We start from the raw sequence: 72089 nt of genomic DNA, 5'->3' as shown, positions 1-72089 counted from the left end.
GTGAAGACCCACAGCAGCGATAGTCACCGACCACAAAGTGACCGCGCGTTTCGTTGAAAGTTTTCGGTATTTGTGCCAGTCGATCTTTAGGATCTAATTTCCCGCCGTTCAGAACCGCCACACGAACGCAAAGTTTTGTTCGGCCAGTCGAGTGGGATAAGTGTGGTTACCGGTTTTTATAGTACTACAGAAGTACGAGTACATCGCGAGTGCAACAAAAGGTCAGTGTTTGGCGAAGTCAAAGAACGCCGTTGAAGACACCATTCCCTAAGTACCGGCAGGTTTTGGTGATAGTGACCGTAAAAGCTAAAAAACCCACTCGACTTAGTGTTAGACACTCGTGTTTTAAAAATGCGCATTGTACCACTCCCCGGGCCCCGTAGTGAAACGCAGTCCTCCGCTACGAATAGGCCGAGTTGCTGCTTCATCTGGAGTCCCCCGTCGCCATCGTCCGTCTGTTCCTGCACCACCATCGAAGCCCATCCCGCATCCAGCCTGAAGAAAGTCGACCAACGATCATCACGGCCACAACGGTATCGCCAGGAGAAGGTTTTGGTGAATAAAAGAGCGCAAGTAAAAATTCAAAAATATTTTCTGTTTGTTTTCAAAAGAATAATTAATAATAAATTACAAGTGTAAGGTCTCTATATACAAGTTGTGTCGTCCATTTTGTTTATAGTGTAGTCCTTTTTGGTACTTGTTTCCGCCGAAAATTATTTACGATTCGCTCAGTGACCATAGTGTGGGAAGAAAAGTCCGCCCAGAGTGAATTTCTTCAGGAGACAACCGTGAAACGACCCTAATAGCTGGTGAGTACGAATCATTACACTAAACTGTCTATAAATCACAAATAACTTTTGATTTTGTGCCATTCTACGTGAAAGCTTGTGAACAATACCGTCGTTCACAAGTGGCTCACTTACCATCCAACGCTCTTGACAAGCTGATGCTTGTAATAACAAAACTTCAATTTCATTCTTTGTCGATAAATTGATGGCCCTGAAAAGGGCCTTTTGTTTGGGCAGTGTTCGAAATTTACTTGGAGCTGGTGTATATGGTAACAGTTTTGGTGCCATCGAAGACGGCGTGCTTGGCCAACTCTTCTGACAGCAGCAAACGGACGGCGGTTTGAATTTTTCGGGAAATGCTGCAAACGAACTGCTGCATGCTGATGCTGGAAACGAACTGAGCGTGAGCAACAGCATGCTGAGTTTTTATACCTGACTACAGCACAATGTAAGCTCGTCCTTTTTTGTGTTGTCCTTAATATGTGTTCGTCGTAGCTCCACCCCTTGGTTGGTCGACCACATATTTTTGATAAAGAACAAAATTGAAATTGTGTTTCCACTACGGAGATTATCGAACACTCAGGGTAAAAAGAGTAATGTAATACGGCACCTTGGTAAAATGTTTGAGAATTGAAACCTTTTTTGAATGCGTCTAGTAAAAATGTTTTCCACTTCACTCCAGTTTGTTTCTGACCATATTTGCAATTTGTGTAGTCCACCGGAGGAAAGCCTCCCTGCAAACAGTAAGCGACGAAGGCCGTGTAAAAGTGCCCCAGTCACGGTTGGCGTTAGGAAGCCTCATCGCTACTGAACAGAAACTGTCGGCCTGCGAGAAATTCACAGCTATCAGCAACCGTGCGGGCCTAAATTGTGACCCAAAATAAACCACAAACCAACAAGTTCTTTTCAGGACCAGCCAATTATATTCCAGTAAGATATAAATGAAATTTTCATTTTCCATTGCATTACAACCTCTTTCCTCCCTGCGGGGGCGCAGGCAGTTTCCATTATAGTGGAAAATTTAGGTTTGCGCGTTTTTCCCAAAAGTTTTATAGCTGTGCTGTTTTCAAGGAAGTTGTAGTTGAATTCAAAATAAAATAATTTACTTCTATTGTCAGAGGTGGACGAACGAAAACTAGTCTGGCTCGCTTGGAATCGAATTGTACGGACCAACCACTACTTTCAAAATCCATTATTTTCAGTAATTGTACATTCTACAGAATTAGTCACAACTAACGGAGCACCTATATCGAAACGTTAGAAAACGTTCGATTTTTGTAAATTGAATCATTACACTAAACTGTCTATAAATCACAAATAACTTTTGATTTTGTGCCATTCTACGTGAAAGCTTGTGAACAATACCGTCGTTCACAAGCGGCTCACTTACCATCCAACACTCTTGACAAGCCACTTTCTGATTCTTGTAATAACAAAACTTCAATTTCATTCTTTGTCGATAAATTGATGGCCCTGAAAAGGGCCTTTTGTTTGGGCAGTGTTCGAAATTTACTTGGAGCTGGTGTATATGGTAACAGTTTTGGTGCCATCGAAGACGGCGTGCTTGGCCAACTCTTCTGACAGCAGCAAACGGACGGCGGTTTAAATTTTGCGGGAGATGCTGCAAACGAACTGCTGCATGCTGATGCTGGAAACGAACTGAGCGTGAGCAACAGCATGCTGAGTTTTTATACCTGACTACAGCACAATGTAAGCTCGTCCTTTTTTGTGTTGTCCTCAATATGTGTTCGTCGTAGCTCCACCCCTGCGTTGGTCGACCACATATTTTTGATAAAGAACAAAATTGAAATTGTGTTTCCAATACGGAGGTTATCGAACACTCAGGGTAAAAAGAGTAATGTAATACGGCACCTTGGTAAAATGTTTGAGAATTGAAACCTTTTTTAAATGCGCCTAGTAAACACGAAACTGTAAACAAACACACAAATGATAACTTTTTATTTTTTGTCATTCTACGTGAAATCTACGATATTGTTCACAAGTAGCTCACTTGCCATCGAACGCTCTTAGCAAGCTACTTTCGGATGCTTGTAATAACAAAATTTCAATTCAAGGAAAGCCTCCCCGCAAGCAGTAAGCAACGAAGGCCGTGTAAAAGTGCCCCAGTCACGGTTGGCGTTAGGAAGCCTCATCACTACTGAACAGACGGCCCTATTCTGCGCGGCGAGTGAGGTGAGACGCCAAAACTCACTTCATTGTCACATGACTTTTGTCACCCTATTCTACGAGTCGAGTCGGGTGACGTGAGTGGTTCATTTCAGGGTGAGTGACAAAATGAACCTCAAGTGACTTGGTATTCATTTTGCGAAATGTCAAACCATTCAAAATGATGGCGGTTTGTTTTCGGAGTTTGGATTTTTCCGGTCTATCTTTCTTTTATTGCCGTAGACCAGGGAGATTTTCCAGCCAATTGGAACGAAACGGAGCAATTATCTGAACGTAACAAATTATCGGCAGGTATATGCACACTAGGTATGTACTAATACATATTCGTTTGTTGAAATCGTTTTGCCAATTCCATATTTCAGTCCTGGCGGTAATTGGTCAGCTTATGACAACGGAACACGGAACGGAATATCACTACGATTGATACTGCATATTACGACCGAACAGTTGTATCGATTTTATTCTCGAATCTCTGAGAAATGTATCAGCGATTTCTTTGAAAAATTAAACAGCGCATTAATCTGGCCGAAGAAAGTCACCGATGGCTAGCCTTGGATGGTATTTATCAAACACGGAAGGTGCTTTGCAGCATACTCGTGTGTGGGCAGTTGTTGTAAGGTGGCATCTGAACCAATCATTCCGAGTATTTGTTCATCGGTGAGAGCGGTAGTGCATTGGAACCTGCCGCATTGTTTTCTATAGCGGAACTAGCAAGTTCAAAAAAGAAATTGCATGGTAACGTGATAGTTTCACTAGCTAGGACCGGTGATAAGTTCAGTAGTCGATAAATAAGGCTTAACATATTAGAACGACTAATAATCTGCCTGTGTATCAAAAATGTACAAGAATACAGCAATAAAAGTCTTTAATCAGCAATTGATAACTAAGCATTGAAACATTTGCTAACACGAAATTCTACAGTGATGAACTTGTTCATACAGGCCCGTCATCAAGCAATCTCGGTAAAATGCTGGAGCCTGAATAGAAAGCTGATATAATAGTAGAAGGAACTAACGATTTGATAGATGGTAAACTTCAATTCATAGGTGATGCAATATCCGCAAGCGTATGTAAAGGTCAGCGTTTATGCCGGGCCTTATCTTATGTACCGTGAGTAATGTATGTGACAGGAGAAAAAAGTTTACTCTATTCCTCGTTCTTTACAGTCCAGTATCATCGAACATCTTGGTCAAACTGGCTTAGAAAATCAAAAAATCAAACGGAAAATTTGAACCAAGTAGGTACTTTCTAGCTGGAGGAAATGCATGTCTGGTGCTATTCACGTTCATCATACTAGTGTTTACTCAAGTTATTATCTGTGGTTCTGTTAACTTTGAAACCTGCTGGACCAGTCAGGAAGAGTGTCGTCTTCAAAATTCTACCTATACCCATAACGACGAATTTCATTATATTACGGTCTTCACAATATAATATTTGTTTTTTTAACATCTGCATGAAGGCATCCAGAACATGTCAGGATCAAATGTTTGCTAAAATTATCACTTTGCTGATGTGATCTTTGAACATAAAACTGGCAGGTCAAATCCTGAGTAGAGTTTTCAAAGAATTAGATGGGCTACTTGAAATCAAGGATCCTTTTGAAATTCTGCTAGTTATGGTCGGAATTCCGGTGATGAATCATGAATCCAATCCTCTGCTAGTGCTGCTGACAGCTGTTTTACTTTTTACGGAGGGACTCAAACTATATCTCAGACCAGCACAGTATCTAAAACGTCTTGAAGGCATCCAATTATGAAATGTTGAATAGATATTGAAATTATTATTGAATTTGTTTTCAATTCACTACTTGCAACCCAAGTTTCTTACAACTTTCAGTTACTCTGAGCGGATTTTTAACTTTACCCATCTGGAAGATCAGTCGACTACCGAAAAAGTGTAGCATTGTCGCATTGGGTATGTGGTTATAATGTATAAGCTCTGGCTTCGTAGAGTGTGTTCCAGCTACCTCTTTTCGCACTCGATGGTTGGTGTAAAATGGATGTTTATTTCATTAAGTAGTCTTTTTAAAAGCAGTAACATCATAGTAGTTGAAACTATTTCAGTAATACAAACTGATAGAAAATGCAATTTTATGTCACATGGGTATTATGCTTGGGTGGTAGCACTGATGTGAGTAGTAGCTGGTCTCGTAAGAATTTTTCATATCGGTATGATTGTTTTAGTATCCCCTTTATTGCTCCTGTACGTGAAGTATGTCAGAACTAAATTTCGAAATTTCAGGGAGTTAAAGTACGTGCCTAAGCTTGGTCCTTGTCGAAATTTAAATGGCAATGTGGATGTGGAAAGCTGTTCGGTTCCGTTTGCTGTTCTTGTGCCCGACACATCTGCATTGTTGCTTTCTGAACCATAATTTCTCGAGTTTGGGTAAGGTTTTAGAAAAATGTCTTCTATAGTTCATGGGAAAGTCAGGTAGGAAGGAATTAAATGTACCAACCATATTCTCACTACGCGAACTCCGTTTATAATACCTGGAAAGAATAAATTATAGTGGAATTAAACGAGGCATTTGTCTTAAAATGGTTACCCTGGAAAGAAATTTTTCCAAGTATTGTTCGTAACGGATTCCATCTCTCCATATTTCGACATGATAGTTGCATTACTCTAATCGGAATGTCTCGCACAACTAATCATACTTGTTCTTCAGATTACGGAGAATTGTTATAGGACTTAGGTTAAATATGGACATTCGATTCATTCTTCACCAGGTTGCGCCATTTCTGAGTTAAGGGTGACTTTCGATGAAATTTTCAACGTGTCGACGTGGTTTGCTCCTGGTGTAACGTCGACGTGACTATAAAGGAACATTCCCTGGCCACATAGCTCCAGCTATGAGATCGCCGTGGTTCATCAGAATAATTTGTTCAAGTTTTTTTCTTCTTTTAACGCTTACGTTTTTAGATATTTTTTGTATTGTTTATTAAGGCTTTAACCACGGTGGGAGGGCGAATTCCACAAGAGCCATTTTTTATGTCATAGCGACATACAATTAGAAATGGAGGTGGTTAAAGCAGAGATAACGCAGTTTTCATTAAAGAGATTAGAATGACAAGGGGACGTCATGTTTCGATCGGAGTTTCGATTCAGCTGTAGAAGCTTATAGCTGAGTTCGGATTCCGGACGGAGCATGTTGTTTCTTTGTTTTTCTAATCTCTTTACTGCCGTGTTAGTTCTCACAAGTCTCATGCTTCCACGCGAGTCTAAGTCTATTTATGACAGTTGGTCTTTAGACCGGAGACGACTGGGTGCTATCAGCCTTCTGTCGATAGTAGCAGAATGAGAAGGTGCGAACAGATCTAATCAAGAAAACACTACTGTAAAAACGAATAGCTGATTGGAAATCAGCCACAACAAGGCTTTAATCTGACTAGTATCGATGATCGCGGGTCAATACGTACTGAAAATTCGACGTGTCTGTTTTTATCAATTTAATTTCAAGTTCCTTAATTGCGAACCAGCCCGTGTAACAGATTAATGATCCTTTGTATTTCATTTCAATGGTCGTTTTTATCGCTCGTATACCTGCATTTTAGAAGTCATCCAATACGTAAAATAGGAAATACTTTCTATGATTTATAACATCTCGCGCTATCATAACTCTTTGTCTGTATAACGTGTTATCACTCGGTAGTTTTCAATCTATTAAATATATCGTAGAGAAGGAATAGCAAAATCTGTCTAAATAGTTAAAAAAATAGTGATTCCATTACGCAGATAAGATTAACCTTCCTAGACAATTCTCCCACGGTCGGCCGTGTGGAGTTCAAATTGCTTTTGATTAGAAAACAGGATATCCTCGGTAGCCGGCTATCCAGAGTTTAAAAAGAACCTAAAACCAAACAAGATCTTTTCTTTTTCGTGTGATCATGTACTCGAAGACTAACTAAACAACTACCTAATAAACTTTGCTTTACAGGTCACATGGTTTGCTTGGAGCGAATCCTAGATCTTCCAAACTACCCACTCTGCGACACCTATGGAAGAGTGGCCAGTAATGATGGCTATCATGCTGTTGAGGTTTTAATATGGGTCGGATTGGTATGAATTCCTACCTACCACTTCCTAAGTAACTCTTATTAGATAACCAGCAGTAAAACATGATGAATTCAGTGTGCAATCCGCCAAAATCATCGTCACAACGCAACGTATAGCGACATACAATTAAAAATGGACTGGTAGATATGAATAATTTTGCCATTGAGGTAGGGCAAGTAGGCGATGAAAATTTGGAAAACACGTGGATTAGGGTTATATGAACAAGCTTAGAGTTTTGCGACTTAATCTTGTTTCTGCTACCGCAGAAGTCAGAATGTTTCGGCATTTTATCATGTAACGCAACTTAGTACCTTATGCTAAGAAGACCGATAAAAAGTTATTTTACGAGAAGCTTCCACACTAAACATTATATGTCATTGAAAATTTTAACCATCCGCAGACCAGGTGGGGTCGGATACAACCAAATAATTGTTGGTTGCAGGCTAGCCCATGTATTATAATGTGTAAACTAGCGCATGCGTGGTGATCTCATCTGGTTTGCGGAGGGTTAAATGAGCTTTTTTTATGTCACGCATATTACCTACCGGAGTGTTTTCAAAATCTTGAGAGGAACACGGATCCACGTGTATCAGAACAATCTAATACCAATAAGTTGAAATGATATATAATTAAAGCTAAATCAGCTGAATATTGATTTTTGGTACTGGCTATATCAAAATGTGCAACTATGTGGGATAAGCTAAACCAGCAGTTCTCAACCTTGTTTGCTTCGCGGACCCCTTCGAAATCACCTTGAGTCATCGCGGACCCCTTCGAAATTATCGTGGGCGGTCGCGGACCCCTTCAAAATTCACCTGGGCAGTTGCGGACCCCACGGCTTAACATCGATTTATATGCTGTCAATATATTATTTTCAGTCAGATACGATAAAAAACTTGAAGTTTCGATATCCGTCCGGTAAAGATTTTCCTCTTTGTGGACCCCCAGCAACGACTTCACGGCCCCTAGGGGTCCGCGGACCCAGGTTGAGAATCGCTGAGCAAAACGAAAGATGGGCTGGTAATGTCTGTGACATAACCGAAATTTGATAACTACATAGCGGAATGTTAATTCAAATCTAATGATATTTAACGAAATCACGTTTGAATGGGAAATCTTCAAATAAACACGGTTCTACAGTGATTTAGTTTTTTCCAAATGACCTATTTTAATTTTTTTGAGTGATCTGGAAAAAATAAGACGCGGCCTTTCCAAAAAAATACTTAGCGGTTTAGGGACAACAATATGAAAAGCATCATTATTTTGCGATGTTTTCGTGAACATTATGAACATTGTTTAACACTCTTCCTAAGAAGTGTCCCTGCTTCAATAAAAAATTGGAGAGACCTAATTCCGCATCTATTGACCTATTTAGCATTAAAATTTATAAATGGCGGAGTTAATATTATTTTTTTTTCAAATTAAAAGCTTACTCGTATGACCAAAGAGTTAGTGAGGCATTGTAGCGCACTATATAATTTTAGAATTATATCCTATTATCCGTTAGTTTTTCCAATTTTAACATCAAAGTTCACACACTTAGTTTTGAACGTATACGTAATGGAGCAAGAAAATCGTTATTTTAAAAATTTTACATGAGACCGTTCCCTTAATCCTCTGGTATTCGCGCGAATGGGGGCGCTAGTTTCGGCGATACAACTATTACCGATTATATCCACAGTAGAACAATTGTTCTACCAAGTCTCATTGATGGCTAGAATGTCGACTTTGGTAAGTAAATTATCAGTTGATATATCTGAGGAATGAGCTTACAAACTTTGTATATTGAAACGATTAGATATTGCAAATATACTAAGTTAACGAAGTACGTGTTCCCATTCCTAACTTTCTGAGGGTTTCATTAAATTCATTGGATGCCTGTTCTCTGCGCTTGTTATATAATTGGTGGATAAGTAATTTCCTCATTATTTGCCAGTTGAAAAAATCCAATAGCTCAGGCTTATTAGAACGTACTTAAACCTGCTAGTGCTGGTTCCTCATTCTACAGATCTTATCCGGTCAAAGCCGTCCTGGAACTGGCTCGGAATCCTGAATGGATTCCAGCTCAAATGCAACAACCGGTACCAACTCAGACGGTTTCGGAATCGGTTGTTCATTCGAGCTAGAATCTATTCACAATGCTACATGGTATAACCGGGTCTCTGTACCTTTATTCATGCTATTTGAATTTGAAAAACGATTTACAAGAGTTAAATTCACAGTCATGAGAGGATTGCAAGATGTAGAGCTGGTCCAGGAATCCGAAATGATACTAAGCATTATTTCTAGTCGGGCTCGAAGGACGCAAGTATTAATATAGGGTTATGGTAGCTTAATCTTTTGGTTATTTATTCCAGAAAGCTTTTTTATCTCCGTATCATCAGAAACGAGCGCATTTTTGAAGTGTTGTTTTAAATGAAACATTGCTCAGCTATAATTGTGCGCGAGAAAAAGTATACGCAGCTTGAGTCTGAACGTCGAACTCGCTGACGAGCGCTGATCAGCGGAAAGCTTTAGTAGTTACTCATAACACACTAACGATGGTAGCCCAAATGTTTCTGCATACGCTATCTGACTAAACCTTGTTAACAATAACTTGAGCCGCCAAGAATTCTAACTGCCTCCGGTTCGTAACGTTCAACCTAGAAAGCAGAATATTTCATTAATTTTCCTCTTTGGTTACGGCGAACGTGAAACGATCAGATAACAAACTGATTCCTACTTCTTTCAAATAATTTCTACGTTAGTTTGAAATTGTAAAAAATAAAAATAATCAATAAACTCATCTTTTTGTCTCTACATTGTTTTGTGTTCTTAAATACGTTACTGCAACAGAAGAAAAAGCAACTTTTGCCGAGTTTTACTTTAGATATCACTTCTGTCACTTGGCTCAAATGTATCGACTCGAAAAGTCACGGAGCATCGACTGGAGTCACTCAATTGCGACTGCAAGAATAAGGTGAGAGTTCATCGGTGTTCATCCAAAGTGACTTCTCGCACTGCATTCGCTTGTCAGAATCGCGTGACTCAAGTGACTCGCCGCGAGTCACCTCACTCGCCGCGCAGAATAAGGCCGAGAAACTGTCGCCCTGCGAGAAATTCACAGCTATCAGCAATCGAGCAGGCCTAAATTGTGAGCCAAAATAAACCACAAACCAACAAGTTCTTTTCAGGACCAGCCAATTATATTCCAGTAAGATATAAATGAAATTTTCGTTTTCCATAGCCTTACAACGTCTTTCTTCCCGGCTTGAATTACTATCAATCTTGATGATGCTGTGCGGAGGGGCACAGGCAGTTTCCATTATAGTGGAAAATTTAGGTTTGCGCGTTTTTCCCAAAAAAATTTTAGCTGTGCTGTTTTCAAGGAAGTTGTAGTTGAATTCAAAATAAAATAGTTTTCTTCTATTGTCAGAGATGGACCTTCCAACGAAAACTAGTCTGGCTCGCTTGGAATCGAATTGTACGGACCGACCACTGCTTTCACAAAATCCGTTATTTTCAGTAATTGTACATTCTACAGAATTAGTCACAACTATTTCCAATCAGCGCAAATATCGAAGGTTTTCATTCAATACAACAGCAGATTTTCACGTTTGAAAAAACAGGCAGCATTCTGGCCGAACATTTTGAAACGGAGCACCTATATCGAAAAATGTTCGATTTTTGTAAATTGAATCATTACACTAAACTGTCTATAAATCACAAATAATTTTTGATTTTGTGCCATTCTCGTGAAAGTGACGGTATTGTTCACAAGTGGCTCACTTACCATCCAACGCTCTTGACAAGCTGATGCTTGTAATAACAAAACTTCAATTTCATTCTTTGTCGATAAATTGATGGCCCTGAAAAGGGCCTTTTCTTTAGGCAGTGTTCGAAATTTACTTGGTGCTGGTGTATATGGTAACAGTTTTGGTGCCATCGAAGACGGCGTGCTTGGCCAACTCTTCTGACTGCAGCAAACGGACGGCGGTTTGAATTTTGCGGGAGATGCTGCAAACGAACTGCTGCATGCTGATGCTGGAAACGAACTGAGCGTGAGCAACAGCATGCTGAGTTTTTATACCTGACTACAGCACAATGTAAGCTCGTCCTTTTTTGTGTTGTCCTCAATATGTGTTCTTCGAAGCTCCACCCCTTCGATACACATCAAAGCGGGTATATAAAGACGGGCTTTTCGCGCGGAAGGTAACAGTGTTCGCCCTATTTTTACGAACGGAGGTGGCAAAGTTAAGGGAAAGACATAGTCCACTCGAATCGCAGGCCAGTTTGCCGTGGGCCGAATTCACCGTCTACTGTGGAAAGCAAATTATGCTGAACGTGTCCGAGCAGCAGCTGTAATGGAAACCTTGCTGCTGAAGTGTTGGAATTGGTAGGAAATGCTGCCCGTGACAACAAAAATTATCCCACGCTATCTGCAGCTGGGGATTCGTAACGACGAGGTGTTGAACAAACTGCTTTCCACAGTGACCATTGCTCAGGGCGGTGTGTTGCCCAATATCCAAGCTGTACTGCTGCCCAAGAAGACCGAAAAGAAAGTATAAATTTAACGCTGAGAAAGAAATGCTCTTGTAAAAACTGTCCTTTTCAGGACGACCACATATTTTTGATAAAGAACAAATTTGAAATTGTGTTTCCAATACGGAGATTATCAAACACTCAGGGTAAAGAGAGTAATGTAATACGGAACCTTGGTAAAATGTTTGAGAATTGAAACCTTTTTTGAATGCGCCTAGTAAAAATGTTTTCCACTTCATTCCAGTTTGTTTCAGGTTTTATTTGCAATTTGCGTACTGAAATAAATCATAATTTAGGGTTTAACCCAAATTGCTCTCCAGGGAGAAACAGTCCATGAAACAGAAAATGCAAACTTTTTCTTTGAAATGAGTTTGGTGGCCCTGAAAAGGGCCTTTTTTATAATGATACAAGTGAGTTCTACCATACAATGTGCGTCCCTGCCGCTACAAAGTATAGACGACATTCATTGAGATTTTGCACTTGGCGTGTTCAGTATAGGTCACGGCATCTCGGATGACATTTTCCTGCACACCATCAGCATTCGTAGATTAAATCGGAAATGCATTTTACATTACCACGACGAGCCAGACGCCGAATGGCGGATATGGTGATTCCCTGGATTTTATCACGAAGAACCTTGCGGTGACGCTTGGTAGGGAACGCAAACATGATACCGCTCATTGTACCGTCCGGACGAGCATGTTGCTCGTGTGGTAAGCGAGCACCCACTGATTCAAAACAAGCTCGCGTGACCTGTATATATAACATTCCCGTATGTAATGAAACGCTTACATGCTCCTTTTTGACGGCTCTGCGTGGGATATGCTGGCAAATTGCGCATTTTCCTCGCTGTTTCCGAAGGATTTTCTAAAAATCCTTGTTTTGGTTTATTTATAGTAGTCGCGCTAATTCCGAAATTTAATACGAAATACGTGCACAAATTTTCCGGTCAGATAGTGCAAAAATCTTGCGATTTCGTCCAGTAGAACGGAAGATATTCGCATTTCAAATCTGGGAAAATTTCTCAACTGAAATTTTTGAAACGGGACCCCATATTGAAACGTTAGAAGTATTCTACTTCAAAATCTCAGAAAAAAGTTATAATAAAAAAATGGTTTTTTGGGTGCCTCCCACAAACAACGTGCTTTATCTCAACACCATTACATTTTGGAGAGTATACGTGTTCAACAAGTTTTCTCGCAATAGAATTTACTATAACTTTGTCATTGACATCGTGCCTCTATCTTAAAAGTTAGTGGAAATAAATTTTCTATCTCACTTTTAGATGGATTAATCACAATTCAGTATACATCAAAAGAAGGGAGCTTCCATTCTGAAAAAGTGTTTCTAATACACTAAATCGCTAAAATCAACTCCTAGAGCACCATTAATTAAACGCACGTTTTGGTACCATTGCGACCACTGTGCATCGCGGGGAGACTTTACGACCAAGAGAATTTTGAAATATCAGAACAAAAAACAATGTCATAAAACATGCTGTTATCATTTTTTCCCACATTGTTGAGGTCCTCAGTACTAGTTAAAAATATAAAACGATTGTATTTCATGAGCTTTGATTTTTTTTGAATGCATTTCTTTTTTGGGATTAACTGTACTGATTACATTGCAGGTTCACGTGTCACAAAATCAGCCATATAACTGACTACTTTCTTGACTATACTATAAAGAATAAGATTGGTATTTAAGGTGAGATTTTATTTGTGACGTTAATAACATTCACAGTAGATACCAAAGAATAGTAAATACCAAAAATTTTGCAATTTTTTTCGGCTTATTGGCACTTGGTCAGGTCTCCCCATAACATCTTGGTCAAGTCTACCCAACATTAGTTCTTGCGTTCAATGTCGTGCTAATTTTATAAATAACTATTCCAATATTCCGATGTAGAATCATTTCACTACTTCATAAGGATTACATGGTATATGAGTTACATAAAAAATAATTAATTAATAGATATGCCCATGTACTAAATGATTTTTTATTAACGAAATAACTCAAAATTTGTGTTTTTTGGGGTTTTTTAATTATATATATATATATATATATATATATATATATATATATATATATATATATATATATATATATATATATATATATATATATATATATATATATATATATATATATATATATATATATATATATATATATATATATATATATATATATATATATATATATATATATATATATATATATATATATATATATATATATATATATATATATATATATATATATATATATATATATATATATATATATATATATATATATATATATATATATATATATATATATATATATATATATATATATATATATATATATATATATATATATATATATATATATATATATATATATATATATATATATATATATATATATATATATATATATATATATATATATATATATATATATATATATATATATATATATATATATATATTAAATTCAGAATAATTACAAAACTCCAAAAACGCTAATTTTGAGTTATTTAACTAGTAAAAAGTCATTTAGTACACTTAACTGAAAGATATCTCTACATACAGCGAAAGGAAATTTACTCAACTTTCCAATGAAGCCCTGATAATAACGATGTAAAGCACATTTTTTAGATTAGTCTTTCAAGCACTTGCAGGTCGATTAAATTAGAAGTGAAATTACAAGGAAACGAGAAGAGATAGAAATATATATAAATATATATATATATATATATATATATATATATATATATATATATATATATATATATATATATATATATATATATATATATATATATATATATATATATATATATATATATATATATATATATATATATATATATATATATATATATATATATATATATATATATATATATATATATATATATATATATATATATATAACGCATAACGAGTCTTCTCCTTCTGATGATTTCAAAAGCGTTGTATCATATTGTAGCAGAAATGGGCTTCCGCTCATTATCGGCATTGATGCGAATGCTCATCACAAATTAATCATTTGGGGCAGCTCAGACATCAATCTGAGAGGCTCTGAACTGATGGAGTACATAAGTAGTACAAATCTTTATATTCTGAATGTGGGAAACCGACTAACTTTTGCGAGGTCTGGGAGGGAGGAGATGTTAGACATAACACTTTGCTCTGATAGAATTTTGCATGAGCTGGGAAATTGGGAGGTTCCAAATGAAACTGGACCGTCTCTATCCGATCATAAATATATATTTTTCGATCATTTTGATGTCACCTTCAATGTGGTAACGTATCGTAATCCTAAATCTAAAAACTGGGACCTTTTTTTTGGAAAACTTGGCGACTAAATTTCATGGATATTTTCCAACAATTAGTCAACTAGACGACTTAGATGACGTCGTGGATACGACAAACTCGTTAATATTAGCATCCTACGAAGAAGCTTGTCCACTTCGTACTGTTAAATCGACTAGGGAAATAAAGAAGAAAGTTATGAGAAGAGCTTTGAGCCGGCGTCAGCGTTATGACTCCAGGGCTTTCAGGTCAGCTCGTAGTGCATATAAGAAATGTCTTAGATCTGCAGAACGGGCTGGCTGGCAAAACCTATGCACTAATGTCTCTAGTCTGAACGAGGCTAGCAGGTTAAATAAAATTCTCTCCAAATCAAATGATTTTCAGATGAACTCCTTAAAAACCAGAGATGGTGTTTATGTGACGGACGAAAAAGATGTTATTAATTGTCTCTTCGACACACACTTTCTAGGTTGTATCGATCCGGAGTTGAACAATGTTCACAGATCTCATTCTGGTGATTCGGACTCGTAGGCGTTAGCACGCACATTGGTTTCCACTGAATCGGTCAAGTGGGCAGTTGACAGCTTTGCTCCATACAAATCACCCGGAAAAGATGGAATACTTCCCGTGCTACTGCAAAAGGGATTTGATATTCTTAAAAATGTCTTGAAAAAGATTTTGCTTTCCAGTCTTGCTACCGGGTATATCCCGAAAGCATGACGAGAAATAACTGATAGATTTATTCCCAAAGGGGGGCGCTCAAGCTATGAAGAAGCCAAGAGTTTTAGGCCTATCAGCTTAAATTCTTTTCTTCTGAAAGCTTTGGAACGGATAATCGATCACCATATCAGGAACGTTAGTTTAGTTGAATATCCACCGCACAAAATGCAACATGCATATCAGTGTGGGAAATCCACGATCACGATATTGTTTACAACATTGAGAAAGCCTTCTCGCTCAAGCAATCTAGCTTGGGTGTATTCCTAGATATTGAGGGTGCTTTTGACAATGTGTCCTTCCAGTCTATTCTGGTTGGATAAACGCAATGCTTAGTAACCGCATACTTTGCTCGTCACTGCAACAGGCTGAGATACGGAAGTTGAGTATTTGCGGTTGTCCTCAGGGCGGCGTTATGTCACCTTTGTTAGGGAACTTGGTAGCCGACGGCTTGTTGAAGAAACTCAATGAGCTTGGATTTCCAACCTACGGGTTTGCTGACGATTACCAAATACTAATTACTGGATTTTGCACCAGAACAATCTTTGACTTAATGCAGCAGGCATTAAGAGCTGTCGAACAGTGGTGTCGACAAGTTAAACTATCAGTTAACCCAAGCAAAACTTCAATGGTTCTTTTCACTTTTCCCTTGCAGTTCTTTGATTCCGAGCTACTGTGTGCAGATTTAGTCAGATACGTTGGAGTCATATTGGATTCCAAACTGAATTGGTCTGCTCACATTGAATTCAGAGTCGAGAAAGCGTGCATGGTCTTCGGGCAGTGAAGACGAACTTTTGGAAAGACCTGGAGTCTCAAACCTAAATACATCTATTGGATTTACACAACAATTGTACGTCCAATACTGTCATATGGATGCCTTGTGTGGTGGCAGAGGGGAGAGGTGATGACAGTCCAGTCAAAGCTAAACCATCTGCAAAGAATGGCGCTCATGGCGTTGACTGGTGCTTTCACCACGACTCCGACTGCTGCTCTTGAGGCACTTCTAAATATCAAACCATTACACATACACCTCAAACAAGAAGCACTATCATGTGCATACAGATTGCAGGTTACTGGGCTTTGAAACAGTAACCATATTGATCTTGCTACCAGTCATGCACAATTGTGGTCACAAATGGTTACATGGGGTGAAGATATTCTTGCTCCCAGCGATATTACACTCACATGTAGTTTCCCTTACAGGACATTACATGTGAAGATTCCCTCTCGAGAGGAGTGGTTGTTTGGCTATATGGAATGACAACAACAAACGCAAGTGGTCTGTTACACTGACGGTTCTCTGATGGAGGGACGTGCTGGTGCTGGTGTCTACTGTCGTGAAATGAGATTGGAACAATCTCACTCACTAGGTAAGCAGAAATCCTTGCGATTATGTGCGGGGAACAATCGGCCCTTCAACTGAGTTTGTCCGGCAGAGTTATAAACTTCTGCTCCGATAGTCAGGCTGCAATCAAGGTCCTTAGCTCAGACAAATCCCGGTCCAAGCTAGCGATCGCGTGCCGAACCCAAATCGTGGAACTAAGCATTGTCAACACTATCTACCTTGTCTGGGTGCCCGGACATTGCGGTATTACTGGAAATGAATGGGCTGACGAATTGGCCAGGGCAGGTTCAGCGATTGGCTTCGTTGGTCCTGAGCCCGCGCTGCCAATTTCGACAAGTTGGATAAGGGAAAAAATACGGTCCTGGGCTTCGTCTGAGCACCGCAATTATTGGAGAAATCTACAAACGTGTCGCCAAACAAAGGCGTTTCTAGAACAGCCGTGCCCAGGAATTTCGAAAAATCTCCTACATTTTTCGAAGCTCCACTACGGCATGCTGGCCAGGGCTTTAACCGGCCACTGCAAACTCAATTATCACATGGCAACTATTCAGCACGCTGAGTCTTTTTCTTGTGATCTTTGTGAATCCGACTACGGAACCTCATATCATCTGATATGCAACTATCCAGCGGTAGCGAAATTGCGATTTCGAGTCTTCGGGCGTCCTTAAATACACGAAACCATGTTTGGACGATTGAAACTCAAAGATATACTAAAGTTTCTTATCCAATGTGGTAAAGTGCTTTAGGCTTATTCGCAGGCAAGTTGAACTACTTGTGAGTTTAATTTACCTGTTGTTTATTTTTGTTTTTGTGCTGATATTTTTCCCACCCTTCCAATTCTACTTCCCCACACCTCCTTGTCCTTTCCTTCTGCTCAGGAAATGATGAAAACACACGGCAAGGCACAAATCCCCGACTACATAAGAGGAACGTGCCATTTAAGCTAATATATTTTGATTCCTGAAATCATCGAGAAGAAATTTTTGAAAAAAATTGAAACGGGACTTCACAGTTTAAAACCAAAGTTTTGTAAAATTTAAAAAACCTATTTTAATCCACCTAGCGGTGCAATTGTGCCTTTCTCAAACATGAATCACGAGAATGTGTGCGTTGTGTATATTCATTAAAAGTTTTTAAACGCATATAATACATTTTATTATTATACATCACACGACAACTATATACAGGAAAATAAATCATTATTCGAAAAATTTTGCAAAAGAAAAAAACAGCCACGGTAATATTGAATTGAAAAAAGGTGCGAATTCGGCAAAGTCCCAAAAAGTCGATTTTAATAAAAAAAAAATTTCGAGATAACATAAAATCTCGACGTTTCATGCATTTTAAAGATGTTTGGCATCAAAAATACGAATTCGATTTCTGAAATTTCATGAGGTCCCCCCTTTTAAAAAAAAATTGAGTTCCGGCTTATATGGGAATTTCATATGTGACCGGACGATTTAGTCTATATTTCCGGACCCATATAAGCGATCCGTACGAAATTTTATAGACATCTATGGGGATATTATAGCTATCATTTGGGACTAAGTTTGTGAAAATCGGCCCAACCATTTCCGGGAAACTTGTGAGTTCGTAAATTTTGAAAGATGGCCGCTTTTCCCGGGCACTTCCGGAACCGTCTATGGTGGCCAATGTAGTCAACGAAAGTTTGGTTGGCCGTCGGTGACCTAGAACAGCAAATTTTAGTTGTTTGAGAGACATTTTAGCGAAATTTTTACCTTTTTTGCTTTCATCGGAGTATCGGTTTGAATCACATTTTGCTATGTGATCGCACGCCACAACCTGTAACTCTGGAACCGGAAGTCGGATCGGGATGAAATTAAATAGCCATTTACGGGGACGCAATACCTTTCATTTGAGGCCAAGTTTAGTCGAATCGGTCCAGCCATCTCCGAGAAACCGATGTGACTGTTATTCTGAATTTAGATGCTTCCGCCGGGGCTTCCGGAACTGATGATGGTGGCCAATGTGGCCAAATAGACTTTGAATGGATGTTAATGACCTAATACTACAAATCGAAGCAGTTGTGTTCATATTTTGAAAAAAAAATCACCTTTATACATTCATTGCAGAATTTATTAAAATCGACATTTTCTGCGTGTTCCATTAGAAATTCAATAGCAGTCTATGGGAACGTTGCACCTTTCATTTGAGACTAAGTTTGTCAAAATTGGTTCAGCCATCTCTGAGAAAAATGAGTGACATTTTTGGTCACATACACACACATACGCACATACACACACATACATACATACACACACACAGACATTTGCCGAACTCGACGAACTGAATCGAATGGTATGTCACTCGGGCCTCCGTTAAAAAGTCGGTTTTTAGAGCAATTGCAATACCTTTCTATTGAGAAAGGCAAAAAGGTCCGAAATCGGCAAAGTCCCAAAAAGTCGATTTTAATAAAAAAAAATTTTTCGAGATAACATAAAATCTCGACGTTTCATGCATTTTAAAGATGTTTGGCATCAAAAATACGAATTCGATTTCTGAAATTTCATGAGGTCCCCCCTTTGAAAAAAAAATTGAGTTCCGGCTTATATGGGAATTTCATATGTGTCCGGACGATTTAGTCTATATTTCCGGTCCCATATAAGCGATCCGTACGAAATTTTATAGACATCTATGGGGATATTATAGCTATCATTTGGGACTAAGTTTGTGGAAATCGGCCCAACCATTTCCGGGAAACTGATGTGAGTTCGTAAATTTTGAAAGATGGCCGCTTTTCCCGGGCACTTCCGGAACCGTCTATGGTGGTCAATGTAGTCAACGAAAGTTTGGTTGGCCGTCGGTGACCTAGAACAGCAAATTTAAGTTGTCTGAGAGACATTTTAGCGAAATTTTCACCTTTTTTGCTTTCATCGGAGTATCGGTTTGAATCAAAATTTGCTGTGATCGCACGCCACAACCTGTAACTCCGGAACCGGAAGTCGGATCGGGATGAAATTAAATAGCCATTTACGGGGACGCAATACTTTTCATTTGAGGCCAAGAATCGGTCTAGCCATCTCCGAGAAACCGATGTGACTGTTATTCTGAATTTAGATACTTCCGCCGGCGCTTTCGGAACCGATGATGGTGGCCTATGTGGCCAAATAGACTTTGAATGGATGTTAGTGACCTAATACTACAAATCGAAGCAGTTGTGGTCATATTTTGGAAAAATTTTCACCTTTATACATTCATTGCAGAATTTATTAAAATCGACATTTTCTGCGTGTTCGTACTCATCACCCTGTAATTCCGGAACTGGATGTCGGATCCATTAGAAATTCAATAGCAGCCTATGGGAACGTTGCACCTTTCATTTGAGACTATGTTTGTCAAAATCGGTTCGGCCATCTCTGAGAAAAATGAGTGATATTTTTGGTCACATATACACACACATACGCACATACACACACATACATACATACACACATACATACACACACAGACATTTGCCGAACTCGACGAACTGAATCGAATGGTATATGTCACTCGGCCCCCGGGCCTCCGTTAAAAAGTCGGTTTTCAGAGCAATTGCAATACCTTTCTATTGAGAAAGGCAAAAATAGCATCTTTTAAGTGGCCTCTTACTACTGGCACTAATAACGAAGCTCGTTTGCGAGAGCAAACATACTGCTAACGGTATTCCAAATAGTTTAGAACCGCTTCGGGAAACAGATTTGTAGCCTTCCGCCTTCCAGTGCTGTTGAATATTCTCTTCTTTTTTCCAAAAAAATTGTTTTAGCACGTCGGTTTCATTCACAATATCGTTACTCACAGTTTAAATTCTACGAGAATATTTCATTGTTCGAATAATATTAAAAGGGAACAAGTTTTTGAAGTTTTTGGAAAATTTTACGAGCAAAAAATTTTCGCGCTGATTTGTACCGATGGCTACTACGATTGTTGCACAATAAGTTATGTATTGCGCACTTCCCACCAATCTGGACTCCGCACTTTTAAAGTGCGAGTGATCTCAAAACTGCGAGCTGTCAAAAACATGTATTTCAAGTGATAGAGATGATACTTTCATAGACAGACCAGTCGAACTAACCGGTCTACGAGAAGAATTTAATGGAAAAATGGTAAGTGCGCAGTGCGGTTAGAATCCAGTTTATAGTGCCACAAGCAATACATGACATAAAAAGGTGACGTTCAGCATCGCTCTGCGAGCAACATTTATTAAGTTCAACAATGTGTACAACGAATTTGTTTTTTGTAATTCAAACGATTCAACTTCAAACAGGAATTTGAAAAAAAAAAAAGTTCATTCGGTAGTTCGAAAATTATCACAAATAGCGCATATTATATGCTAAAAGCATAAAAACAAGATAATTTTAAAACAGGGAATTTCAAATTCAACCCTGCTTCAAGAACAAGAAAAATTTATGTTTCAAACGATCGTCACTGAAGAGTTGCATTATTGTCTAGCAAACTTGTGCTGCTTCTTGTGGTCAGACCAATCCCTCTCCTGACATTCTCTTGAGCAATATGATGTATTCCAGCAGCAATGTAGGATCGACTCGTGCTCACAGCTGTTACACTGAAATGAGAAACGAAGAACAAATGTTATAGCATACACGTTTTTAGCGGACCGCACAAGAGCAGAAATATTGACGTCGAATTCAATATTGATGTTTTATATCGGACCCTACACGACGCAAGAATATTAATAAAAATATCGACGAGACAGCATCAATACGTCAATCCCATTTGAATTCCATAGCATCCAATATTTTCAAAATGGTTTTACACGACCATTATATGGATCAATAATTGGTTTATTGACAATATTCTTGCTCGTATAGGGTCCGGTTAAGGAAATTTTGGAAACATTGACGCTATAGAATTAGAGAATATATGATTTATTGTCAGTATTTCCGCTCGTGTAGGGTCCGCTAAATGATAAGAATATTGGCAATAGGAATATTGACCAGTCTACGTCACTAAAGCGGACCCTACACGAGTAGAAATATTATCAATAAATCAGTTGTTGATCAATATATTGATCATGTAAAGCCAGCTTGAAAATATTCATACTGTAGAATTCAAATGGGATCGACGCATTGATGCTGTTTTGTCAATATTTTTCTTGAGAATATTCTGGTCTCGTGTAGGGTTCGCTTAAGTCCACACCATATTGATGAATAAATGGGTTATTATCAATGTTTCTGCTCGTGTAGGGTCCGCTTATTGAAGCAGTCTTGTCAATATTTTTATTGACAATATTCTGGTCTCGTGTAGGGTCTACTTTGACATTGCACTACTACCGGTATGCCAAACTTATTCAAATTGGGAGTAAACAATATATCTCGGTGTAGCACGGTGTAAAAAAGAAACCACAAAAAACAGCTAGTTTACGAAACAATGCAAACGATTCTTACCCACTGTTTATGCTTCACTTCAGCAATGCGCGTGTTGTACTCGGCAACTAGAACGCGAATCTTTTGTTGCCATCGATTTATATCCTCTTGGAGTGCATTTACTGCAAGGTGCTTGACCTTTTCGATGTCGTTCATTTCGTCCATCAATGCTTTCAACTAATTGTGTATGACATTTAGTTATTGGATTTGCGCCATATTAAAATCAGCTTACCTTAATAACATCATCAGAGTATTGACGCTTTAGTTGAGCTTTTATGCGCGGGCTTCGCGGTTTCAACGACTCATCCGACGGTGCGGAGGATTCTTTCGGATTTCTTTCATTTGGCTTCTTCGTTGTCATTGCACTAGAGCCCGGTTCATTTAATGGCACTATGTCACTGTATGGGTAAATAAAGGATATAATTCAAAAATTTCTTATGATGAAAAAACTTACAAATTCGGCCGAATTCGTTTGGGAATAGATGGTGAGTTTTCATTGTTTACTGGTTCAGTCAGTCGTTTTTCCTTCTGGCGTGTTGAACGTGTGTCAGTCTCATTCTGTGTGGCGTTAGCCGATCTGTTATTTGGCGTGGTGGAGCTGTAATGTAAGATATAGTTCGAATAACAAGCAGTTAAACACATATTATGATTTCAGTTATTTTCTCCTATCAATGGCCAATTAGTAACATTTGAACGATCAGTTGAAACAAGAAATATGTATTGAAAGGATTATTGCGCCCTAATTCATCTTAATTCCTCTATTCATCCCACCCATTTGAAAACAGTTAGATCAGTGTCTGCTGTCTCTATTCAACGCATTAGCTCCAATGGTGGTCTAGTCTAGTCTACACATACACAGCCAATACATGTAAAGATCCTGGGAAATTGCAGACGTTCGCTACAATTTTTCTCGTCAATATTAATGTTTGATCCCGAAGATTTTCGGAAATTCCAATATAAGTGGAAGGAAGTGGCTCGATTTTGAAAGTCACCTTCTTGTATTTTCGAAAATCGATTTATTTTATGGTGGATTTTTTAGATTCAAAATGGAACCTATGTTTGTGTTTAAGGGGCTGTTCAGATGCCACGTGGACAAAAAAAAACTTTCATTTTTAAACCTCTCCTCCCCCACCGTGGACAAGCGTGGACAATTCCTGTACCCATACCTCCCTCCCCACGACGTCCACGTAGACCTTCCATTTTTTTCGGGTAGTTGAAAACTGGGTTTTCAGAAAAAAATTTCCCATGCGTTAGACTTCTATTCTATTCTAACCCTTACACAGCCAGTATTGAAAAGCATCCTGGAAAACACCGCAGTTATTCTAAAGTATTTTTCTTGTCAACATTAATAATTGAAGCGTCTTTTCATATGTCGCAAATATTAAAACGGCCAGGCCTACTGAGCAGAGTTGGGTTTGAAGATGTTTCAAAATTAGACGGCAATTAAATTATTCATTCAATGAATAATTTAATTAACGAATTGCTTTGAATCTTGAAGGAGGAAGAAACGAAGACAACCGTGATTCAGACGATACATCAGCTTCCGTCAACGTCAACGGAACGTCACCGTTCCGTCAGGATAAGTTAAATACGTTTCTCTTGCGCCCGTTCACACGTGCCGTACGTCAAAACGTTCCGTGCCGTTGATGTTGTATGTGAATGCCTCCATCTAACTGCATGTAATTTATCCTGACGGAACGGTGACGTTCCGTTGACGTTGACGGAAGCTGATGTATCGTCTGAATCGTCCTTAAAGGAGATATAATAAATCGTTGGGAGTGACTTGGCAAAGGTTAATGTCACTCCTTTGGTCCTTTGGGATGGGACAGATGTATTTACACCTTGCCCTGGCTAATAAGTCTAGGCTAAAGCGCCTTTACTCGCTCTCAAGCTCTGAAATGAAAAATAAATCAAAAAACTAATGTTGGCAACACATTTTTGCGTTTCTGCCAGGAATCTAATGAACTAGACGTTACTTTCACTCGAATGTTTCCAATTAATCGGAACAACAACACATGCTTCGGAACACTTCACTTTTAATGTAGAATACATTTAGGCTTTCAATATAGGGGTCCCGTTTCAAAATATCGGCTGCGGCGCCGCGTCAGATTTTGAACGTTAAAAACTTTTATCATACTTAACAGAATGATTTGATTTTTAGGCCAATTTGTTGAAAATATGTTCCTCTATGCTGTATTAAAATTTGAAGTATGTATAACATGCACTAATAACAAAAAAATGTGTTTTGAAAAATCTTTCGAAAACGACTCGGAAAAGTGAAAATTTTCAGCCCATCCCGCACAGAGCCATCAATATGGTGCATCAACCGAACAATAAAATAATGAAAAGTTTATATATAGGTCCACTACATGTTTGTTCCTATGATTATTCGTATTGGGTTGCTCGACGAGAGCAGTTGGTGGGGGAAAAACGGCATATTTCTTTGGTTAGGCCATTAAAAGCCGGACGGAAAGAAAAGGCTCATGCACGGCACGAGAACGAGCGAGAAAGCGATTGTAGTGCATTTTAGAGCGATTATATAAATATCGGTCGGTCGGTTTTTCTCAATCGTTCACAATCGTACTAGCAAGCAGTCAAGTCAGCTTAGAAGTTCGCCGGAGGGAAAGCAGTTGGCAATTATCGCCGTTCGCAGAAGTGCTCCAGCTACTGGTTGCGTTAAGAAGCCCCATCGCTACCAACTACCGACCAGGAAATGTCGCCCTGCCAGAAATTAGCCGCAATTAAAGGTCAACGAAGCAACTAATCTGCAGGCGATCCTTCCAGTGTCTGGTTCGTGAGATTGTACAGGACTACAAAGTCGAGCTACACTTACAAATCAGCTAAGAAATACGATATGTGGAAAGAAAGAGAATTCAAATTATCCTCTCTCGCTCGTTTTCGTGCACTGCTTTTCCATTCCTTTCTGCTGCTAATACCATCATAACCAAAACGAATGTGCGTATTCCCCCACCATCCCATGGCCAGTGTTGCCACAATTGCATGTTGCTATTACACTTTGAATTATTTTATCGTTTCTCTCTAGTATTCTCGAGTACTTTTTCAAATGGACGTAAGTAACAATGAGAGATTCTCTTTGAGGTCTTTCTCTTCTGTTCATTACTCGGCCATTTCAACATTTACTACTCTACTCTTTGCACAATATTGTAGTAAAAACCGTCGGCTTTCGATATGTACTGGAAAATTAGTTCAAAGTGTTGTAATGACGTCGTAATAAACGAAAGAGAAAGTAAACAAAGAGAGGCTCTCAATGTTACTTACGTCCATTTGAAAAAGTACTCGAGTATTGATAAAATATAGAACGTGCAAAGTACACTAGTCGCATGCTTTTATTCGTACTTTTTGGCAGCCTCCGTTGATTAATTGCATAAATCGATTTGTTTGTGCAGCTCCTTGCTAGTAGCAAACTAAATAGCCTTTATCAGCGCTAACAAATAAGATAAACGGATTTAAAAGTGAAAATCTTTTCCTTCCTTCTTTTCAAATCTGCAACATTCTTTGAAAATATTGTTCGAATGTTGTTATTGAAAAACTGAACATGCAAGGTTGCTAGCACTGGCCACTAGATTGAAGGCGATGGAAAGACAGAATATTCGTTTTGGTTATGCTAGTGTTGGTAGCCGGACGGAAAGGAAAGGCACAGGAATGGCACGAAAACGAGCGATAGTAGTGCTTTCTCGTGTGTTCATATATGAATGTTGGTCGGTCGGTTTTTCTCATCATTCGTATTCGTTCAAGCCCCAGCAAGCAGCCAGTCTACCGGAGGAAAGCAGTTGGCAATGATGACGGTCCGAAAAAGTGCCCCAGCTACTGGTGGTCCATCGCAACCAACTACCGATCAGGAACGCCATGCCATGCCAGTATTTCGCCCCAACTAAAGGGCAACGGAGCAACTAATCCGCTGGGTAACATTCCAGCGTCTGGTTTGTAAGGTTGTGTATTACGTCAAAGTCGAGCTACGCTTACAAAACTCAGCCGTAATGAAGCCAGTAATGCCTACTTGGTCGGTTTGTTTGAGGATTCAAAATAGTGCGCCTAGTGCGTAACTTTCTCGCAAAAGAAATAAAACTGGCTCACAGTGTCCGCTGGGAGTGGGCGTAAATTACAATAAAAGCAACGGTTCTTTTCAGGACCAATCAATTGTGTTCTAGTGGCTGTTAAACTGAAACTTTCATTTTAAGGTGTGTAACAAATTTTCAACAAGCAACATAATACGTTGTGTGGAGAGAAGTAGCTTGCACACGGAACAAAAATTTAAATTATCCTCTCGCTCGTTTCGTGCACTGCTTTTCCATTCCTTTCTGCTGCTATTATCAGTATAACCAAAACGAATGTGCGTGTTCCCTCACCATCCCTCTAGCGATCAGTGTTGCTTCAATTGCATGTGTTTAAGAGAAACGTTGAAGTCGCATGCTTCTATTCGAGCTTTTTGGCAGCCTCCGTGAATTTACAGCATTAAATGATTTGTTTATGCGGCTCCGTGCTAGTAGCAAACAAAATGGCCCTACCAGCGTCTGATTCGTGAGATTGTGCAAGATTTCAAAGTCGAGCTAAGCTTATAAAGTTCAGCCGTAATGGTACCCGAAGAAGCCAGTCTTGTCGTTTTGTTCGTGGCTACAAAGCAGTTCGTCAGGCACGTAACTATCATGCCAAATATATCCAACGATCCAGCGCATCACCATCAACACCAACACCGAAACCACAGGTTCTTTTCAGAACCACCATTATCACCATAGAGAATTATTTGAAAATTTCCCATTCAAACGTGATTCTGTTGAATATTATTAGATTTAAATTAACGTCTCGAATTGAAGTCACGACGCTCCGGTTATGTCACAGACATTACCCACCTATCTTTTTTTATTGTGACCACGACTAACGGTTTAATATAGACACCCCATTGCAATATTTCGGAAGGAACAGAAGGTCGAGTTTGGAAAGTTTGTAACTTTCATTGTACTTAACCAAATTACACGCACTAATGATTCAGAAATATGACCAGGAATCTTCTATTAGATTTGTAAGTATGTATAATTTACATGAATAAAGAAAAATTGATTTTCAGGAATCAATTATTATCTGTTCTGCCATTGAGCAGTGCTATGCGACTTCCTCATGCGAACAATTCATTCCATCGTTAGCCATCTTCCCCACCAAGGCCAACAACGTCAACAAAAACGGTCCTTTTCATTTTTGTAAAGAATAATTTGAAATATTCCTCGCCCAAATCACCTTTTGTCCGAAAATTCCAATGAGTATCAACATATTTGAAGAACGTGTTCCTTATGTACTCTACATCTCTCCGGTTATGCCGCAGACATTACCCACCCATCTTTTTTAGCTTCATCTCATTCACTTTTTTAGCTTCATGTTTTCCCCACGCAACCTAATTCTTCATTATTCGCCCGCAACTTCTTCTTGTCCATCTCTACAACTATGGTAGAGAAGCCGAAGAACTTGTTTTCCAAATGACTCCTTCTACGCTTGCGGTCTATCCTGCACGGAGCTGCCAAATTTTGACGCATGCTACTTCGTCGCTGTTGTGCTATCTTATGACAAACGCCATTTTGGGGTGAACTGAGTTAGATATGCCATGTTACTAAGTTTTAAAATCTCCATAAAGTCGCGTTTTCAGAATTTTGAAATTCTGCTGGGTTACTGAGATATAGCGAAACACGATTATGACAAGCGCCAATTTCTCGAGTGATCGAGTTGTGCTATCTTATGACAAAGAAAAAAGAGACAACATTCTTAGTTTGTTAGCTTGCTATAAGCCGAAAAGCTTATAGCAAGCCAACAAATGTCTCTGATAACATAGGTTATTCCTATGCAGATCAACCATAAGCACTAGCTAGGTTCTTGTTTTGGGAGCAAAACTTTTCCTACCATAGTTTTTTTTTCTGGGAATGGTTGGCTTATATATTCATGTGTTTCGGATTCTCCTCGTCAGTAACTAGCACCAACTGGGTGTCTAGTTAGACGATGTATCTAAGCTAGTACCCAAATTAGCACTAGTTAGACACTAAAATCCAAAAAGTCACACGTCTTGTGTGAACACTAAACAACTGGCTTATACCGAGTGATGTCTCGATAGTAAGCGCAGAAGTTCTGTTTGCCGACGAAGAATATGAACCGAAACTGTCTTGTGGTTTGAAGACCCAAACGCCTGAAATTATGCAAATCCCCAAAGGGAAAATTTTGGACGATGCCAAATTTTTTTTGTGCATAAGGGCACATACCTTACATAAAGTACGGTTTTTTTGTTTTAGTGTTTCGGATTCTCCTCGTCAGTAACTAGCACCAACTGGGTGTCTAGTTAGACGATGTATCTAAGCTAGTACCCAAATTAGCACTAGTTAGACACTAAAATCCAAAAAGTCACACGTCTTGTGTGAACACTAAACAACTGGCTTATACCGAGTGATGTCTCGATAGTAAGCGCAGAAGTTCTGTTTGCCGACGAAGAATATGAACCGAAACTGTCTTGTGGTTTGAAGACCCAAACGCCTGAAATTATGCAAATCCCCAAAGGGAAAATTTTGGACGATGCCAAATTTTTTTGTGCATAAGGGCACATACCTTACATAAAGTACGGTTTTTTGTTTTAGTGTTTCGGATTCTCCTCGTCAGTAACTAGCACCAACTGGGTGTCTAGTTAGACGATGTATCTAAGCTAGTACCCAAATTAGCACTAGTTAGACACTAAAATCCAAAAAGTCACACGTCTTGTGTGAACACTAAACAACTGGCTTATACCGAGTGATGTCTCGATAGTAAGCGCAGAAGTTCTGTTTGCCGACGAAGAATATGAACCGAAACTGTCTTGTGGTTTGAAGACCCAAACGCCTGAAATTATGCAAATCCCCAAAGGGAAAATTTTGGACGATGCCAAATTTTTTTGTGCATAAGGGCACATACCTTACATAAAGTACGGTTTTTTGTTTTAGTGTTTCGGATTCTCCTCGTCAGTAACTAGCACCAACTGGGTGTCTAGTTAGACGATGTATCTAAGCTAGTACCCAAATTAGCACTAGTTAGACACTAAAATCCAAAAAGTCACACGTCTTGTGTGAACACTAAACAACTGGCTTATACCGAGTGATGTCTCGATAGTAAGCGCAGAAGTTCTGTTTGCCGACGAAGAATATGAACCGAAACTGTCTTGTGGTTTGAAGACCCAAACGCCTGAAATTATGCAAATCCCCAAAGGGAAAATTTTGGACGATGCCAAATTTTTTTGTGCATAAGGGCACATACCTTACATAAAGTACGGTTTTTTGTTTTAGTGTTTCGGATTCTCCTCGTCAGTAACTAGCACCAACTGGGTGTCTAGTTAGACGATGTATCTAAGCTAGTACCCAAATTAGCACTAGTTAGACACTAAAATCCAAAAAGTCACACGTCTTGTGTGAACACTAAACAACTGGCTTATACCGAGTGATGTCTCGATAGTAAACGCAGAAGTTCTGTTTGCCGACGAAGAATATGAACCGAAACTGTCTTGTGGTTTGAAGACCCAAACGCCTGAAATTATGCAAATCCCCAAAGGGAAAATTTTGGACGATGCCAAATTTTTTTGTGCATAAGGGCACATACCTTACATAAAGTACGGTTTTTTGTTTTAGTGTTTCGGATTCTCCTCGTCAGTAACTAGCACCAACTGGGTGTCTAGTTAGACGATGTATCTAAGCTAGTACCCAAATTAGCACTAGTTAGACACTAAAATCCAAAAAGTCACACGTCTTGTGTGAACACTAAACAACTGGCTTATACCGAGTGATGTCTCGATAGTAAGCGCAGAAGTTCTGTTTGCCGACGAAGAATATGAACCGAAACTGTCTTGTGGTTTGAAGACCCAAACGCCTGAAATTATGCAAATCCCCAAAGGGAAAATTTTGGACGATGCCAAATTTTTTTGTGCATAAGGGCACATACCTTACATAAAGTACGGTTTTTTGTTTTAGTGTTTCGGATTCTCCTCGTCAGTAACTAGCACCAACTGGGTGTCTAGTTAGACGATGTATCTAAGCTAGTACCCAAATTAGCACTAGTTAGACACTAAAATCCAAAAAGTCACACGTCTTGTGTGAACACTAAACAACTGGCTTATACCGAGTGATGTCTCGATAGTAAGCGCAGAAGTTCTGTTTGCCGACGAAGAATATGAACCGAAACTGTCTTGTGGTTTGAAGACCCAAACGCCTGAAATTATGCAAATCCCCAAAGGGAAAATTTTGGACGATGCCAAATTTTTTTGTGCATAAGGGCACATACCTTACATAAAGTACGGTTTTTTGTTTTAGTGTTTCGGATTCTCCTCGTCAGTAACTAGCACCAACTGGGTGTCTAGTTAGACGATGTATCTAAGCTAGTACCCAAATTAGCACTAGTTAGACACTAAAATCCAAAAAGTCACACGTCTTGTGTGAACACTAAACAACTGGCTTATACCGAGTGATGTCTCGATAGTAAGCGCAGAAGTTCTGTTTGCCGACGAAGAATATGAACCGAAACTGTCTTGTGGTTTGAAGACCCAAACGCCTGAAATTATGCAAATCCCCAAAGGGAAAATTTTGGACGATGCCAAATTTTTTTGTGCATAAGGGCACATACCTTACATAAAGAACGGTTTTTTGTTTTAGTGTTTCGGATTCTCCTCGTCAAACAGAACTTCTGCGCTTACTATCGAGACATCACTCGGTATAAGCCAGTTGTTTAGTGTTCACACAAGACGTGTGACTTTTTGGATTTTAGTGTCTAACTAGTGCTAATTTGGGTACTAGCTTAGATACATCGTCTAACTAGACACCCAGTTGGTGCTAGTTACTGACGAGGAGAATCCGAAACACTAAAACAAAAAACCGTACTTTATGTAAGGTATGTGCCCTTATGCACAAAAAAATTTGGCATCGTCCAAAATTTTCCCTTTGGGGATTTGCATAATTTCAGGCGTTTGGGTCTTCAAACCACAAGACAGTTTCGGTTCATATTCTTCGTCGGTAAACAGAACTTCTGCGCTTACTATCGAGACATCACTCGGTATAAGCCAGTTGTTTAGTGTTCACACAAGACGTGTGACTTTTTGGATTTTAGTGTCTAACTAGTGCTAATTTGGGTACTAGCTTAGATACATCGTCTAACTAGACACCCAGTTGGTGCTAGTTACTGACGAGGAGAATCCGAAACACTAAAACAAAAAACCGTACTTTATGTAAGGTATGTGCCCTTATGCACAAAAAAATTTGGCATCGTCCAAAATTTTCCCTTTGGGGATTTGCATAATTTCAGGCGTTTGGGTCTTCAAACCACAAGACAGTTTCGGTTCATATTCTTCGTCGGCAAACAGAACTTCTGCGCTTACTATCGAGACATCACTCGGTATAAGCCAGTTGTTTAGTGTTCACACAAGACGTGTGACTTTTTGGATTTTAGTGTCTAACTAGTGCTAATTTGGGTACTAGCTTGGATACATCGTCTAACTAGACACCCAGTTGGTGCTAGTTACTGACGAGGAGAATCCGAAACACTAAAACAAAAAACCGTACTTTATGTAAGGTATGTGCCCTTATGCACAAAAAAATTTGGCATCGTCCAAAATTTTCCCTTTGGGGATTTGCATAATTTCAGGCGTTTGGGTCTTCAAACCACAAGACAGTTTCGGTTCATATTCTTCGTCGGCAAACAGAACTTCTGCGCTTACTATCGAGACATCACTCGGTATAAGCCAGTTGTTTAGTGTTCACACAAGACGTGTGACTTTTTGGATTTTAGTGTCTAACTAGTGCTAATTTGGGTACTAGCTTAGATACATCGTCTAACTAGACACCCAGTTGGTGCTAGTTACTGACGAGGAGAATCCGAAACACTAAAACAAAAAACCGTACTTTATGTAAGGTATGTGCCCTTATGCACAAAAAAATTTGGCATCGTCCAAAATTTTCCCTTTGGGGATTTGCATAATTTCAGGCGTTTGGGTCTTCAAACCACAAGACAGTTTCGGTTCATATTCTTCGTCGGCAAACAGAACTTCTGCGCTTACTATCGAGACATCACTCGGTATAAGCCAGTTGTTTAGTGTTCACACAAGACGTGTGACTTTTTGGATTTTAGTGTCTAACTAGTGCTAATTTGGGTACTAGCTTAGATACATCGTCTAACTAGACACCCAGTTGGTGCTAGTTACTGACGAGGAGAATCCGAAACACTAAAACAAAAAACCGTACTTTATGTAAGGTATGTGCCCTTATGCACAAAAAAATTTGGCATCGTCCAAAATTTTCCCATTGGGGATTTGCATAATTTCAGGCGTTTGGGTCTTCAAACCACAAGACAGTTTCGGTTCATATTCTTCGTCGGCAAACAGAACTTCTGCGCTTACTATCGAGACATCACTCGGTATAAGCCAGTTGTTTAGTGTTCACACAAGACGTGTGACTTTTTGGATTTTAGTGTCTAACTAGTGCTAATTTGGGTACTAGCTTAGATACATCGTCTAACTAGACACCCAGTTGGTGCTAGTTACTGACGAGGAGAATCCGAAACACTAAAATAAAAAAACCGTACTTTATGTAAGGTATGTGCCCTTATGCACAAAAAAATTTGGCATCGTCCAAAATTTTCCCTTTGGGGATTTGCATAATTTCAGGCGTTTGGGTCTTCAAACCACAAGACAGTTTCGGTTCATATTCTTCGTCGGCAAACAGAACTTCTGCGCTTACTATCGAGACATCACTCGGTATAAGCCAGTTGTTTAGTGTTCACACAAGACGTGTGACTTTTTGGATTTTAGTGTCTAACTAGTGCTAATTTGGGTACTAGCTTAGATACATCGTCTAACTAGACACCCAGTTGGTGCTAGTTACTGACGAGGAGAATCCGAAACACTAAAACAAAAAACCGTACTTTATGTAAGGTATGTGCCCTTATGCACAAAAAAATTTGGCATCGTCCAAAATTTTCCCTTTGGGGATTTGCATAATTTCAGGCGTTTGGGTCTTCAAACCACAAGACAGTTTCGGTTCATATTCTTCGTCGGCAAACAGAACTTCTGCGCTTACTATCGAGACATCACTCGGTATAAGCCAGTTGTTTAGTGTTCACACAAGACGTGTGACTTTTTGGATTTTAGTGTCTAACTAGTGCTAATTTGGGTACTAGCTTAGATACATCGTCTAACTAGACACCCAGTTGGTGCTAGTTACTGACGAGGAGAATCCGAAACACTAAAACAAAAAACCGTACTTTATGTAAGGTATGTGCCCTTATGCACAAAAAAAAAAAAAAAATTTGGCATCGTCCAAAATTTTCCCTTTGGGGATTTGCATATATATTCATGATTATTGAACAAATTTCCTTTTGAGATTTCCACTTGTTTTGGAAAGTATACCGAAATGTAGTGATGGATTATGCAAGAAGAACATTTGTTTCGTCTAGTCACCTGTCAACAACAACATTGTTTGATATACATTGACTCTAAATTGTCAATGAAACCAATTTTCGTTCATTGTTTTTCCTGAATAAAGGAGGAAAATTGGAAAAACTTTGTGTTCTAATACCATCATTTTGTAACCTGATATTGCTGCTATCGCATGGAAAAGTATGATATTGGACATAGTGATCTATAACGCATAATTTTACGAATCAGTTATCATTCATTTTTATATGAAATCTTCTGTACACATTTGTGACACGTCATACATATTTTATCATCAATACACACTTATGACACGTATGTGAGCGACTTTGGTTTACATTTTAAGCAAAAACTGTAAATATAGTCAACCGATCTTCGCACAAATCGAGAGTTTACTTCAGAAAAGATAGAAGCATCGAATGCCTTTTCCGAAAAGCTTCTAACATTTATAAATTATAAGATATTCAATCTCAAACTTTAAAAATCGTTTTTCTCGAAAAGTGCTAAATGGCGCTTGTCATAAGATAGCACAACAGCGACGACTTGCCTTCGGGACCCTCAATTGCGAGCGATGCGCCCTTACGACCACACTTCCAATACTGATCTTAAACATTGTAGGAGAATACTGTTTTACAAACTTTCCTTGTACCCACCTAGAAAGTCATTATTGTTATGGTTTTTGTACCAAATGGTGTCTCCCACATACAGTCTAACAATTGGGTCAATCGAAGCTGTTTGCTTAATACTAGGAATATCACAGATTTTTAATTTACTTCCATCTATGGAGTCGTCAATAATCTTTGGTTTGGTTACTTTTTTTGGGTTAATAAGATCCAATAGGATTTTTGGTGTATAGGTAAAAATCCTCTCAGATGGAAAACTTCCATCCTAAGGCAAACAAGAATTTCTATAATTTATCAAAAATAAGTTAATCTGATCCTCCGTATCCATCTGTCTAACTTCTTAATCAAAAAAGAACTTTTTGAACACATCCTTTACAATCCTGGCCGACCTTTCGGTTTGCCCATTACTAGAGGGAATGTAAGGAGGGCTTTTCATTACTATTACTCCTTACCTATTTTGGAAATGAAATAAAATGAATTAAAGGGCAGACCACCATCCGTAACCACCACATTTAGAAGACCAAATCTGGCAAAAACACCAAACCTCATCCACTCTACCTGTACCAAACCTCATTCACTTTACCTCTATCCATTTGGAAAAGCTGTCAACACAGGCGACGCGTCGGTACGTTCAACCTGTTCATTGAACAGGTTAGCAAAAACTAATCCGGAATCCGTTTTCAGTTAAAATTAACAGCAGCGTTACACAAATTAAATTAAATGAAGGTAATAATCTCCAAAACTTGAAGCTCGATAATTTGATCCGAACGATAAACCAACCTAGCATACCAAGCGAGTAAATTTCAAAAAATTTCTATCTTCCCATGACCGGTTCAACCTCAGCCATGCACGCATCTCGTACTCTCACCGCATGCTCTAAATAGAGCAGCTGCATGAACGACGGCTGGAACAGCAGCGTGTGCGGCATGAGCGACGGCTTTTTCTATTTCCTTGTGCACCGGTTCAAGTCAAATATTGAACCAGCGTGCATTGCTATAGCGTCCATATGGGCGTTAGAGTTGTGTGCAAACGAGAGCGCATTATAATTTTTGAGTGCGTGGCGCCGTACGTTCATAACAGTCGGTCTAACGCTTTTTTGGGTAGCCTGAACAAAATGTTGCTGCACTTGGAGCATATTGGTTTTTGGCGCGTATGTATTTCGTTGGTTAAACAATAATAATGAACCGCCTACTTTTGCTTCAAAGAAATTGTTTGTTGAAAACTTCTCTACTGAGAGTGTAAAATGGACATAAACTCAAACCAGGGGTTGTTCGAATGATCTCGCGTTCTATTGGAATAATGAATGGGTTGATGTTAAATATATCATGCCTACGCTTTCAAACGAGAATGGTTTTTTTCTGGATTCAATGAATTACACGAGGAACATTCAAATTTCTATCCCATTTGAAAGAATTGAGAGATAACATTGAACCGGTTGACAAATATTTCAATCTTTCTAATACAGAAGGACGAATATTTCTTGGTGTGTAGAACATAAGATACTACATTTCAAGTTAATGCATATCATACCATGATTAATAACCATTTCCGAAATTCATCGTAGTTTCGTTGTCTACGATGAATTTCTTGCAATGTAAATGTTTAAAATTACGAAAATTTTCGTTCATCAAGTCACCATATATTCAGTTTGAATAATTAAACAGATTCGTAATAAGCGTACGAAAGTCGTTTCGTGGTTTGTACGGAAAACTCGCAATGAAAATAAAAACGTTTCCGTAGAACTACGAATGATTAATCCTATGTACGAAAAATTCGTATATAGCAGATATACAAATATATTCTCTCAGTGAATTTTTGGCTCTTTTAAGCATTCCAAACGCTTGTTTGACAATTCACAGAGTTTTGACTAAAAATTTATTTTGCTCAGCTCTTACGAACAGAAAAACCCGTCGACGAACATCTTTTATTGGCCCTATTCGTTAGATGTTGGATGGAATCGACGATTTTGTCGGACGTCGAACTCACCCGAGTAACGTCAGAAGAGATAAACAAGAAATACTCAGCTGGTCTAAAGACGTCCCATGTAGTCGAATTAGAGATGATTGTGACGCCTTTGTGGTATATTGAACAAGTTGACGGTGGAACCACGCGTCGCCTCTGGTTGTCAATAATTCTACTAAATGGACGAATCGCGGGAATCCAATGTGTTTTCGAATTATATTTAGGAACTACTGCCATTCTATTACAAGATTCACATGAGTGGGAAAAAATTTTCAATTGCCGCGTTAATGCCGAACCAGTACACCGACATACGAGCCATCTGCTTCATTTTTACAATAGCAGAATGATTCACATGCAATAATTTCAAAATATTTATTGGCATGGACTTTGGAATCACAACTCTATCCTGGAAAATTAAACACCCGTCAACCACTTCCGAGTCGTGTCGATTAGAGTGAACATTCACTAAATCCTTGTCAATTTTCTAAGGCCAACCATCCTGGTAATAAACTATTAACCTTTGTGAAAACGCATCTTGATTAGTTTCTCTGCCAATTTTAGAATAATCTTTAGGAACTTCCTGTGTACAATAAATACTATTTACGATCTCTCATCGTACTCTTCTGAAACACCATGCTCGAAAAATTCTAAAATGTTACCTGCTTTGACATATTGTGAATAATACTTACGGCAAAGTATCTTTAGGCAATAAAAAAGCATTTTTCATTACGTGTAGTTTCTTTTTCTACCCAGAATACGACCTGCATTAGTATTCATTATTAGAGGTTTTCATGATGAATATATGTTCCATTAAACAGGTACAGGTACAGTTTACTAGTGATTCCGAATATTTTTTGTCATTGCCGAAGTATGCTTCTCAATCAATTCTTCCCGGGATAATGCTTGAAATTCGAAATTAGTTAGTAAGACGTGTTTTTCGAACGCCTGAATCGCATAGTAACTAAATTCGGCTTTCGTCCAGTCTAAGGATTTTGGATATGAATTTTTGAATTTTCACTGCGTAATTTTAATAAAAATACAACAATGACTTGTACTTATAATATTTCAAGATGAGTTTCTAATTGAAACTAGCATGTCACGCAGCTCAATAATATTTTCTCATTTCAAACCAGTAAATGCCTGGAGATACTGATAGCGAATAATCACTTGCTGAATTCATTAGAGCAGTCCTAGTATTGATCGATAAACAATTAAAAAAATGTATCAAATCGTCCACTTCTAGAGCTTTCATTTCAATGAATACGAAGGTTCTGGAGTTCAGCTTCATATAACCGATTTTTAATTATATGATCCTTACAACACCGATTTCCATTCCGAATGAACAGACGCTTTCTTAAAAAACAACTTCGCGTCTCAAAAGGAACAGTGCCTATTTAACGTAAAGACCCGCAATTAAACAAATTAGAAAACCTAGCAGTAAGCTTGAAGCTAGTTGGTATCGCCGCACGGTACTATCTCTGATTTTAGACTTGAGTTTAGTCCAGTCTAAGATGTTACCCAGTCAAAAAGGGCAAGTTGCTGGCTAACGGGGGGCTATTTGCCAACTCGGATGCGCTAATTGCCCTTCAATTTGCCAGCAATTGCTGGTAATTAGGGGGCTATTTCAAATGCAACATTTGGGCGATTTGCCGCCGTTATTTTTTTGCCGCCCAACCCGCCCTTAAATCGCCCCCAAATCACCCACGGAACGCGCCCTTAATTGCCTAATATGAAAATTAAACATAATACTTATTTTCGGATTCATTATCTACTCACATATAGCTACCAGTATACTAGGTAATCACCACCAACTTATAGGAAGAATCAGAGGTTAAATTGGTATTGCACACCAAAACTTATCACAATCTGACGATCATTAAGACTTTATGTCAGAGATCTTGTTCTACTATACTTACACACGATTCCACAATTTTCTTCATTCGTTGGCTAAATGAAGTGCACTAGACAAACAAAATACAAGTGAGAACACACCAATTGTTCAAAAAACAATTTTAAGCTTAAGCCAAACATGAACCGCCATGTTTGAAAAACGCAAAAAACAACCAAGTCCATTTCAGCCGCCAGAAAATTTGTCTAAGTATTGAAATTGCCTTTATTTGCATTCGCAAATTGCATTTGTTCCTAGGGGCAATTAGCACAGGCGAGTTGAGTTAAACGTCAAACTTTTCAAATCGCCTGACCATGCTCGTCCGCATTTTTTTGACAGGGTAGTACCTGTCATCGCAGAAATGGCTGCATCCTGAAGCCAAATGAAAACAGTGTAAAGGGGCACCACATTCCTGTTGCATACATCTCAATAATTTGAATTAACTTTTCGACCTTTATGTGCAATATTATGGCCCATGTAGCACACAAACCATATGAGGGCAAGTAAGCAAGTTTTATCTCGTACGAAAAACAAGCATAATCGAGTTTTAAATGTCATTTTTTTGATATTCTTTATCGTCCTATCCATAAGGTGCTGCACGCTCATTTGAAAATGCCATGTCGAAGAGTTATATTGCAGGTTAGCAGAAGTCGAATCATTTTGAAACAAACCGTAGAACGAAATTTTATAAGTGGATGCAGAGCTGCATTAAATAAAAATTGTTTTCGTTTGATAGTTTACTTATGGCTATCAAAATGAGTGAAGCTGTTTAATTTACCCACACTTTTTTAGTTTAACTAGAGGAAAAGAAAAGAATATATAATTACAATGTGTACCCTTTCTACTTATATCTTCTCACAAAGAACACAATAAGCAAGTGGAAGTTTTCTTATATTTTTACTGCTTTCGAAAGAATCAAAAATAAGATTAAATAAAAGATTGTAAATAAAGCCATGCCATACAACCTAAGTAACACTATGACGGCAAACAATCTGCTACAAATATTCTCATTTTGATCGTTATTTAAATAACATATATTGTTTCACTATTTATAATTTTCCATCAGATCTTGGATGAATAGCATTTCCACTGTAGAACAAATTGTCATTTAATTCTTAGTGATAGAACAGAAATGCACAGGGTTTGAAAGAAGTTGTGAAAGTTGAGACTGGACAGATGACTTGGAAAAATGACACAAAAAGTTGAATGCGGAAGAATCGCCTAAATCGTGTCGGAACTTAACGGCGGTTGTGTAAAGTATTATCGGCAAAAAAATTCGATTCCTTGATTTTTTTTTCGATGCAAAGATTGTCTATTCAGTCAGGTGCCACGTCGAAAACTGGTTTTGCGGTGTACACCATAACTCAAAATCTGCTGGACCAATCGTTGATACATTTGCATAGTTGTTTAACATCACTCCACAAGTAACTAATGGAGCTTTTATTTCGATTTTCGAACTTTTCGTAGCACTTTGAAGCCAAAGTCCGATTATTGCTAAAAACGATGAAAATGCTATTGAAATAATAATAATATTAAGCATTTGGCAAAAGGCTTTTGTAGTTAACTGGGCAATGATGTGAAATAGAAAAACTTTGCAAAATTCAGTACGATTGGTCCAGGAAATTTTGAGTTACGGTTTACACCGCATTTTGTCGAGGTGCCTCCTGAAGATTTACTGGAGTTGCTAGAGACTAACAATACAACTCTATTACGTTCACGATAGTATGCGCCATTATTAGCAAAATAGCGAAATAACGTTGTATATCATGTTCACACTACAGAGTTAAAACATGTTTTGATAATTAGCAACAAGAAAAATGTCATCGAGATAGCGTTAAAACACGTTTTTACTTGTTGTGTGAACGTAGTATTAGCCATTTGGATCTTAAATAATTTTAATGTTACTTTGTTTAAGCTAAATCGAGGATTCCAAAATTATTTTAAAAATATAAATACATCAGACTATTATATGGCATAAACAGTGAATTTTCAATTAACCTCATTGTACGATTTTTAACATTGCCGTGTATTGCCGATCAGAACGCAGTAATGCAAATGGCAGCATCATGTTACCGGAAAAAGACAAAAATATGACATGCTCCTCTTGCGCATACTTTGTTATTTTGAATCCTCTCTTCGGCTTTATTCTGGATCAATATGGCTCTCTTTGCTCGCAATAAAGATGGCAATAAATAAGCCAGTTTTAACAGGTAGGAAAGACAAGCACAGTCGAACTATATTTACCTGTATTTTTGATTTCTCTGTTCTTTCTACTTTCTCTGTTCTCTACACGCTTGATTCCAATTGCTCATCGAAGAGTTACAGGAGAGCATTTGGATAAATCGAATCGATTATCGCATATTCAGATCAAAGTTGTTTTTGCGAATTGGAATCAAAACTGCAATAAGAACTGTTTTGATTATTTTCTTTTACATATCGCTGTGAGAATAAGTGGGATCATTTTTTAATATAAATCAATAACATGTTATCACGAATTAATGCCCATATATCTGTAGTATCTCACATCAAAGAAAATGAATAACGAAAAAAATAGTTTTTCTTCATTGGATAGATCCAAATAAATGACAATCGGATGTAGATCGCCAAATGCACTATTTTATAAATTTTCTTATTTTCACTCCCAGTTCACAAATTGAATCAGAATGTTAACTGCTTACAAAGTAACTCCATAAATACCCTAAGCAAAGATTAAATAAAAGATTTTAAATATACGCATTTTTCCTATATGAATAAACTCACATAAAACATCCAAATAAAAATATTTTAAAATTAATTACGAACGCAACGGCGATCAATATATTTGTTCGTAAAAATATATTACTAGGATGCTCAAAACTTTCATTTCTGTTTATTTATAAAAAAGTAGAAATTTTGTTAGTAAATAAAATCGTTCCTATCTCCATTGATGTATTACAGAAATATGCAATCAACAATATGAAATATAACACTTGGGTCATTCTGTCAAAGTTTAATTTTTTGTTTGACCTTTGTTTACTTTTTATTTAAGCTTCGCTGAAAAAACGTGTACAATTCTAATTCGCAGAGTGTGATCTAATCTTTATTTATAATTGATATTTATTCCGAACTTGTGAAAATTAGCTTGAAACGAATATAAATATTCTGCCCCCGTGTACCGTGACAGGTATCATGTTCAATTAGAATGATATTCACAGTTCATTTTGAATTCAAATTGAAATATTTCAACCAAATTTTTAATCAAAGTTTAAAATAACTATCATGGCACCAGTTACAAACGATGGTTAAACCACTTCAAACTTATTTTCTTTTATGCATTAAATATTATGTCACTACAAAATGCTGTACATCATCGACCAACTATAAAATATCCACGAAATTAAAGTTCTCAGTTCAGAAACATATCAGTTGTTGACAAAATTGTTCTCACACGCCATGGAACGAGACATATGACGAAGAAAAGCTATTTTACTGCAAGAGAATATCGGAATGAAAAACAATTCTCCATGTTGTCTAATTTACTCATTTTCTATAACATGAATTTGTTGTTTTTTTACATTGTCGTGTATCGCAGATCAGAACGCAGCCATATAAATGACAGCATCGTTGGGTTAAAGCTTACCAAATAGTTTAGGCCGGTTTAAAAGTTAGTCCGGTTTAAAAATAGTTAGTACGCGTTTGAGCTTACGGCAATAATCGCATGCAATCTATTTGGAAACTAGTTTTTGAAAACCGGTTCAGTCATCACCGAAGGACCGATGTCACTTTATTTCTCGAGTATACTTTAACCGAAATTGTCGATAGTGGACAATATATTCAAAGAATCTTTGATTGGCCAACAGCGCATATCGAAGTTATTTGATATCGATGTCAAAATTGATTATTAACCTTCAAAATATTACGATTGTACTGGTTTATATGGGACATTTCTATATGACCAAAACGCAGATGCGAATGAAATTCAATAGCGGTTAATGGGAGTATTGTATCTTTCATTTGAATGTAATCCAAGTCATGTTGCACGAATTTCAATATGAATTACATCAGATGGATATGATGTCTTACCAGTTTATATGAGAATTTGATGCGTGACCGCAATCTTCAACCTGTAACTCCGGAACGAGGATGTTCGATTTACAAATATTCAATAGCATTCATTTGAAAATAATCGGTTCAGCCATCTTTGTGAAATAAGTGTGAGTTTAAATGACACAGGCTTATCTACACACACATGAACACGTAGACATTCTCCAAAAAAAGGATAAGTAGTGTTTTCAGTGGTTAGGCACGACAGTGAGTCGCGCATCCCACATAGTACCAGTACGCTAAAGGTTAGGCTTTTGAAGATTTTTAAACCTTACTATAAAGAAAAACACGCTGACATTTTCCTGTCACGACAACCTGATCCTAATGAACTTAATGACATACGGCGCTCTAAGTCTTTATTGAAAAATGGAGTTTTTGAATGATTTCATTGCTATTCTTTATATGAGAAAACCAAAATGGTTCATCGAGAAAAATGTAGTTGGAAGTCTATTAACTTCACAATTTTTTAATACGTCTTGCATCTGAATAACATGAGTTGTGGCAAGGTAGTAATCATGATATTATTTGTAGTCACGCCAAAACTATACTTGGCGTATTTTGAATATTTAGCTGGGTTACTGTGGTTGTTTCTTGGATATGTTTATTTTTTGTTATGATATTTGTTCAATTGTTTGAAAAGTGTTGTATTCCCCCAAAATCTTGATTAATAGCAAAAAATCTAATTTTTGGGACTTTCGTCATTAAAAAAAATACGTGCGCTGTCATTTTTAGCCGATTTTCGATTTTTTAACATTTCTGGAAAGAATAAATATAGACCTTTTATAACGCTATGCTATGCTGGTATATTATGCTGTTTTGTGAGAAATAATGTACGATTTATGGACAACAATATGAAAGTTCAGTTTGTCTTCACATCTCGCCCTGAGCAGAAGCAAAAAATCGTCCCGCGCAAGTCAAACAGTCAATTCTACCTAAAAACCAATCGATGCCTATCACACAAGCAGTCCATATAACAATAGCCTATACCTACTGTGCGATTTAGTGATGAGTGACGGTGTCCAGCAAAAAACAACCCAGATACGGCCGAACTGTGTTACTGTTGATTTTTCGAAATGCCCCGTAAGACCAGCCATTCGGGAAGTGGAACAGTTATTAAAAGTGCAGATGAAACTCAATCTGGCTGAAGTGAAAACCCTACAAATGCATCATATCAAACATTGCGTGCTGATTTCGTTCAACAACATTAACCAAGCTGAGTCATTCGCCTCGCGAAACAACATGCAGCACACCGCCGAATGCGGCAATGTTAATTATAGCATTCCCGTATACATCGAGAACGGCGCTGTAGAAGTACGTGTCCATGATTTGGCTACGCGTACCCCTGACGGCGCGATTAAAAAATGCTTGCAAAAATACGGAGAAGTAGACTCCGTTACACATGAGACTTGGAGGAATTTTTTCCCGGGCATCCCTAACGGTGTTCGTGTGGTGAGAATGCGTGTGACCAAGCCAATTCCCTCATACATAACCGTCACAGCGTTAGGAAGTGACGATGTTCTCATTCATCAAACATCACTAGTCACGTACCCAGGGCAAATTCCTACGTGCCAGTTCTGCACGAAGAAGCTGCACCTCGGAAAACCTTGCGTAGAAACTGTTAAGGAAAACTTAACCAATCCAACGGAAATCAGCCCAGAACCATCTTACGCTAAACCACTAATAGCTGCAAAACCAACATCTTCGGATCAAGCACCAACAACCAGCAACAACAACAACGAAACGAATGCCGAAAAATACGAACATACAATGACGACCGATAAGAGTAAGACACAAACTGGAACATCTGACCGCGAGCAGCAGGAAAGTAGTACGGATGAGGACATGGACATGAACGACAACGCAAAAGAAGACAAACGGATCGAACCTCAAATGGCAGTGGACAACACTGGCAATATTTCGCCCCCTAGAAAAAGGATCTCAACACGCAGCAGAAAGCTGCGTCTAAACGAGACAAAAAACTTAACATAGTTGTTTTTTTTATTTATTGTAAAAAACGAACAATCGGCCTCGTTGAGCTACCACATTTGGGCCTAAATAAATTTAATAATTATAAAAAAAAATATGAAAGTTGTCATTTTCTTGAGATTTTTTCATGAAAAACATGCAAATGGTTCAACATTTTTCCAAACCCACGTCCTAGTTCTAAGCACAAATCGAAAGAACAGTTGATTCCACAACCAACGACATTTTGATTATAAACATCGGACGGAAATGGCAAAGTTATTTATTTATTCCTAAGTTAGGAATTGTCGCGAATGGACTCTTAAGGCAAAAAATGCAATTTCGAGATAACCGCTGTGGTGCAATGCTGATCACAGTAGCAATGTCCACATAAGAGTCATGAGAGACAATTCCTAATTTAGGCAAAATCGAATGATTCCGCCATTTCTCGAGCGATTTTGGTGATCAGAATATCGTTGGAAGTGGAATTAAATGCTCTTTCGATTTGTGATAAGAACTAGAACGTGCCTTTGAAAACATATTGAACCATTTGCATTTTTTCATGAAAAAATCTCAAAAAATAGCAATTTTCATATTGTTGTCCTTAAATCGCACAATATTTCACACAAAACAGCACCATATAGCATACCGTTGAAAAGATTTTTTTCTTCTTTCCATAAATATTACAATTCGCAAATTGACTGAAAAATGACACCCCAGTTAATTTTCTAATGCCGAAAGTCTCAAATCAAGATTTTGGGGGTATACGAAACTTGCCAAACGTGGTTTTGTGTTGCATTTGAGTAGACCTACAACCTATATGTATTGAGTCACTTGAAAAGTTCGTTTAATGTTTGATTTTTTGTAGTAGCGTGTAATTTGGAGCTGTACTCGTTAGTATAAACTAAATTAACTAAAAGAGCTAACATCCACGATATTAATGATTTCAGCAGCTTAGTCGCGCCTTATCGTAATATTTTTTGGTTATTCTCGTTTTTTTACTCGGACTATATGAACTGGATGATAACAGTGTACTTCGTAAAGTATAAATTAAAGTAAAGACCGCAACTATGTTCAAACGCGCCGGGCGTAACGGCTAATCAGGCAGGTAGTTGTCACAGCTTGGTAAGCTTGTTGTAGCCTGGACCCAACCATCTGAGCCAGTACACAAACAATAGGATTTGAACTGATCTCATTGTCGCTTTTAACTAATTTGCCATATAAAACTATAAGAAATAAGGAATGATTTTCATATACATTTTGTTTCAATACATACATATCACTGAGGGTTGAAAGTGTTACCGAAAATTGTCAAAATCTTTCTATATCGGATTTAGTAGTAGAATTGGAATTGTGAAAAAATAGAATAGAATAGAATGAAAAATTATACCTATCATCCAAAATTGAATTCAATAATAAACTACAAACAAACTGTAAATACATGTTGCCATTTAGTCTGTTTTGAGATTACAGTCCAAAAAAAAAATATGAGAAGCATAATTCTATATATTTAATTTACGTACAGCGATGCCAACCTTCCAGTTTAAACTGGATTTTTCCAGTTTTTTTGCAACATCCAGTCAAACAGACAATCGGAAAATTTTTCCAGTTTTTTGAAATTGGAGCTAGTTTTATCCAGTTTTTTTAAATATTCATTTATTAAGTTTTTTTCTCACAAATTGTAACTTGTTTCATAGAATTTTCAAGCCAGTCATGGGATAATGCCGAGTGCCCCAGAATAAGATTTCAATCCACCGTAACCTGAACTCTTTTTATACAGCTTGTGAGTTAAACGGTTTGGGAATGTACATTTTGATTCGATTTCAAATGAATTTTACTCAAACATAAAGGTGGCAGTACATTGTGTCAAATATTTTGATGAACATTTGTTGAATTCTCAGCTAGTTGCTATAGTGGTATCTACAGAAAGGCTTAAGCGCATCGTCGAGTTTAACAAATGGTCTTAAATTCAGAATTTTGTGGATGTGTAGATTGAAACGTTCAAAACAATAAAATTCGATCAAATATTACAATTTCAATCAAATTCGAATGTTTTAATATTTTTTTTTTAACTTGGACAACAATATCAAAAAACCGACTCAAATTTTCAGTAAAAGGTATGGAGCATACGTGTTTACTTAAAATTACGTTCATTGCATCGTTGACTTAAACAATATAAGGGCAAAGTAGATTTTTTTCAAGTATCCAGTTTTTTCCAGTTTTTTTTTTCAAGAAAGGTTCCAGTTTTTTTGAAAAAAATGTTGGCAACGCTGTTTAAGTATGCAATAACTGACATCCCATCGTTCAACAGTCAGTCGGCGAAACAAAATGTCAATCAAAATTACAACAAGCTGTGACATGTTGTGACATAGGGGGGAGGGGGAGTTAGCTAGATTGTTACGTAACATGTTTTCACCGAAGAAAAAAATTTCTAGGAATTTGTTACGTAATAGGAGAGGACAATTTGCTACACGGAGGGAGGGGAGTCCATTTTGGGCAATTTTTGCGTTAGTTAATTTACCGGAACACTGTATGCAAATGCCTTCAAATTGTATTTTTCACAGATCATACAATTTGATGTGCCGCATGACAGAAACAATTACTAGAATTGTTTGGTCCGAACTTCCATATTCCAGAATTGATAATAAAGTGTCCATATTTGAGATTGAATTTGCATTGTCCATAAATTATAGGCTTGATTTGATATGTCGCATGACAGAAATATTTAACAAAAATGTTTCATCCCGGGTGACTTTACATATGATAGCATTGTTCGTAGAAAACCGAGCTGGTGTGCTTTGATGTGCCGCGTGACAGGAATATTCACTTAAAATTTCGTCCGTTGAAAAGGAATCCGGAATCACCGAATTGATTGAAAAGTTTCCCCGTGTGTCCGGATGACTTTACATGTCTGCATTGCTTATAGATCATCGTTAATGTGTCGCATGGCAGGTATCTTCGAGTATAAATGTTTCACAAACATGGGTAGCGCATTCCGTATTCACTAGGTCTTCCAGCCCAGAACCGCTTCTACGTTGCTTGAAAAAGGCCATAGTGTCATAGTGCCATAGTGTTCAAATGTAGGATAAAATATACGATACATTTTATAATAATGCCTGACTTGCTAAACTTCGGAAAATTGATGAAAATGTACTAAGTGGCCCTCGGACATAACCCACGGAACATCCGTATAGATCCAAAACCGATCATCTGACCAGACCACCACATATAGCCACGGAAATTCGAACAAATATTTCGGAATTTTTTCTTGGCACAATAAAGGGATGAGTTGAAGACACGCCCAGAAGAAAAATGAAAGTCAAAAAATAGGTAGAGAGAAACGATAAACAAAAAGTTGCGCCGATAAAAGTAACTGAGAAATCTCCGACGAAAAATGACAAGTAATTTCTTCCGAGGAAAAATGAAACTCAAAAATGTTTGAACAAAAACGATAAACAAAGAGTCGCGACGGAAATTGTTATTGAGAAAGGTTCGAAGAAAACTGTCGATCAGATTCTCCCGAGGAAAAATGGGACTCAAAAAAATTCGAAGAAAATTGGTAGTAAAAAGGTTGCGCGGAAAATAATGGCTGAGAAAGTTCTGAACAAAAATGTCGATCAGAGTTTCCCGAAATAAAATGAAAAAAAATGAGGAAAAATGTCAATCAGTTTTTAGCGAATAAAAATGAAACTAAAACACGGAGAAAATTTTTCTTCGGAATTAAGTAGGACGCCGAAGACGCGAAAAAGTACAAATTACTTTTTGGGCGTTTTTTCGCAGTTATGACGTTATGAACGATATTCTATGTACTTTTGAATAAAAACATTCAACGATCACCGACTTTTTGGATCCTTTTTCCAGGTATTTCAAGATTATTTAGAACCTCTGTCCTATCAAAATAATAGTTCTAGTATAGTGTTACCTAAAAATGAGTATAAAGTATAACTTGACTCAAAGTCCTGCATGCTGTTAACAGTACGGGTAAGACTAGTATGGGTCGGACAACACTGATTAGTATATCGAATAAGAGAAATTAGATCGAAAACTCGGAACCTATTTTATTCTAAAGGAATAAATATCTATTTGAACAGAAATACATCCTACAATTAATTACAACAAATTTGTAGTTCTAGCAAATTCAGTTTGAGATAACCGATTTGATTCCGCATAAATTAACTTATTGATCGATTTTTAATGGGAAATAATTGGATCACCCTGATAAACAATACAGGTGTCAGAAAGTTTTTGTCGCTTTTGTTTCAATGGAAAGTGTTTTAATTTATGCAAATTAGAATAATAAAAAAAACTTTTATCTGAAAAAGAAAATTTGGGATCCCTTGACCATACGATATAATACGTAGGTATAGCAGACGATACCTTATGGAAACATGTGCAGTTATTTGTCTCAGAGATTGATGTCTTGTCAAAATTTGAGAAAAAATGGTGATCCATTACATCAAAAAGTCTTTAAAGAAAGGGTTACAAAAATTTGAGAAAATTTTAAATTTAATGTTATATACATGTTAAGCAAACTGGAGCATTAATGCATAAATATAGATTGGCACGGCTCGTAATGTATAATGAACAGACAACTACAATGCCTGTGTTCTGAACAAGAAGCCGTTCATCAATGAAGAGCAAAGAATTGATATTTAACCCTTAAATGCGCAATGTTGTTTTTAGAACAACATTGTGAAAATCATCTCAAATTTATCACAGTATTGAAGCTATAGGGCAATATTTGCGGCTTCAAGGAGTAATTTACTAAACAACATTGGAACATTCCATCGGAATATTGGAAAGATTGTAATTTTTGTCGACTAGTCCAACTACAAACTGTGGTGCACGGTATCAACCTAGCAAAGCAAAACAGCTTTGGCATAACGCATAAAGCAACACCGAAAACTGAAAATATATACCAAATATTGTACCTGTTACATACTTGATTCAGTTTAGTAAACTGCGCTCGTGTACCCGCGTTAATGCACCTAAGCATGAGCACAAAACGAAAAAACCAAAATTGCTTATACCCGTATACAGCATTGAACCGGAAAGACTAACTGAAAAATAAGAACAAGTCCAGCACTGTTCAAGTAAAAAATTAACTTTCCGTTAAGCCTTACCGTCACACCCAGATAATTGAATATTTTTTCGCGGATAACTAATCGAATCACGGATAATCAACCCTAAACTGTATATAAAAATAAGGAAGAGGGACGACACTTAATCATTGGTGATGCTTAATCCCTACCCACATTACAGAATCTAAATACATAATAGTCCGGTTTGAACCATCGTTCGATCGGGTCATAAAACTTGATAGCTCCTGGTTTACCTAGAGCTTACGGCACGGTTCGTAATGTATAGAGAACGGACAATTATAGCTCCTGTGTTCCGGACAAGAAACCGTTTATCAATGCGAACAATATTTAAAATATTTAAAAAATTGCAATATTTGTCGACGAGTCCAAATTCAACATCTTTGATTTAAAAGGTCTCGTTGTTTCTAGTGGACAAAAACCGAACTTAGATCTGAACGTGAAATGCCTTAAAGCAGCTGATACGGGCAGATACTTTCAAAACAAAATGGTACTTTTATTTAGAAATGGTGGATATAACAAATTATATCAGGTGGATATGACAAATTATTTTACAAATAAAAGCTGCATTTACAAATTAAAGTTCATAGAATTATGATTGTTTGTGAAACAATGAGCATTTGTATTACAAAACTGATGTTTATATCATCCTTATATGCTGCCTAGTAAAATCTGTCTAAACAAAATATCTCGTAAACTTAAACTTGTAAAATGCACATAAGCACATATGAATCAGAACATCGCTCGGTTTTCGCTTAAAAACTTTTCCACAAGCGTTAGATCGTTTCGCGATCTTCAGGACTTTCTTTCCTTTTGCATCGATTTATTTTTAGAATGCAATGGGCGACTATTGGAAAAATTATTTTGTAAAAGTCGATTTTCCCACACGAAATCCCATGTAATTTTTAAGCCATGGGCGCAAAAATATAGTTTCACCGATCGAGCTTAAAATTTGCAGTCATGCTAGTACAATAATGGAACACAGAAAGTTAATGTTTCAAAGGTTTTCTTCCATTTAGAAAGTTTTTTTTTCATATTCATCTTTCCGAATAATAGATCAAAAATTGTTGTTAGTTTTTTTACTGGTAGCTTCTCCAAGATACTATTACAATTACAATGTTTCCTTACTATTTAGGCACTCGCTGGCAAAGAATATTTTAAGCAGTTTATATTTTTACGTAAAGAAGGATTAATTCCCTGCAACTTATTTTGGGATAGATTTTGTTCCACACCCTTTAAAAAACATTTTGATTCAAAATGATTTGATTGCCTGTGTAAAATGCCTTAGTCCCCTATACTGATGAAATGTTGAAAGTATTATCAAAATCGAAGATGATCGGACACGTTTAAACCGGGAGGGTTAAGAAGCTTGTCAGAGGTGTTATAAAATACTAGACTGGGGAAAACTTTAATTTAATCGGTTATCTAAAATTGCTATTTCAAAGATTCCTCGAAATTGCTATTTCAAAGATTCCTCGAAATATCAAATAGTCAAATGTTAGAACACAATATAGAGCATTTGCTGTATATTGGTTTTGTTTCCACAACTGCACCAATTAACAGATTAAGAGCCGAATTTCTTCACCCTCACTTAACTTTTAAACCAGGTTCACGGTATGTTTAAACCTGGCTTAAGGTTTCAGGCCGAGCCAACCAGCCAGGTGTCGAGATCTGTTCGGCGATTCCGGTGGAGCAGTGTGTGTGTGTTAAATATGATAGGAAAGTTTAGGATTATTATCAGTTAACAGCAAGCTTCCGTGCTGATCGGTCGATTTGTACTCAGACGTGTCTAAAATCGAAGTTTGCTCGAGAACAATATCATACGTTTTTACATTTCTTATAAAAAAAATGTATGGAATCCGCTCAAACTTTCAAGATTTTTTCCGAGGCCCGGAAGGTCGAGTCTTATATACCAATCGACTCAGCTCGACGATTTGGGACAATGTGTGTGTGTGTGTGTCTGTGTGTGTCTGTGTGTGTGTATGTAACGGACAAATTCTCATTCGTGTTTTTCAGCAATGGCTGAATCGATCTTATCCAAACCAATTTTAAATGAAAGAACTAAAAAAACAGTATGAACGCTATTAATTTGTTTTTGATTCTGATGTTTAGTTTCCAAGATATGAATGTTTGAATGCGTAAAAATGGCGTTTTTTGCAATTTTTTAAATTATCTGCCGAAATTGACAACATAGATTAACAATTTATAATTTATTATCCCCCATCGTAGCATTTCGTCACAAACCTCTAAATGCCCCCTGGTAATTACGTAGCTTGACGGTAATTCTCCCCCCCAGACAGCTTTAACGAATACCTTTCGAACAAGCTATAGATTGTTGAAATCGGACTATTATCAAAAGAGATATTTAACATTAAATGCGGACGAAAGATTTTTATCATTTCCCATTGCCAGAAATATGACCAAAAACATGTAATCTATTATTAACGCCAAAACGGCTTATTTTAGGTCAATAGTATATTCGGAGAATTTAATGGAGGTAATATGCCCTTTCTTTTGGTATTGTGCTTTTGCTGATTAATCCCCCTATGAGTGAGATATTTTTACAAATTTTCTTGGAAGTGATTATATCGAAATGATGTCTTCAGCAAATTTGTAGCTCTTACTTTTGCGAATAACTTTACTAAAGACTTTAAATATCTATTTTGAATACTTTAAAAGTTATGGCTTGTTGTTTGTTGATTACTCTTTGTCGCCTATTTATTGTTCAATATATCAAATTCCATTGAAATAAGCTAAACATTATTTCGATAAAACGAATTTTGTATTTCATTTTACTATCTACAACCGCTAGAAATAATCACCGAACACTTCCAAGTTATCTGGAAGGAACTTGATAACTTATCAGTACAAAAATGTTCATTTGTGCGAACCTTCTGACTGCAATTTTTCTAACTTATAACCATCGTATCGATCTGAAACATATCGGAAAATGAAAAGCGAAATAAATAACTCCAAGCAACGGCGTAGCCAAGAGGAGGTTTTGGGGTTTAACAACAAGTTTCGAATGCGGAGCACTAGTGGATGCTATTTATACAGATCTCAAAGCAGCGTTCGATCGTGTTGATCACTCGCTCCTACTGGCGAAGATAGAAAGATTGGGTGCCTCACTCAACTTCACCAAGTGGCTTAAATCATACCTTGTAGGCCGTACCTTATCTGTCAAACTAGGAAATGTTGAGTCACATAACTTTATAAATTTATCAGGTGTGCCCCAGGGTAGTAATCTTGGACCCTTGCTGTTCTCCTTGTTCTTCAATGACGTTTGTAATGTCCTTCCACCAGGAGGCAAACTTATCTATGCAGATGACCTTAAACTGTTTCTTATTGTGCGATCTGAATTGGACTGCATTGAACTACAGCGACAACTAGATGAATTTTGTAACTGGTGTACTCTAGAGTCTGTATACAATATAGAGTCCCGTACAGAGGAATGCGCAACACTGCGTAGAATAGACTATTTATTTTTTTCTGGCAACCGAAATATTTGCTGTAACTTTGAGTGACTTTGATCAAATCACAAAATAAAATCATACTGAATGAAAAATTAAGCAACTTTAATTTAATCGGTTATCTAAAATTGCTATTTCAAAGATTCCTCGAAATTGCTATTTCAAAGATTCCTCGAAATATCAAATAGTCAAATGTTAGAACACAATATAGAGCATTTGCTGTATATTGGTTTTGTTTCCACAACTGCACCAATTAACAGATTAAGAGCCGAATTTCTTCACCCTCACTTAACTTTTAAACCAGGTTCACGGTATGTTTAAACCTGGCTTAAGGTTTCAGGCCGAGCCAACCAGCCAGGTGTCGAGATCTGTTCGGCGATTCCGGTGGAGCAGTGTGTGTGTGTGTGTTAAATATGATAGGAAAGTTTAGGATTATTATCAGTTAACAGCAAGCTTCCGTGCTGATCGGTCGATTTGTACTCAGACGTGTCTAAAATCGAAGTTTGCTCGAGAACAATATCATACGTTTTTACATTTCTTATAAAAGAAATGTATGGAATCCGCTCAAACTTTCAAGATTTTTTCCGAGGCCCGGAAGGTCGAGTCTTATATACCAATCGACTCAGCTCGACGATTTGGGACAATGTGTGTGTGTGTCTGTGTGTGTATATGTAACGGACAAATTCTCATTCGTGTTTTTCAGCAATGGCTGAATCGATCTTATCCAAACCAATTTTAAATGAAAGAACTAAAAAACAGTATGAACGCTATTAATTTGTTTTTGATTCTGATGTTTAGTTTCCAAGATATGAATGTTTGAATGCGTAAAAATGGCGTTTTTTGCAATTTTTTAAATTATCTGCCGAAATTGACAACATAGATTAACAATTTATAATTTATTATCCCCCATCGTAGCATTTCGTCACAAACCTCTAAATGCCCCCTGGTAATTACGTAGCTTGACGGTAATTCTCCCCCCCAGACAGCTTTAACGAATACCTTTCGAACAAGCTATAGATTGTTGAAATCGGACTATTATCAAAAGAGATATTTAACATTAAATGCGGACGAAAGATTTTTATCATTTCCCATTGCCAGAAATATGACCAAAAACATGTAATCTATTATTAACGCCAAAACGGCTTATTTTAGGTCAATAGTATATTCGGAGAATTTAATGGAGGTAATATGCCCTTTCTTTTGGTATTGTGCTTTTGCTGATTAATCCCCCTATGAGTGAGATATTTTTACAAATTTTCTTGGAAGTGATTATATCGAAATGATGTCTTCAGCAAATTTGTAGCTCTTACTTTTGCGAATAACTTTACTAAAGACTTTAAATATCTATTTTGAATACTTTAAAAGTTATGGCTTGTTGTTTGTTGATTACTCTTTGTCGCCTATTTATTGTTCAATATATCAAATTCCATTGAAATAAGCTAAACATTATTTCGATAAAACGAATTTTGTATTTCATTTTACTATCTACAACCGCTAGAAATAATCACCGAACACTTCCAAGTTATCTGGAAGGAACTTGATAACTTATCAGTACAAAAATGTTCATTTGTGCGAACCTTCTGACTGCAATTTTTCTAACTTATAACCATCGTATCGATCTGAAACATATCGGAAAATGAAAAGCGAAATAAATAACTCCAAGCAACGGCGTAGCCAAGAGGAGGTTTTGGGGTTTAACAACAAGTTTCGAATGCGGAGCACTAGTGGATGCTATTTATACAGATCTCAAAGCAGCGTTCGATCGTGTTGATCACTCGCTCCTACTGGCGAAGATAGAAAGATTGGGTGCCTCACTCAACTTCACCAAGTGGCTTAAATCATACCTTGTAGGCCGTACCTTATCTGTCAAACTAGGAAATGTTGAGTCACATAACTTTATAAATTTATCAGGTGTGCCCCAGGGTAGTAATCTTGGACCCTTGCTGTTCTCCTTGTTCTTCAATGACGTTTGTAATGTCCTTCCACCAGGATGCAAACTTATCTATGCAGATGACCTTAAACTGTTTCTTATTGTGCGATCTGAATTGGACTGCATTGAACTACAGCGACAACTAGATGAATTTTGTAACTGGTGTACTCTAGAGTCTGTATACAATATAGAGTCCCGTACAGAGGAATGCGCAACACTGCGTAGAATACAGACTATTTATTTTTTTCTGGCAACCGAAATATTTGCTGTAACTTTGAGTGACTTTGATCAAATCACAAAATAAAATCATACTGAATGAAAAATTAAGCAACTTTATCGTGGCAAACGGAACATCCCAGCGAAAACCATTTCAAACATTATTTCATCTGATTTACTGAATGCTATTTAATCAATGAATAACGTGTTTAAATTTATTCAAAGAATTCGAGTCAACGCAGGACTCAGATTATTTTACATCTTCATATCTGAAATTCATTCATCATCTTATAAATTAGACGATATAAAATGGTTAATGAACTTAACCGAAGGCATCCGTAAATCAAACAAATCAAATCAGATCAGATCAAAAAGAGTACAGAGTAAGATGGAAGAAAAAGTAAACCAGGTGGTACCAAATATAGTCTTGGTCTAAAATGTCTTTCTTTTTTCAGGTGGATCTTGTGGAGTTAAAGAATTCTGAAGATTATTGACGATAGCGTGTTCGATAACTCAGAACGTAATCTAGTGTACCATATTGCAGGATACATTCTTAAGAGTGTCCCGAAAAACTATACTGTTTGTGAGGCATGCTTTACACCATGTATTAGTACAACCCCATTTAAAACAATTTACAAAGTATACTATACTTATAGATTTTAGTGAAGAAAATATTTCGAGACGACACGAGTCTCGTCACTTGTAATTAAAACGTTTCATCAAACCTGGCAACACTCATGAAATCACTTACCATTCAGGGATGCCAAGTGTTTTTCCAACAAAGCTGTAATATTTTTTGAAAAAATCTGGAATTGTCTGGATGGCCTAAATTTTTGTGGGAGAGTTATAAATGGTGCAATTTATTAATGAAACACATTTGTATGTTATCAAATATATCGCAGCTTACTGAAAATTCGCCACCAATCTGACCAATCCAAACGCTTCATTTTCAGCATAGAGCATATGGATTAAAATTGCGTCTTTGAGCTTACAGTATCTTGGATTGTTGGAACTTCTAGCTGATGAAAATTCGACAAAATTTGTCCACTTTTAGCGAAAAAACTAGGGTATGGTGTGCTTTCAGCTTTTCTATAAAATTTTCTTTTGATAAGTTGTAGCTCAAAAGGAGGTTCAAAAATCAACTATGCATTCTTGTAACTTATTTTCTCATTTTTCAAATTGTCTGGATAAATCTGGAATTTTTTTTCGGAATCTGGATCGTACAAACCTAAATCTGTATGTCTGGACGACGCTTAAAAATCTGGAAGAATCCAGATAAATCTGGAAGGTTGGCACCCCTGCTTACCATAAATATCTTTGAAGAAGAATGTCATAATATTCGCAATTCGATAATAGAGCGTTTTGTAACGTTCCGTTTGTAAATTTATCAACTATACAAAAAAGGGAAAATAAGCCTGATAGTCGTTCAATGGCACTGTAGAAGTTCGGTGAATCTTCTTGTTAACTTGCTGATTTTTGTAAGCAATATAAGAAATGAGAAAAGGTAAATGTATAAAAACAAATAGTTTTTCACTCCTATTATTGTAATATTTTTCCTGCCAATAACAATACTCCCCTTGCGAGCACGCACGAGGGCATTGCCAAAGAAGTATTTTTGTTTACTTTGCATGATAGGTAGCCGGTGACATGTTCGATTGGTAGATTTTGCTTCATTCTGTGCGAGCCTTTAAATAAGTAAACAACGCCTTTGGTGCACTCGAAATAGGTTGACTATCAGTGTATTCAAATGCTCAGTAATTTCTTTCACGCGCAGAAAAAATCCAATTTTGTGGTGTTATACTATCTCAGGGAAACTACTGGATAGAGTGTCAGTTGTCAGGGACCTTGGTGTACAGCTGGATTAGGGTTGCCACCCCTCCGGGTTTGACCCGGAGACTCCGGTTTTTGGGAGCGATCTCCGGGTCTCCGGGTTTTACATCAATTTCTCCGGGTTTGGTGGGAAGAAGCATAGGTTAATTTTTTTGGAATTAATTGATTCTTTACAAAATATTTAAAAAGTCTAAATTAACTATTAATCTGGTTCAGATTTATTTTTCCCAACTAACCCTTCGTTTCAAGATGACGAAGAGTTCACCAAATATTGCTAATTTCTTTCACAAAGCAATAAAAATGAAAAACAAATAAAATTTACTACAAATTAACCTTCCGGAAGTCGCGCTAGTGCGCTGAGTGCACGCTGATCTGAAAATCTAGCGAAATCGTCTTAGGGGACCAGCGGCTGCTCGTTCGGTAAGCCAGATGCGCGACTTCCGGAGGGTTAAGAAAAGTAATATTTCGCTATGTGCTACAATTGAAATGTTGCATTCCACTAAGTCGCTCAAAATGGTGTAAAAAAGTTATTTTGCTGCAATTTTACCAAATCATTTCACTCTTAGTGGTGCTTATCACCAGCTGCACTAAGGTCTGGCAGATTTGTTCTAATCCAACTGACTAGGTCAACATCAAACGAGTTCTTGCGGTGTTGTTGCTACTCCAGCAGCGATCCTTAACTGGGCTAGGGAGGTGAGTTTTGCCCCTTTGTTGCGAAATTAAAATTTGTTGGTGACGAATAACCGACACAACATAGTGTGATGACGCAGTTCTGCCTCCTTTGCTCTCCTTCTCCTGTTAGTTGTGGAGGAGAGCAATGCTCGTTCGACCTCCACAGAGGGAGTAGTATTCTTGGCACTTAGTCGGGGAAGTGAAATACTACACCATATTAAACCGATAAAACCGTTCTCAAGCGTGAAAAATTTACAGTTTTACTTTAACGTGGTAATAAATAGCGATTAAAGTGCTCTAAAATACCTAGCAATTGCTTTGATTCCAATTTCTGTCTCGTTCCTCTTAAAATCCACCACCCCCCAGATCAGTGAAAATCTCCGGGTCGAAGCCTCTCCAGAGGTGGCAACCCTAAGCTGGATTCTAAATTGACGTTTAGAGATCACTATTCCCACATCATTGCGAAAGCCAACCGGAACCTTGGTTTTATCATTAGAATAGCCAAAAAGTTTACTGACCCATACTGTATGAGAGCACTGTACTTCTTTCTTGTACGCTCCATCCTGGAAGCTTCAGCTGTCATTTGGTGCCCGTACACAAATGTCTGGATTACCAGAATTGAATCTATACAAGCTAGGTTTCTCCAATATGCCCTTAAAACCGCAACCCGATAGAGTTGCCACCTTACATTGAACGCTGTCGCCTGCTCGACATGGACCCTCTTTCAAAAAGGCGAAATATATCCAGAGCCGTGTTTGTAGGGAAAGTTCTAACTGGTGAAATAGATGCCCCGAATATACTTTCTCAGATTAATGTAAATGTACCCGCTAGAAGTATAACATCGTGGAATTTTTTAAGACTTGACTATCAAAGTACTAATTATGCATAGCATTTTTTGAGTGATTTTTAACACCCCCCTCCCCCATCGTAGCATTTCGTCACAAACCTCTAAATGCCCCCTGGTAATTACGTAGCTTGACAGTAATTCTCCCCCCCCCCTTGTCACCGCAAAATTTGAAAAAAAAAAAAAATAAAAAAAATATGTTAGTTATTCCCCTTTGAAAAAGCTACGTAGCATGACATGGCCCCCTACCCCCCTGTCGTCACACATCATCACAAATTACAATACTCCCCCCTCCCCCATATAATGCTACGTCATTTATGGACGATCCCTCATTGACAAAAAATAAAATGTTGTCGCTGCCTAATGTGGCTACGACACATCGTTTCATTCGTGTGCTGTCTAGGGATAGCCCCTATGTTTAAGTATACCGGATAAACGAGTGGATCACAGGTTTGCTTGCGATTCCGATGACAAGTAACAAGGCCACCTCGTCCGGCGGATCCTCAGCGGCTTTGCGCCGCTTTGGATCCTTTGACATGGCTAAGCGGCATAGCCGCATTAAGCCAGTTTCGCCAAAAGTCTTACTTTTGTAAGCACAATAACCATACGCGGAAGGTTGGTAGGTAGAACTTATTTTTAAACTTGATAATGAATTATTAGAATTTTCGCTTTCCGCCTCTTTTTTATGAATCTACAACACTAAACTAACATATTCACAAAAGAAAAACATGTTTTCCACTTACAGGGGGAAACGTAAACAATTACCTTACTAAAAACAGTTTGACAGCTAGAGTAAACTTTGCTAATTTGGACGGAAATAAATCTGCAACTTTTTGGAGAAATGTTTTTTGAGGCGATGAGTCGAAATTTTATCAATTTGGGTTAATAAAAAAAGGTTATGTTTAATTTTCAGCAAAGAGGCATCATAATCCTCAGTATAGGTACCATAAAATTAGTACAACGCGGTGGCGGTTGCATTATGCATGCTTTTTCATGGCATGGTCTGGGGCCAATCGTGAACATTTATCGCAGAATGGATCAGCATCAGTACAAGCAAATATTGTAGGATCACATGCAGCCATCTACCGGTCTATGTGATGAACATTTATGCATGAAAACGACCCTAATCATACATCTCGGTTCATTAAATAGTGGCTTTTCGATCAGATGGTCAATGTTATTTCGTGATCTGCACACCGCCCAGACCTAAATCTAATAGAAACTATGTGGAACGACGTGGAAAGGACGTCAAAGCGAAGAACTCCAAGAATCTGAATGATCTCTGGATCTCAAAGAATCTGAATGATCATATTTGGAAGCTGGTTGAATGCGTTCCCCGTTGTCTAGAGACTGTTTTCAACCAAAAATGCTTCCCGACTAAATAGTAAACAGCTATGAATCACTAGTCTTGATTTAAATCACAATTAACAGCAATTTTTAAATATGTGCTGATTCTATGTCCAGGCCCAATTCAACTTAATTTCATTCATATAATTACAGATTTCGTCTAATTGAGTGTGCTCTGTGTCCACCACTGTACTTCCGAAATCTTGTAGTTTCAAATTACGCATTTTTGTGAGATAGCGTCTGCTGATTTTATAGGTATTTGAATTGCATTTGGTTACCTTTTTTGGGCTTGTGTACTTTAGTTTTATAAGTTATAAAAAATGCATTCTGGACCCCAAAACTAACCCGTGATCAAAGGCTGTCTAGGTTACTCCAACATAGGAGCGTACAACACGCGAAAACAGAGAAGGGGCGTAGAACGATGGGATAAAATGACAATCCCTCCAAGACAGTGGTCAATTTATCATAAAAATAATTTGACATAAGCTTATTTGATGTACAAAACGCATATTATACCGATTGTTATCTATGCAGACTGAGCTCAACAAGAAAAATACGGACATTGTCCCACATGACTGGAGACAGGTGAGGGTCATCGCCATCCAAAAACCAGGAAAACCAGCCTCCGTCTCAATTCGTATCGTCCGATTGCAATGCTGTCCTGTATCCGGAAGTTATTCGAAAAAATTATCTTGTTTTGCCTCGATAATTGGGTAGAAACAAATGGCTTACTGTCAGATACACAATTTGGCTTCCGCAAAGGCAAAGGGACGAACGAGTGCCTTGCGTTGCTTGCGTTCAAATGGCATATGCTAACAAAGAGCAGATGGCATCAGTATTCTTGGATATTAAGGGGGCTTTCGATTCAGTTTCTATCAACATTCTTTATGAGAAGTTGCACCAGCATGGTCTTTCGCCAATTTTAAATAACTTTTTACTAAACCTGTTGTCTGAAAAACAAATGCATTTCTCGCATGGCGATTTATCGACATCACGATTTAGCTACATGGGCCTTCCCCAGGGCTCATGTCTAAACCCTCTCCTCTACAATTTTTACGTGAATGACATTGACGAATGTCTTGTCAATTCCTGCACGCTAAGACAGCTTGCAGATGACGGTGTGGTCCCTATTACAGGTCCTAAAGCCGTCGACTTGCAAGGACCACTGCAAGATACCTTGGACAATTTGTCTGCTTGGGCTCTCCAGCTGGGTATCGAGTTCTCCACGGAGAAAACTGAGCTAGTCGTATTTTGTAGAAAGCGTGAACCAGCGCAACTACAGCTTCAATTAATGGATCAAACTATTGCTCAGGCTTCAACATTCAAATATCTCGCGGTATGGTTCGACTCTAAAGGAACCTGGGGATGTCACATTAGGTATCTGAAACAGAAGTGCCAACAAAGGATCTTTTTCCGTACAATAACTGGAACATGGTGGGGTGCCCATCCAGCAGACCTAATCAGGCTGTACCAAACAACGATATTATCAGTGTTAAAGTACGGATGTTTCTGCTTTCGCTCCGCTGCGAACATACACTTCATCAAACTGGAGCGAATCCAGTATCGTTGCTTGCGTATTGCCTTAGGTTGCTTGCACTCGACCCATACGATGAGTCTCGAAGTGCTGGCGGGCGTTCTTCCGCTGAAAAATCGATTCTGGGACCTCTCATGTCAATTGCTCATTCGATGGGATATTCTGAACCCATTGGTGATTGCAAATTGCAAAAGGCTTGTCGAGCTTAATTCTCAGACCCGATTCATGTCCTTGCACTTCGATTACATGGCACAGAACATCAATTCATCTACGTATAACGTCAACCGTGCTCATCTCTTAGATACTTCTGATCCAACTGTATTTTTCGATACATCCATGAAGGAAGAGATTTGTGGAATTCCGGATCATATTCGCCCACAAGTGGTCCCAAATATTTTCTATAACAAATACCATCAAGTCGACTGCGCCAAAATGTTCTACACTGACGGATCAATTCTCGACGGGTCCACAGGCTTCGGTATCTTCAACGAAAATCTTGCTGCCTCATTCAAACTCAATGATCCTGCTTCAATTTACGTCGCAGAATTAGCTGTCATTCAGTATACTCTCGGGATCATTGACACCCTGCCCTCAGACCATTACTTCATCGTTTCGGATAGTCTCAGCTCCATTGAGGCCATCCGTGCGGCGAAGCCTGGAAAGCACTCACCGTATTTCCTGGGGAAAACACGGGAATATCTGAGTGCTTTATCTGAAAAATCTTACCAGATTACCTTGGTTTGGGTCCCGTCACATTGTTCTATTGCGGGCAATGAGAAGGCGGACTCTTTAGCCAAGGTGGGCGCATTAGAAGGCGACATTTACGAAAGACCAATTTGCTTCAATGAATTTTTCAGTATCTCTCGTCAGAGGACGCTCGATAGTTGGCAAACCTCATGGAGCAATGGGCATCTGGGACGGTGGCTACATTCCATTATCCCGAAGGTATCAACGAATGCTTGGTTTAAGGGGTTGGATGTGAACCGGGACTTTATTCGTACGATGTCAAGGATCATGTCCAACCATCACTCGTTTGACGCGCATCTCCGTCGTATAGGGCTTGCTGAGAGTAATCATTGTTTGTGAGAACGGCTATCACGACATCGAGCATGTTGTTTGGCTGTGCGCAGAGCACTGTGTTGCCAGGTCCCAACTAATAGATTCCCTTCGGGCCCGAGGTAGATCACCCTATGTGCCAGTCCGGGCGTCCTGGCAAGCTGCGACCACCCCTATATTTTTCTTATCTATATCTTTTTGAAAACTATTGATGTCCAAGTTTAATGCATTTTCCCCTCTCTCGTTCACAGTAGAATCTCACCAACCTATCCCTGTATCTACAATATGGCATTGCTTCTCGAGTCTTCGGTCCATACTTTTCTTGATAACCGTCTATCCAGAACATCATGACATACCTCACATGCAGATGATATAGAGAACATCATGACAGCATCAGAGTGCCAATAATTATCCGAAATATCGCCCCTCCCCTCGCCCTTGCGATTACAGGCTGGAAACTACAACACTACAACAAAGTGTACATATCCGCCACAATGATCAATCAGCAAACGACGATGTCAATTACACAATATGTATCCTACTTCCTACCTTTTCCTTTACTTACATAAGAGGGGAGCAAGCCGCCCCTAAATACGGCTTTCCCTTCTCCCACTAACATGTGACATGTAATTTAAAAAAATGAATTATCCGCCTCGTTAAGCTACAGCATTTGGGCCTAAATAAACGTGTTCTTAAAAAAAAAGAAAAATGCATGAAGGGCTAATTACATTTTCGTTTTTGATAGTGCACTACAACGGTGTAGTCGGTGCAACACTCATGCAAACGCGAGTGTAATCATTCTACCTCTTTTTTGCACTACACCGCTTTAGCACTAGGTAAAAACGAAAACGCTATAAGTTTCGAAACAAAATTAGCTATTCGGTACCTTTCTAATTGTACGGAGATCTGAAACATTCCATTATTCAGTCCATGTTCTCTCGATGATGTAACTGAAGTGCCAAAAGCTTGAGCTTTAGGCTTCCTTCCACGTTTTTTTGCGGGTGTAGTAACAACCTGTGACGATGCAGCATACAACGTGCCTAAATTTGAAGCCTGCAATAATACATCTATGGGCGTCAAGACTTGACTACCGAATGCGTAATAGTCCTTAGGAAGACTGATCAGTGCTTGATGTTTGTGCAATTCGTCTATGGCTTTTTGAAATCCTCGTTGTTTAGGATTAATCTTTAGCACCTCAAAATCAGTATCAATTGGCTTGACACTAGTTGCATCGATGACGGCTCGAGAATGTTGGTCGCCAAAAAAGCGAACATCATATCTATTGTTGTATACTCGAATAACCTTTGCTGGCCAGTATTGATAACCCTTTTGTTTGGCAAATACAAGCTCGTGTCGTGTAACGCACGGCCTAGCGAACCAGTCCGGCTCTGCTTTCTCGTTAGAATGACGAAAACAATCTGGACACTGACGAATTTCGTACAGGTCATAAATACAGTCAGTTACAAAATACATCACAGCGTTGTACTCCAGTGAATTTGCTGTAATTGTAAAACTTGACAGAAACAAATCACCGTCAAATGATTAGAAGTTTCAACATACCTCCATGAATGATAGCAATATTGTGAGCTATATCTTGAATATCTCCGCTAAATTCTTCAAGGGTTGTGTAGCTTGAATTGTCGATTTTTTGCTCAATAACATCCAATGTAACAGAAGAACGCAACAACAACGCCTTGCATAATTCCATATTATCGACAACCTCTGAAACTCGTGACCGATTGTTGAACAGTTTTGTTGGTGAATAGGTATCGTCAGGGAGCTAGAAAAACGAAAAAAATTAAAATCATTTCCATAAAAATACGCCATCACTCACCCAAGATTTGTATTGATCAATGACAAATTTAAGCAGATAATTCAGTTCTGCTTGGCTTAAATTTGGAGGTGTATTGTACTGATTTCCGTGTACCTGGCGACACGGAAAGCAATATCGGTGAATGAATTCATCACTGTCCATAATACTGTTACCACGGTCTTCCGGCTTCACTGTCGGTGTATTCAACCGCTCCTCCAAGCGCCGATCGGGTAGCCTGATAACACCAACAAAGTGTGGCTCATCCACGAGGAGCTCCTCTTTGAAGTCCTCTTGTTTAACACCACTTGGATCAAGCTCACTTTTTACCATTTTCTTAGATATATCCAAATTTACGGATATAACATGGTTTTTGTTTGCATCTGCTTCGGATGAATTAGTAACTGTTAGGTCCGGCGTAGTAGCTGCAGATGGGCTTACAGAACGAATCTCCCGATTGACTCCATCAGATATACCAAAAGCGGATATATTAACCCGTTTGTATTTGCTGGTGAACCTTTCCAATTCTAGCTGTTTATCTGTCGAGGATCTCACACATCCTCGATGAAACACGCGCAAACAGCCAGCGCATTTCAAAACATTTCCTTCGAGATGGCATTCGTAACAGTAAACATCCGGATGTTCGTCCGGAAAGGAATAGTTAGAAATGTCCGGTAATGTGTAATGGTAAACCGATTTTGGTTTAGGCTTTTTCGGTTTTTCTACGATTTGAATTAAACCGTCAACAACCGCATTACTCACATAAGATTCGATATCTGCAAAGGAAATTATTCTGGGTACTACCAAAAACAAACAAAAATATGCCTACCTCCGGCGTTAGTGAAAATTTTAAGCAGATGTTTGACTAGTCTGGTATGCTCGAGTTCTTCACCGCTTGCTTCACGAATTGCAACCCACATGGACTTCAACACATCCAGCGGCGTTTTGCGTTGGTAACGCTCCATTTTAATTTTCTTTGCAAGCCGTGTCACTGCGACTTTTCAATAGAAAAAACAGCCTACTTTAAACAGCAGGATACTCGCACTTATTGCTTTTTATACGGTAATTACTTGATTTTATACATCGTTTATATACATGTTACAGTTTTGGCGCAGACTAGTATGGTTATAAAACCTGTTTGCCGACTGCCGAGTAACAAAAGTAACAAAAGACTTAAATAAACGCTATAAACGATACATAATTTGTTAATATATCCCAGTAAAGTTCAACCGGAAATGAGCCGGAATTCCGGCTGGTTTTAGTTCGTACACCGGCTCCAGTGACACAACCGATTCTAACTAGAATCGGTTGTGTCACGAGCCGGTGTACGAACTGGAATCAGCCGGAGTTCCGGCTCATTTCCGGTTGAAATTTACTGGGATACACACTGAGAGACACTGTAGTCAAAAATATATAGTCTCTGCTACACTGAGCAAAAAGCATCTGAGAATTTCATAAGTCTCGGCATATGAACCAACCTTCTGACGATGTCATTGAACGCTTTAGAATGTCATAGGCAGGATTATGAATTCATTTATCTTTATTCATGCACTCCATAGACGTACAAATAATGTATTTCATAAAACAGTCTTATGACTTCGCTCCAATATATGCCTTTAAGAATTTCATAAGTTTTTCTCATGAAACCCATATGAGATCTGTTATTGATTCTGTAAAATTGTATTTTGTTTTTCATAAACGTCACTTTTGTGAAAAGTTCATAATTGTTTCTTATGAATTCAGTACTGGCCTGGACGGCCAACCAGGAGTTAATAGTTTCAGCACTTTTTGATTACCGCTGTTTGAAACAGAAGAAGTGAGATTTTCAGTCAAATTGCAACAAAATTTTAAATTGTTTTTATGTTATTGAATAAATTACTGTGAGCATTAAATCTGTTTACATGGTTATGATTTTTACAGAAGATATCCGATTATTTGAAATGAACTAAGTTGTGCATATTTAATAATTATCAAAATCATTTGAGAAGTAACAATCATTATCATTCAGTTGTCAAGTCCAGTTTCCCAGTTGTCTAAGCCCAGTTTCCCAAGAAATTGACGAAGCGTTGCTCATTATGTACAAATTTTAATATTTAGTGAGAGTTTTCTCTTCAATCTTCTGAAGGGATCTACACTTGGCGGTTATTTTGTCCCAAATTGAGTTCTACAAGATGACCACACGAATGAACTCTTGAGGAATGACGTTCATATTTGACAATTCTCAGTGATTTGTTTACTTTGTCAGTTGCGTGAGTTGGAGTGCAACGGGTACCCATCTGTTACATTCAAACTCATGTAACTCCCATGTAAACAAACCACCGAGAATTGTTAAACGAAGTTCATCCGGCTCATTTTGTGGGGTTATGTCGGTTGGTGTAAAACCTGATATCCTCTCAAGGTTGATTTTTACTGTTGATTTTTTGTTTACTAAAAATGCTCGAGAAATGTCAGCCATGTTCTTTTTTTATATAAATGCACAATAATATCCATAAATAAAAAACTTATGGCATTCATTCGAACATTATGATGAATTTCATAAGACTGTTCTATGGAAATCGTTATTTCTACTATGTTTTCTACTTATAAATGTCAGCATTTTTCATAAATGGGCACCTATGGCGTTCATTCGGACATTTTCATAAATTTCATAAGACTGTCTTATGAAAATAATAAGAGATGGATTTAGAAAATTTCCCCTCCAAATCATAAGACAGATTTATAAAATCCATTTAAAATCCTTATGTCAGAAAGTCATAAGACGTTTTTATGGAAATTCAATGTAAATTTTGCTCGGTGTAGTTATCCTCTAGGGAGAGATATGCGGAGAAAAAAAGGCAAACTAGCAACGGTAAATATCGCGATAAAAAACTAGCATCACTTATTGCGAACCAAGTTTTGCGTGACTTTATTATCATAACGTTTATTTTAAAAATAAGAAATGAAGTGCATTGGAAAATTTTGTGCGAATCGGCCTTGTAATTACGCTCTAATAGCTGAAATAAGTTTTTTTCGGTACCCGAAGGATGCTGCATTACGCGATAAATGGGTTGAATTTTTCGAGTTCCGGCGTTCCCGTTGCTGGATTCTTTGCGGCTATGTAGCGCAAGTATTATTCAAACAAAAATCAGTAAATATGTATATAATAAGAAGAGAATACTGCAAAGAAAAACTCCGTTCCTGTGTATTCGCACGTTACGCAGTTATAGGAGCTTAAGAGAAACAAAAAAGCAAACTTTTGATGATGGATCTATTTACCGCAGAAAACCATTCTTGACCCTATCGAACAACGTAAGCAAGAAGATAGATTAGATGCATAAAATATACCATGCGGTAGCTTTCGGACAAAAAATCATCTCTTCAGATCAATCAAAAGCAACACTGCCAGCAACGCAACCATCTGGAAAAAATCAGATAGAAGGTATTACCGACGATTCCGCCGGGAATCCTACCTTTGGATATAGGTTGGTTACCCTAATTGAACAGCATTATTCTTGTCAGGAAAGTTCAACTTACAATAGCGCCTATTTATAATTTGTTGTCTAATGTTTATCAACAAAAATAAAAAAATAACATTACTATCCAAAAATATTGCACCAATGCAGTCAAATAATGATCGACTGGCTCAAAATGTTGACAGTAAGCTGGCTCAAGATGGCGTCTTCGCATATCACTCCCTAGAGGATAACTAGTCTCTGCATGCAACTGGCGGATGAGGCAACACAGTCCCTCAAGCCATAAACGTCAAAACGCAACAACAACAACAATAGTCTCTGCATATTTCTTATTTTCGTCTCTTTTATTCTGCTGTGATCTGTACGCTTTTCTAATGTCGTTTTTGCTTGAGGCAGAAACTAACTCAGTTTCGGACCTAACCGCTGTCAGGGCATGTTCAGGAGCGTTTTATTTTGTATAGGAGTTTCAAAGTAGAACTGGAACTGAAACATTCACATCCCAATCAGCAGAGCGTTTTGTTTTATAATTTCGAACAGTTATGTTTTAAAATTTATAACTGTTATACGACGCCGTTCTACACTGTAAATAATGTACACTTTTCTTCGAAGAGATTCGACACATAAAATTTAAGTACCAGGCCACACTGAAAATCCAAGAGCTTTCCGCTTGCCATTTATTAAAATAACACTTGAAAATAAAATGTGCCACCCTATGGCATGATCGAATGCTATCGCCAATAAATTTTAAGTGTCATCATATTAAATCACAAGTGTTTTGCCCATCACCGAAATAATGTTCACTTTTTTCGAATAGATTTGACACATAAAATTTAAGTTTCGAGCCATACTGAAAATTCAAGAATTTTCCATTTGTCCTTCAATAAAATTACACTTGAAAATAAAGTGTGTTACCTTGTGACAAGATCAACTGTCATAACATATAAAGTGTCAACGTATTAAATCATAAATGTTTTTCTAACGAAATCCATGTTTGCTACCAATTGCGGCAACATTAAGTGTACAAATAAACACTTAAATAAAAATTCTCTTTTCCCAACATCAATTTGAGGAAACATGGCTGCGTAAAACATGCAGAACATAGTCCAGATCTATTGCAGGATTTCCACGGCATATTTTGAAGGTTTTGAATGGTAAGTATATTGATCGAATTCGTAAAATTATCGTATAACAGGTACGTTTCCGGTAAATATTTTATTCATGAGAGTATGTCTTTTTGCAGAATGAAGAAAGAGCGAGGATAGGAACTCCAACTGGACATTCAACTTCCCGATTCTCCCCGAAATGTATGAAGAAGATTGGTAGTTTTAATTAGGTTGTAAGTACATTTGCATATAAGCTAAATACTATGTTTGTATTAAGCATAAGCATAGCATAAGCATAAGAGATCGCCCGTAGTTGCTACTCCGTTATTGACCAGAACCAAATTAGGTTGCAAAATGTTGATTGGAACAACATGCTTGGGAATAACATGATGAGCCACATTGTACAATCTATTCCGATCCCTGCATGCTGATCAATACCGACGCCGGCCACGTCCGAATGCAGATCTTCTGGGAAAGGAAGGAATGTTAGTCCGATACATGTTGCTACTAGAGACCGAGGAATCCTCTGCATCTCCACATGTATCACGGGAAGGGGAGATTTGTTAGTAAGTGTGCCAATAGCGTTATCATGTAATAATTGCTCTGGGCAGCCGGCTGCCGAGAATTTGGGAAATTTATCATTTGTTGTATTAATACGATTAGCAAAATAAGCAACTTGAACTCCGGATAGCCGGCTATAAGGAGCACTGCTTATATTTTTTTATAATATTCAATCACGCGACGAATTTATTCGTGGTTTCTATCGTGTCGGTGCTGATTTTACCCGGCGATCGTTTGAATAAAATGAGGAATCTTATACCGAAGGTTCATCAGACTCTTCCATAGGTGTCGCGGAGTTGGTGGTTTGGAAGGAAATAGGGTCTAGGATTCGCTCCAAGCAAGCGATGCGACCTGTAAAGCATAGTTTATTATTAGGGATCATCTATAAATGACGTAGCATTTTTTGAGTAATTTTTACCATTAGGCTACGTTATAATGCTTATTGGTTACTTGGGTAGTTTGTAGTTGTTAGTTTTCGAAATCACGATCGCTCGAAAAAGATCTTGTTTAGTTTTTTTGTTCTTTTAAAATCTGGGTAGCCGGCTACCGAGAGTATCCTATGTTTTCTAAATAAAAGCAATTTCAACTCCATACAGCCGATCGTGGGAGTATTGCCCAGAAAAACTAATCTTATCTGCCTAATGGGCCGGATCACTATTTATTGCGACATTATTTAGACTAACTTCGCTGTTCCTTCTCTACGATATATTTTTTGGGTTGCAAACTATCGAGTGATAACACGTTATACAGACAAAGAGTTATGATAGCTCTAGATGTTATAAATCAGCGAAAGTGTTTCCTATTTCTAATATCGGATTGTTTGTGAAATACATGTATACGAACGATTATATCGAACATTGAAGGGAAATACAAAGGATCGTTAACCTGATGGACGGGCTTGTTACCAAAAATGGAACTTGAAATTAGATTCACTAAAACAGACGCGGCGAATTTTCAGTACGTATTGATCCGCGTTCATCGATACGACTCAAATTAAAGTCTTATTGGAGCTGATTATTCACTTACCAATAGCTTTTTCAATATAATAAACTTTCCCCAAAAGTTGAACAAAATCTATTTTCACACATTGTCGAACCACCTGTGTATTGAAAATGTCCAAAACTATTGATTGTCAACTGCCAATAACTTTCCCTTCAATATAAAACACTCCCGAAAAGTTGACAAAAAATTCGATTTTGACACATCGTCGGACCCCCCCCCCCCCCTTGCTTAGAAAATGTCCAAACTATTGATTTCCAACTGCCAACAACATGTCCTTCAATAGTTATTTATTTCTAAACAATTGAAATTTAACCGCATCAACTTCAACTCCAATAAACGGGAAAGTAACGCAAAATGTATCGCGATAACCACCGATGAATTATCGACGATGACGATGAATCCGACGATACATTATCGTTAACGGAGTTTCCGATGACGTTGACGGGTGGTTAACGTTATCGACGATGACGATTAATTATCGATTAACAACCCTGAACCTTAAGGTCCGCCCAGGTTAAGTCTTCGGTACGGAGCAATACCTCGACCTAGGAACTTCTAGCATGTTGTTAGTCGCCTCTTACGACATGGGAGCAGTTCCCAGAGGTTCTATTCTTGGCTGAAATAGTTCAAAAAGATTTCAGCCCGCCGGACACCACACGGCTTATAAGCTAAATACTATGTTTGTATTAAAATAAAAACGAAAAATTAAACTCAAAAACCTTTAATGTATCAGTCATTTGCATAACATGGTCTCTCCATTTGAAAATTATCTTTTTTCACATGTGTTTTTTGGAAAATATTATAATATTCAAGTTGATTCCAACTTGGCATCTATATGAATTACAATTAATAACCATTTGTCAGACGCTTCATTTTAATACACCGTGCATATGAAACTTAAGTGTGGCATCTGTTGGAAATAATGTGTTTCAAGTAAGTATGTTATTAAGTATCTAACACATAAGATCGAAGTGTTAGGACAGATGCGGCAAAATCAAGTGTAAAACACTTGAGTTCAATGTGCGGATTATTTGCAGTGTATTTGTTGCTGATTTTAAAACACGTTTAGAACTGTGTTTTAAATACATGCAAATTTTTCAGCACAGACACTTGGACCCGATAGACTGGGGAAAAATAAATTTAAATGCAGTGACGCTGAAAGCATGGCGGAAAATGAATTTTAAACTTATTGCTTGTGGCACTATAAACTGGATTCTAACCGCACTGCGCACTTACCATTTTTCCATTAAATTCTTCTCGTAGACCGGTTAGTTCGACTGGTCTGTCTATGAAAGTACCATCTCTATCACATGAAATACATGTTTTTGACAGCTCGCAGTTTTGAGATCACTCGCACTTTAAAAGTGCGGAGTCCAGGTTGGTGGGAAGTGCGCAATATGCCGGACTAAGTCCGCGAATTTCGTTATAGAAAAACCACTATTGTTGTCGTTATAACACGTGTGCTCACGACAACAGTTTGCTGTCAACTCATAGTTAGAATCGGTTATCTCACTGGAGCCGGAATACGAATTAGTACCAGCCAGAAATTCCGGCTAATTTCCGGTTGAACTTAACTGGGATAGAAGTATATGTTATGTGGTTTTTGTTTGAGGCGAAACTGCCACTGAGCCAAAAAATCACATACGTTCCATGTGAAAAAACAACTAAGTTTTAAAAACGATTATGCACATCAGATTCATATGCATCAAATAAAACTTATACAATCACCGATGAATTTCAAATACAAAATTAATAACTTTCAAGCATGGCCCACATACATGTTATGTGTCTTCACATACTTCTAGGTTTATGTGTAAAACACATTATTATTACGGGAACATATAATGTGAAAAAATCAGATACATTCAACATGGCGTCAAGGAACATCACGGCGGCGAATACATTGCTCCT

At 37.9% G+C, this 72089-nt stretch overlaps 1 protein-coding gene and 1 long non-coding RNA gene across 2 annotated transcripts; one reads left to right on the top strand and one right to left on the bottom strand.

Moving 5' to 3' along the window:
- Positions 1 to 3148: 3148 nt before the first annotated feature.
- Positions 3149 to 3825, top strand: LOC131679292 (uncharacterized). The gene is made up of 2 exons (XR_009303823.1): positions 3149 to 3281; positions 3338 to 3825. It is a non-coding gene; the product is annotated as an uncharacterized LOC131679292 (long non-coding RNA).
- A 17264-nt stretch (positions 3826 to 21089) lies between these two features.
- LOC131683346 (zinc finger MYND domain-containing protein 11) lies at positions 21090 to 65270 on the bottom strand. Its single transcript, XM_058965226.1, has 8 exons — positions 64890 to 65270; positions 64085 to 64836; positions 63811 to 64030; positions 63137 to 63749; positions 22758 to 22901; positions 22536 to 22701; positions 22325 to 22480; positions 21090 to 21483 (listed from the first exon to the last, which is right to left on the bottom strand). The coding sequence occupies exons 1-8, from the start codon at positions 65023 to 65025 to the stop codon at positions 21361 to 21363; spliced, it is 2310 nt and encodes a 769-aa protein (XP_058821209.1). The 5' UTR covers positions 65026 to 65270; the 3' UTR covers positions 21090 to 21360.
- Positions 65271 to 72089: the final 6819 nt, after the last annotated feature.

Source organism: Topomyia yanbarensis, chromosome 2 (genome assembly GCF_030247195.1).
Source record: "Topomyia yanbarensis strain Yona2022 chromosome 2, ASM3024719v1, whole genome shotgun sequence".
NCBI classification, from domain to species: domain Eukaryota; kingdom Metazoa; phylum Arthropoda; class Insecta; order Diptera; family Culicidae; genus Topomyia; species Topomyia yanbarensis.
This window is presented reverse-complemented; position numbering and strand designations above follow the sequence as displayed.

Excerpts from the sequence above, each read along its gene's own strand:
- LOC131683346 (XM_058965226.1), bottom strand. The coding sequence starts at position 65,025 with ATGGAGCGTTACCAACGCAAAACGCCGCTGGATGTGTTGAAGTCCATG. Across the intron at positions 22,902-63,136 it reads ATCTCCGTACAATTAGAAAG|CTCCACCACGCCAAATAACA; the intron begins GTACCGAATAGC and ends CTTACATTACAG. Across the intron at positions 21,484-22,324 it reads AAGTGAAGCATAAACAGTGG|TGTAACAGCTGTGAGCACGA; the intron begins GTAAGAATCGTT and ends TTCTCATTTCAG.